The 56,599-nt window shown below is 36.5% G+C and overlaps 1 long non-coding RNA gene across 2 annotated transcripts; it reads left to right on the forward strand.

Moving 5' to 3' along the window:
• Window positions 1–15,644: 15,644 nt before the first annotated feature.
• On the forward strand, window positions 15,645–31,024 carry LOC105421294 (uncharacterized). Of its 2 annotated transcripts, none has more exons than XR_016041675.1 (4): window positions 15,645–15,926; window positions 29,897–30,070; window positions 30,500–30,559; window positions 30,677–31,024. It is a non-coding gene; the product is annotated as an uncharacterized LOC105421294 (long non-coding RNA). The 2 variants fall into 2 exon arrangements; XR_016041676.1 differs by lacking the exon at window positions 15,645–15,926 and adding an exon at window positions 15,938–16,068.
• Window positions 31,025–56,599: the final 25,575 nt, after the last annotated feature.

Here is a 56,599-nt window from a genome sequence, read left to right on the forward strand (position 1 = left end):
CATCATCACATACTTTCAAGTAAGCAGAAGAAGATGAAATTTCATTTATTTTATCAAATACATATTCCCTCAAGCTTTCCCCCATATAATAACTTTCCTATTAATCTCAATTAAAATTTTCCCATCCCTGAAAAGAACTTCATATCCCTTGGCATCAAGCCTCTTGACCGAAAGCAAGTTACAACGTATGGATGAAGCATAAAGAGTATAAAAAAGGAGTAAGAAATTCCCATTTGGGATTGCTAATTTATAAGTGTCAATACCCAATACATCAAACTTAGAATCATTATCCATAGAGATGACATATTCATAGCTTTAAGCTCCTTATGTTTTACAAAGCCCTCTCGAGATCTGGATATGTGCTTAGTGGCACCAGAGTCCACCCACTAATCATCAATAGGCATATTAGCTATTATGCAATAAACCACTAAACATAAGTAGTTACAACCTTGGTTGGGTGTTTTCGGTGCCCTTTTGTTTGAGCATTGGGATTTGAAGTGTCACACCCTCCCACAAACGAAATATGTCCCCTTGGGTTGCATAGGTTTCTGATTTTTAATTTCAAAATTATGTCTTTTAATATTGTTCCAAAGTTGATAAGGTTTTCTTTTGTTAGAGGATTCTCCATTTTAAAGGTTTTGAGTTTGGACAATGTGAAGTGCATCAGCCCTCCTTGAAAATCTACGATCCCCTTCAAATTTCAATTCAATAAGAATATTTTGAAGCGTAAGATCCTTGCGGTTTAAAGATAAAGTAACCACAACAGATAAGATCCTTGCGGTTTAAAGATAAAGTAGTCACAAAATATTCTCAAGAACTAAGCAAACTATTTAATATAGTAAAGACTTGTTGATTATTCAAAGCATAAGCCTCACTAATAAATTGTCTGCCCAATAAAATCATTTTTCTAACATGCTCAACTACAGAGTCATTTTCCTTCATCTTAAAAGAATAGTACTCTTGAGTCAATACTCTTAAATTACTCATTGAAGTCACCCCAAATTGTATCTCCAATTCATCATAAATATCTTTAGCATTTTTAAATTTATCAAAGCTCAATAATAATTCATGATCCATGTTTCTCCAAATTATGTTCATACACTTCTTATTTTCTTTTCCAATTAGCATAAGCTGATTTTTCTGCACTATTGCTAACATCAATGGGGCTCAGTAGGTACTTTAGTTGAAATTATATGATCTAAAATTTCATGCTCTAAGATCAAAGCCAATCTTCTTTTTCACGTATTATAATTTTTGCCCATACAGTATTTCTATCTTCAATTCTAGCTTTTGATTCATGAATAATAATAATAAATGCATACCAAGTAAAATAAATCTGGTTTCTAGTTACGATATCATCAAGCGATAGTCTGAACTATCAAGAAAAATCTCTCAAGAAAATTTGCAACATCTGGTTATATGAAGCCTCAATGTGGATAAGCCTAATCGACAATTCGTCCACCCCTCTAAGCAGGTGAATCCCTTATTGCAAGTAACAACAGTATCAAAGTTTCTAAAGAAAAAAAAATTCTCTCTCTAGATTTGAGAAAAATAGAGAAAAATAATAACAAAAAAATGGATGATCCCACATTAATCAAACAACAGTAAATAAAACAAAATTAGGATATACAATAACAACAAAGGAGAATAATGTGTACTATCTCAGAAAGGGGGAAATTTTCATAATTACAATAGGGTTTACAAGCTCTATTTATAGCGCTTCACAACAATCAAAATAAGAAGGGGACAGAAACACATACCTGTTACACAACCTTTACAGTGTGATGATCCAAGAAGTAATTTTGGCAAAGAGGCAGCCATATTTGTTGAGGGAAAAAAAAAAGAAAATGGCGAGAGATAGCTAGTTTATTGTAGAAGAAAAAAAATAGAATGAAACAAAAAAAAATCTTACCATTGGATATGAATGCCAATTGCAAAATTTTGGCCTTATTCCATAAGGGTCATTATAAATAAATAAATAAATAAGGCACCCCATTTTTAGTTTCTTCTCTATCCTCATCCAAAACCGTTGTAAGGAGTAAAAATCAGAAAGATAATGGACCTTTCCTCCATCGAAATAGCTAGAGCAAAAAAAGGAAGAAATGACGCGCATCTTTTGGCTCAATGTAGTTACTGCGAGAGAGAGAGAAATATTCATTTGTCTAAAAAATTCGTTGACGATAAAAAATAGCATGAAATTAAAAAATAAAACTACCTCCTTCACTCCTCTTCCTTTCACATATCCCAATTTATTGTTCAATTATTCATATTTTTTAAAGAGCAATTTTGTCCTTATAAAATAATGCTTTTCTTTCAAACTATACCCAAAATCTCCACCATAACAAAAGGGGAAGGCCTCCTATCCCCTTTCCTCTCTCTGGATAGTTTCTCTCTTTAAAAATTTAATAATACTTTATCTGTCTAAAATTGAAGATTTGAGATCATTTCTCTCTTTGTATGGAGTATAGAAGAAACTATCCAGAGAGAGGAAGATCATTTCTCTAATGGGAAAATCAAAACAAATCCTAATCTCCAATGAGAAAAATCATCTGTCAGATTTCATAGGCAGGTTGAAGAAATTCTTGTTCATGAGCAAAGAGAAAACTTTCATTACAAATAATAGAAGGTATGACGTAGTATTTGGGTTTACCCAAGGATTATTTGACGGTTTTAGAGATTAATTTTGTGGCGCTTTCGCTCTCTCCAATACGGAAGATGGGAAACAATGTCTAAGCTTTAATTGTGAAGCATTGGAGGTACCCATATTTTTATTTAGCAAAAATATATGAGAGAATGTGGGGCGATGCTTTCTCTTTCTACACCTTGAAAGGGTTTTGATTAAAGTAAAAAATCAAAGCTTGGGTTGAAGAATTGCAGAAACTTCCCCATGTATCTCCATATGAAGACTCCTTCGATTTGAATCCAAACATTGATATTTCATAGAAGAGAATTGTTGGGATTTTGCATGAATTGCTAGTCCTTTTTATCGAAGCAGGTGGGTTGATTGTGAGATATGGCCTATTTTATTATTCTTATAGTTAGAAGCTCAAGCTCTCTCTCCATGTTGCCATGAAATTTAGAGGCGAGAGGGAGAGGAGAAAGGGAGAGAGAAAGGGTTTTCTCCATGTTTAAGCCAGGGGAAGAAAGGTCCATCTTTCTTGGTCTTCTTCCTCCGCCCATAGTTTCACAGACTCTTCCCAGAGCATCCTCATCTTCCGCATCCTCCTCATTTTTTGGTGTCTGGCCTCTTCCATTGGGTTGCACTACCTTGTTCCCGCAATGAGACTGTTTTGGTTCAATGTTCAAAAAAATAGAAAAAAAAACCAAGGGAAGAGAGAGAGACAGCACAATGAGGGGGATAGAGGGAAAAAACAAAGTTAAATCGTATGCAAAGGGTAGGAATGACGTGGGAGAGTACGAAGAAAGAGAGAGAGTATGAATGAAGCAAGAGAGAGAGAGAAGGGGTTTGCAAGTGACGTTAAAACCTACCTCGAGATGTGGAGTAGAATATAACGATGGTACGATGGGTTCTCATGGTTGTATGTGACAGGGTCCTACAAGATCATTCTTTTTAAAAAATTTAAAGTATTTTCTCTAAAATTTGACATAGTTTCTCTCTCTAAAAATTTCATATATTTTCTCTCTCTAAAAAGTTATGGTATTTTCTCTCTCTAAAATTTGATATAGTTTCTTTCTAAAATTTTAAAATATTTTTTGTCTCTAGAACTTAAAATTTGAGATAGTTTCTCTTTCTAAATTTCTTGAGATAGTTTGAGAACTCTAAAAAAAAATTCAAGTAATTTCTCTCTCTAAAACTTGATATAATTTCTATCTCTAAAATTTTAATATGTTTTCTCTCTTTAGAATTTGAATTTTGATATTAGTTTCTCTCTCTAAAACTTTGAGATATTTCTCTCTCTAATAACTTTTAGGTACTTTTTCTCTCTAAAATTATATATAATTTTTATCTCTAAAATTTTAATATACTTTCTCTCTCTAAAACTTAAGATTTGAGAAAGTTTCTCTCTCTAAAAAAATTGAGATACTTTGTACCTCTAAAAATTTTCTGTACTTTTTTTTAAACTTTGATATAGTTTGTCTATCTAAAAATTTAAGATGCTCTCTCTCTCTAAAACTTTAAACTTAGATAGTTTCTCTCTTTCTAAAAATTCTGAGACAGTTTATCTCTCTAAAAGATTTTAAGTAGATGCGTTCCTTAAAATTTGATAGAGTTCTTCTATTTAAATTTTTAATATACTTTCTCTCTCTAAAATTTAAAATTTGAGATAGTTTTTCTCTAAAAATTTTGAGATAATTTCTCTTAAAAAAATTTCATGTACTTTCTCTCTCTAAAATTTCAATACCTACCAAATGTACCATAAGTTTCAGGCCAAGGGGCAGATGAGTGGAATCCACGGGCTTTGGAAATTCAAAAAAATATATTTTAGTGTGGAAATGAAAGGAACACACTACAAAATTCCTATAAGTGAATTTTTACAGTATTTCACCTATGGCTTTATCACCATTCAAAGTTTATCACACGTTCACATAAGTATGATAGTGTTTGAATTTTAATAACTTTTTTACAAATCATAATTATCTGAAATTTTGTAAGTATATGTGCCTTAGTGAGATACATATGAATAAAATATAAAACAAATAATTTGAATGATAAAAATTATGCAAAATACTCCTATAAAGTTTCTGGGGTAATTTTATCATTTTATTTTATGACTATTATTTTTTCAATATTTTATTTTGGTGTGATTTGGTCATATGTATACGAGTCCCAAATTTTAGATAAATTTAATTAATATAATAATTATAAAAATTCAAATACTACAGGATAACTGTGACATTGTGATGAACTTTGGACGGTGATGAGGTGTAGGTGAAGTACTATAGAACTTTACCTATAGGTTTTTTGTAGATGCTTGCGAAATGAAATTATAGAAAAGTTAGGTGATTTTTCAATATTTAATTTTTATGAAATTTTAATATACTTGCCATTAAGCAGTTCGTATAGAGCCGACGCTCTAAACAATCAAAGTAGCACGCACCTTCAAAGAATGTCGAGAAATGCGGTTTCAATACTGGAAATCTTTGTGATAGCCTTAAAATATATTTTCATCTTTAATTATAAAATTTAAAGCTTCAAAAATATTGTAGATTGAGCATATTTATGAAAACTTGAAAATATTAAAAATTGACAGTCCAAAAATGTGTTACAAGTATTTTTATATCTAATTATAAAAATTTAAATTTAAAAAATGGTTAAATTCAAGTAGATCTATAAACATATGAAAATCTTGAAAATGGACAGTGAGGATAATATGTTGCAAAATGCACTATTTCTGGGACTTAAAATCTTTTTATTTTTCATGGTCATACATCTCGATGTCGAGATGATCAATCAAAGGTTTTTAACATTAAAACTACCTTTTCCGATGGATTTTTGAGGTGAATCCGTAGTTCTACATATAAGGTTGCAACCTTGTATAAACTTTTTCCAAACTTGGAATCCATCTTTTTCAATGTCCATACATCTTGATGTCGAGTTGATCAACTTGAGGATATTTGAGCATCAAAACAACCTCTTCTAGTGAAAATTTTGAGGTGGGCTTTAATTTGATTGTTTAAAGCCTCGACTCTATAAAAACTTTTTTTCTTTTAGTAATATCCAATATATTAAAAATCCGCTATCCCAAAATTCATGTACCCAAACGGGTCTTAAAGGAATTTAGAGGATTCCCCAACATATTTGAATATGTGCAAATGATCTTGGGAAAATTTCTTAAACCCCCCCAAGATGGACTTTTTACCCACTTTACACGCCACCCAACTTTTCCTAGCAACTCCCCCAAAAAACTTTTGTTTTCTAGCTAATACCCCTTTACACAAAAAGTTCACTTGTTTTGGACCAAACTACCCTTCCCTCACATAACAAATTATTTTCGTTAAAGATGCCGGTTCGGCATTTTGAACAAATGGTCCGACCATTTTTTTTTGTTGGAATGGGCGGTCCGGCGTTTCATGGTGGCAGTCCAGCGTTTCATGGTGGTTGTCCGGCGATTATTTTTTTGTTGGCATGGGCGGTACAGCATTTGGAAGTCACGACCGGGCATTTGAAGTTGCAGTCCGCCATTTTGAAGGGGCAGTCAGGTATTTTGATATGGCAGTCCGAAATTTTGTAGGGGCAATCCGATGTTTTGAAGTACGCCAGACTGAGCAGTACGACGTTTCCTTTTATTCGGATCTGAACATGATTTATCATGTGAAGGGAGGGTATTTTCGTCAGAAAAGATGTAACTTTTTGAGTTGGAGGTATTAGTTATAAAAGATGGTTTTTGAGAAAATAAGTAAGTAAAGTTTAGGGTGGGGATAGAGTGTCTAAAATGTATATTTTTGAGGATTTTTAGCAATCTTCCCATTGATCATTGCTGTCGTGGGAATCCACTGTTTATTCGCTCTCTCCATGATAGACACAAACCGAGAATATTGCTAGGACAAGGACTTTTGGTCATGTAAACTCTTGAGCCTAGCAATTAATCTTAAAATAAATAAATAAATAAAATTCAGTTGTATTCTATTAGTAAAATTTGTCAAAATATTAATAAAGGATTGCCCAATTTTGGGAAATTATAAAATATCTCTGTTGCTTCAAAACTGAAAAACCCTAATGTTTTCGAAAACCTCATTCATACCAAAAAAATTTACTGTTCATATTTTTTTTGCAAAAAATAGGAAGGTCATTACGGGGTCAAATAGGTCCATAATACTCATAAATCCACTTGTTAAATGTGTACTATCTTGAAGTTTTGAACTCATGGGAGCCATCATGGTTCTACGAGAACCGTGATGCCTTTTAACTCATAGGAACCATCACGATTCTAAGAGAGAATCATGATAGTCTTCTAACTTGTTGGAACAATAAGACGGTTCTAAGAGAGAATCATGATTGTCTTCTAACTTGTTGGAACAATAAGAGTCTTAATAGAGCTATGATGGCCCTTTGATGAAGCTTTAAACTACATAGAAAACAATTATTGGTATCAAACTATTAACTGTAATACTATTTATTTTTGCATCTACCCTCTAAACCAAAAAGGCTAACTTTTTTTTAAGGAAATTATCACAAATATACCCTAATTTTTGTTTATTTAAAAAAAAAACCTTTAATTTTCATAAACCTCGCCCACACCCTTTTTCTTCAATTTTGACGTTTTGTGACCAAAATAACATTCACGCTAATCGTATTATCGTCAAGCACAATTATGATACTTAAAGTATCATAAAAACTAAAATGTTATACGTCATTTTAAGTACCGTAAAACTAACACATGTTATACGGCATTTTAAGTACCATAAAAATTAACCGATGTAATATGGTATTGTAAGTAACATAAAAACTAACCCAGGTTAAATGGCACTCGAAATGCCGTAAACTATTTTCTACTGTTTATATTTATCTCCTTCATTTGTTTATATTTATCTCTTTCATCTCTCTATTCTTTTTATTATGTTTATCTCTTTTTTCTCTCTATTTCTTTTTAATATTTATCTCTTCTTTTTCTCTCTAATTCTTTTTTCTCTTCTTTCTCTCTCTAACTCTCTTTCTCTCTCTAACTCTCATTCTCTCTCCAAGGAGATTTGTATAACAACCTGTATGTACCTTACCATCCCTTATAAAAACTCCCTTCAATCCCATCCCCTATGAAAATTAGACGAAGTTAAATTTGTATCTTGTTGGAATCGTGTTTGTTGTGTTGATGTAAAAAGTAGAACGAGAAAGAGAGTTAGTGAGAGAAAAGATTTAGACGGAGAAATAAGAAATAAAAAAAAAAATTAGAGAGAGAAATAAGACATAAATATTAAAAAGAATTAGAGAGAGAAGAAAGAGATAAATATGAACAGGAGAAAAGAGTTTACGCATTTTGAGTGCCATATAACATGAGTTAGTTTTAACGATACTTACAATGCCATATAATGTGGGTTAGCTTTTATGGTACTTAAAATGTCGTATAACATGAGTTAGTTTTTACAGTACTTAAAATGCCGTATAACATGGGTTAGTTTGTACGATACTTAAAATGTCGTATAACATGGATTAAGTTTTACGATACTTATTATGTCGTATAACATGGGTTACTTTTTACTGTCCTAAAAATGCTGTATAACATAGGTTAGTTTTTACGGTCCTAAAATTGTCGTATAACATGGGTTAATTCTTACCGTAATTAAAGGACCTTTCACGGTAATATGACTACTGTGAAGGTTATTTTGATAAAAAAAACACTCAAAATTGAAGAAAAAAAAGGTGTGAGAGAGGTTTAAGAAAGTTGAGGGTTTTTTACTGAATAGACAAAAATTAATGTATATTTGTGATAATTTCTATTTTTTTTATTATCAAACTACCCTTATTTTAACCCACGTGTCCCACTTTCTCTTTCTAAGACGGTATTAGCACAACTTAAATAAAGAACTTGGCATGGCACAAAATGTGCTGTATTAGCACAATTTCAATATAAGCCAGTTCGACGCATTTTGTGTCGGACCGGCAGATTTGAATATGAAAAGTCAATCCCCCACATTTTATATCGAATAGGAACAAGTTGGTCCCTTACATTTTTGTGTCGAACCAAAGCATGTTGGACATCGCGTTTTGAAAACATGGGTCAAAATGGAATGGGGGTAAGCGGTTTAAAATTATTATTTTTTTACTTGGGGAGATGAGGGAAATAAATAAACAATATTAAGGTTAATAATGTGACATCCGAAGTTTTAGGGGAGGAGCCAGAGGTCATAAATCGGTGGTACCTATAATTTTTTAATAAATCTAAATAAAAAAATGGAAAATTTTCATATAGAACCCTAGTTCCTCGTATTATTTCATGGTATACCCTCCTTCCATTTTTCTTTCAAGCGGCATAAGAAAACCCCTAAAGATTTCACCATGCCCCATCATTTTTTATCTCCCTCTTTTATTGATTTTGATCATAAAAATTGGTCTGAATAAATCTTTTTATACCATTTCAACCCAATAACTTTTTTAATGGGTTGCAAGGAAAAAAGAAGGTTAAAATTTTTTTTGGTATGAAATGATAGAAAAGATTTATTGAGACTAATTTTTATGGTCAAAATCAATAGAAGATAGAAAAAAGAGATAAGAGATGCGGTGATCGTTAGGGATTTTCTTATACCATTTGAAAGAAAAATAGAGAAAGGGTTTACCATAAAATAAAAAGAAGAATTAGGGTTTTATACAAAACTTTCCCGAAATAAATTTATTCTAAATATCTCTTTGGACCAAGGGGAACAAGTGATCATCATCATCCATTATTTTATTAAACGGCGGAAAACACTTGTAAGTTGTAACCATTGGGTTTCCTAGTCATATGGATCATAGCATTTTCCTTGTAACCATGGGGTTTCCTAGTCATATGGATCATAGCATTTTCCTTGACATTTCCAGCTTCATGCATGGCGTTTTAATCTAAGGAGGAGGCATCTGTAATGGCTCTGATTTCATTTCTGCCCCTTTTCTGAACGGGCAGCACGAGTTGTTTATAATCCACCATGGTAATTTAGGCTTTAAACCCTTTCTTCGTTAGGTGTTTATTTTCGGACAATCTCTTGCTTCCCCATTTTGATTTTCCAGTAATTTCTTCTTATTTTTGTTGCTAATTGACTTATTTATTGGTTTCTGATTCTGATTTTGTTATAAATCTAGTAAGAAATGACGCAGAAGGGTCTAATGAAGTTTGGGGTTCATTTGAGTTTTTTATGCCTTGGAAGCAGCGTTTTAAAAATCGCCGAGTCGAACCGGACTCGCCCGGTTCGACTCGGAATTCACAAAAAAGGGACCGGATCGGTTCAAAAACCGGGAATTGAGAGAACCGGACGATTCCGCACAGTGACTCGCCGATTCACTGTGCGAAATCGGCGAGTCCGTGAAGAACAAGGGTTGCACAGTGTTCTTCACGGATTTTTTTCAAATTTGTCATTTTTTGATCATTTTTTTTGTTTTTTTCGGCACGTGATCTGTTTTGCAGGCTGTAAACAGCTTTATTCAGCTTTTTCAAGGATTTAATGGTGGAAAAATTGGTTGTTTTTGGATCAAGAAAAATTCGGGGTTTAGGGTTTCCGCCATTTCTGAAATTTCATGCCAAATAGGGCATGAATCTTTCAAAATTTATAAGCATATTGATCTTAAAGCTGTGAATCAAAAGCTTTTGTTACTAATTTGTGATAATCGTTGAGAAAAACAGACTTTTTTTGGAGATTGAAGGCTTCGGTTCACAAAAACAGGTAAGAACTTTGGGTTTTTTTTTTTTTCCGCCATTTGATTTATTTCACGGCATATTTTGAACAAAATGAGTTCAATAATTAGGGTTTTTAATCTTTATTGTGTCTAGTATGATTTAAAATTTTCAATTTTACGTAATCTGGTCAATTACAGCAAGAAATTTGATATGAACAGTGAGATGTCTGCGGAACCAAATTCCGCTGTTTTTTTTTTTTTTTCCGCCTTTTGATTTTTCATGATATATTAGAAATAATGTGTTAAAAATTTAGGTTTTTGATTCCTTATATTGTTGTTTATCAGAAAATATAGTCAATTGGATGTAATTTATTCACTTGGAGGTGAATTTTTTAGTTAAAATCGCTTATGTAAAACGACTCTGTGAAGAACAAATTTTTTTTTTTTTTTTTTTTTTGTAGCCCATGATAGAATTTTTTGTAATCTATGATCGAATTTTTTGTAATCCATGATCAAAATGTTGGTTTTTTTTTCTTGTAATCCATGATCGAATTTTATTTTTTATTTTTTATTTTTGTAACCCATGATAGAATTTTTTGTAATCCATGATCGAATGTTTTGTAATCCATGATCGAAATGTTTGTTTTTTTTTGTAATCCATGATCGAATTTTTTGTTTTTTGTTTTTTATGTAACCCATGATAGAGTTTTTTGTAATCTATGATTGAATTTTTTGTTATCCATGATGTAATTGTTTTTTTCTTTTTTAGTAATCCACGATCGAATGTTTTGTTTTTTTTTGTTTTTTGTTTTTGAAATGCATGATCGAATTTTATGTAATCCATGAACGAATTTTTTGTAATCCATGATAGAATTTTCTGTAATCCATGATCGACTTTTTTGTAATCCATGATCGAATTTTATGTAATCCATGATCGAATTTTTTGTAATCCATGATAGAATTATCTGTAATCCATGATCGACTTTTTTGTAATCCATGATCGAAATGTTTGTTTTTTTTACTTGTAATCCATGATCGAATTTTTTGTGTTTTTTTTTTTTTTGTAACCCATGATTGAATTTTTTGTAATCCATGATGGAATTGTTTTTTTCTGTTCTTGTAATCCACGATCGAATTTTTTGTTTTTTTATGTTTTTTTTTTTTTTTGTAATCCATGATCGAATTTTTTGTAATCCATGATCGAATTTTAAGAAAATTTATGAATTTTTTTTTTTAATCCATGATCGAACTTTTTGAAAATTTGTTAATTTTTTTTTTTAATCCATGATCGAATTTTTTGAAAATTTGCTGTACTTTTTTTTTTTTATTTCTTTTTATCCATGATCGAATTTTTTGAAAAATGATGATTTTTCGAAAAGATGTGAAAATCGTGATAAAGTTTTGATTATCATGATGTATTAAACATTTAAACCCAATTTTTAATTTTTATTGTTTGAGTTTGCTGTAATTTTTTTTTTTTTTTTTCCATGATCGAATTTTTTGAAAATTGATGATTTTCCGAAAAGATGTGAAAATCGTGACAAGGTTTTAATTATCATGAGGTATTAAACCATATTTTAAATTTTTATTGTTAAAGTTTTTGTTGAAAAAATTGTATGTTGATGGATTATTTATGCAAAAAAATGCATGTTATTATATTTTCAATACAAAACTGTATTTTTTTTATCTGTTGTTCATGGATTTTTTAGTTGGAATGACTGATGTTAGCCGGCTCTTTGAAGAATTGTTTTTATTATTAATTTTTTAATGCAAAAAATGTATGTTCTTGATAATTGAGTTGTAGCCATGTTTGGAGCTTGCATTTTGTATTATTCTAAATGTTTGTAATTGATATGTACGAAAATATTATTGTCAAAAAAGGTATTTTGCAATAACAAATAACAACGAATATGACTACATGAACTACCGCAACATATTATCACTACATATGGTGATTATTTTTCTTTTTGAACTGTCAGGTTAATTTAAACTTTTTACATCTTAAAACAGTTGAATCATGTCAAGATCTACAGAAGACCCTGCATGGCAACATGGGGTCAGACTTGATCCCAACAAGAAAGACAAAATTATTTGTAATTACTGTCAAAGAGTGATAAGTAGTGGGGTACATAGGTTCAAGCAACACTTGGCAGGGGTTAAGAGAGAAGTTTCTGCATGCACTAGTGTCCCTAGTAATGTAAAAAAACAGATGGTGGCAATTCTTAATGCTAGCAAAGGTAAAAAAATTGCCAAACATAGGATGAATGAGGAGATAGCTAGTTTATAGACACCATCAAGCAGGAATGATACAGAAGAGCAATATAATTATGACCTAGAAGAGCAATATAATAATGAGCTGGACATGGCCACAAGATTGAGTTTACATGAACAATATCAGAGGGAATGTGGGTTTAGAATGCCTGGTGGGTCTAGCTCAGACATGCATGGTGGGCCTAGCTCCGATATGCATGGTGGGCCTAGTTAAGATATGCATGGCGGGTCCAGCTCGAGCATGTATGGCGGGCCCAGCTCAAATATGTATGGAGGGGTTGGTGGCAATATGTATCAAGAAGAATCAGTTGTTGAAGAAATTGTTTCTAAGTTACCTAGGAGTGCCAGTATTGCAGGTCATGGTCGTAAAGACCCATTTCTCTCAAAGCCTAAGTCACAACAGATGACCTTAAAAGGCATGGTTAAAGGTACAAGAAACATGTTAGGGAGATATGTTGGTAAATGGTTCTACGATAAAGGGATTCCCTTTGATGCAGCCAATAGCCCATATTTTCCACCTATGGTTAGTGCAATCCAGAGAGCCGGGCCCGGGGTAAAACCCCCGACGGCATATGAGCTCAGTGGGCCAATATTAGATGAAGAGGTAGAGGAAGTTAAAAAGTGGATTGAAGAATATAAACAGAGTTGGCCAAGGACAGGAATTACTCTCATGAGTGATGGTTGGTTGAATAAAGTTAGCAAAAAGGAGTTTTTAAACTTCTTGGCCTATTCCCCAAAAGGTACAGCTTTTTTGTCTAGCAAAGACGTATCAGGGACGAAGAAGGATGCAAACTTCTACGTACGACTATATGATCAGATAGTGGAGGAGGTGGGGGATAAGCATGTAGTCCAGTTTATTACGGACAATGCGCGTGCATGTGTTTCTGCGGGCAGCAAGTTGATGGATAAGAGGAAGCATCTAGTATGGACCCCGTGTGCTGCACACAGCATCGATCTTATGTTAGAGGAAATCGGTGAGATCAAAATTGTGAAGGAGACTCCAGATGAAGCAAGGTTGGTGTCGAGATTTATATACAACCACTCGAAAATATTATTTCTGTTTAGAGAACACTCTAAGAAAAAAGAGATAATCAGGCCTGCCATAACCCGCTTTGCGACCGATTACTTAGCTGTGGACTCCATTCAACAATCTGAAGGTGCATTAAAGAGATTGTTTACTTGTGAAGAGTGGTTAAATGACCGCCTCTCGAAGTCCAGTACCGGTGTAAAAGTGGATGACATAATCTCAAATAGGCTGTTCTGGTCTCGATGTTCCAGTGTTGTAGAGGCCACTGCCCCTTTGGTCACGGTGTTAAGAATGGTGGATGCTGATAAGAAAGCTACCATGGGTATCCTTTATGAAGGTATTGAGAGGGCGAAATCAGCTATTGGGGAGAAGTGTAATTTTGCTAGCAAAGTGATCGAGATTATAGAAAAGAGGTGGAACACCAAATTCGGACGTCCAATTCATTATGCTGATAAATATATATTTATATCATTACAATGTTTCAGTTTAAATCATTTTTTTATGAAATTGTAAATGACATTTTTCTACCTATATATTTTTTAGGTTACTACTTCAACCCAAAATTTTTCTATTTGACACCTGAACAACCCCACAAGATTATGGAAGGGGTCAGATACATTATTGCAAGGTTGGAGAGAAGCCATCGAAACCAAGTAGCAGCAATACAAGAGGTATTATTTAATGTTTGGGTAAGAACTTCATTGAGTTGTTATATTTGTGAGGAATAATGCACTAAAACGTAATATATTTGTTTTAGCTTGCTATGTATAGGGATGCTATAGGATCCTTCGGAACTAGACTTGTCAAAAATTCTCGAACTATGATGGATCCAGGTTATCCCCTCGCTAATATTTTGTTTATTCATATATTTAATCTTATGAATTGTTCTTGGCCTTACAATGCTTTTTACATTTTAATCCAGCTGAATGGTGGGAGATATATGGTACTGATGCACCTCACCTAAAGAGGATAGCAATCAAGGTGCTCTCCCAGACATGTTCTGCTACTGGCTGTGAGCGCAACTGGAGTACGTTCCAATGGTTGCACACTACTAGAAGGAATCGACTCGCTTCTGAGAAGCTTCATAAACTAGTCTACGTTCATTATAATTTAAACCTCAGAGAGCGACAAATAAGAAGGAAGCTTGAAGACTATGGGCCGATAGACTTAGACACAATATTCGTCACAGACACAGCAGACCGATGGGTAGTCGAAGAGGAGGAGCCAATGTTGCACAAGAGAGCGTTCCTTGAGGCTATCGGTGATGAAGATATTGAAGAAACTGATGAGCGGCATGAAAGAGGAAGCAGCCAGCCAATGTATCCACAATATGTCGATGATATTGCACCTAATGAGGGAGAGTGGGAAGGGGGTCTAAGAGAAAATGAGAGAGATGATGATTCTGAGGCCACCCTATCCCAGCCATATTATTCACATATCGAGTCCCAACAGCAACAGTGTAGGGATGAGCACGACAGTGCAGGTGAGCATGAAGGATGGACAAGCTTCGGGGATTTTGGACTGGGAACACAACAAAACACTAACACTCAGGGATTTGGGAATAGTCAGACGTCCGCTAATATCGATGATTCGTTTTTAGATCGAATCAATGAATTGTCAAACGAATTCAATCAATGGCACCAGCGTGACTAAGAAGAACAACAACGTCGTCTATCATTTTATTTTTAGATCGTATGTTATTAATTTTATGCTTTATTGTTGTCCATGTATGTTGATATACTTATTCCATGATAATTCTATGTTTATCCTTTTGTGTGATGTAAATTAAATGTTGAATGGCGGTTCATGCAGGGAAAGAACATATCAATATTCGCATATTCATCCAAAAACATGAAAATTCTTAATGGAGTACCCTCATTTTTTATTGAATTCCTAAAAAACAATATTTATAATGAATTTTAATAATTTTTTCGGATTTTTTTGAAGCTTTATTCTGACCGATTCACCCGATTCCGATCCGGACCGCCGATTCGTTGATCCGGATTGCCGATTCGCCGATCCGGATCGGTTTTTGGAAAGCCCGATCCGGATCACCGATCCGGTTTTTAAACCATTGCTTGGAAGGAATTTGACTTTTTTTTTTTTGCAGCTGAAACCAAAATTGGATTTTTTTTTGAAGCTGAATGTGATGTGATATAGTGTTTTTCCACCTAAGATTAAAACACGTTTTTTTTTTTCCCCTTCTTTTTATTCAAGGAAATGGTGTCTGGTTTTACAGAATGATCGGAATGCATTTGGTTTTTGCAAATTCGTTTTATATTGCTCCAGAACAGGCAAGGGAAGACGCGTCTTGCAAAATACTATGTTCCGCTTGAGAAGCCTGAGGAGCACAAAGTTGAATACGAGGTATAAATTCCAATATTTTCCTTTCTTTTCTTCTGTGAATTTTCTTCAGATTTCAGGACCTTTTAAATCTCATTCACTTGAGTTTCTGCAAGTTCACCGATTGGTCGTAAATAGGGACCCGAAATTCACAAATTTTGTGTAGGTCAGTAGCTCTTTGAGTTTTTACCCCCATTTTTCTTATTTGTGAATGGAGATTAAACATGTGTTTCATGCATTTGCCTTGTTGTTTTCTACCTTTGTTGAATTATTGGATTTCTACAGTTTTTGGGATTCTAAGACAATTTTCTTGTATATGGTTATGTTACTTTTGTTTAAGAAACATAGGCAATTAGGGGAAGTTATGCCCGATGGAGTTAGATCACAAGTTCACTTTCCTAGATAAATTATCTAATTTGGAAGGAATCGTATTAGTTATGACTCAATTGTAATAGAAATAGACAGAGAAAGCTAAGAGGTCTAAGCTCATTAGCTATTTTTAGAGACTTTATGGAGTCTAGAGCTTATGGTTTCCCTATCAGTTAGATCAATTACCTTTATAGGTTGAGGCAAAAAAGATCTTATTGAGAATAAAATTTGAAAACTTTGAATAAGAACCATTAGCTTTTATGCTTAATTAGAATTTTGCAACATGGATATAGAAGCTTGAAGTTTTATTCATATAAATGATCATGCTTCAAAGATTTTTAGTTACTATTATAAACATTACAACATCATGGAGTCTAGAGCTTATGGTTTCTTTAGCACTTAGATGAATTTAATTTTTGGGTTGACACAAAAAATATGTTTCTGAATCTGAAGAGATAAAACGTCAAAACCTTGGATAAGAATAGTCAAATTTTATTTTTGAGTAGAATTTACCTCTACGAATCTAGAATCTCGAAGTCTTATTCATAGAAGTGATCACGCTTCAACGATTTAAGTTATTATTAAATCAAGTAGCTTCAATAATAACAAGAGTTCATTACATACTAGGGCTCATCTGTGCCATTGCCAGAGTCGATATCTTTTCTCTCTCACAACCTCCCATGTTTGGGTTACCATATTGGTAGCAATGTTGCAAACTTTCTCATCTATTTGTTGGGACTTTTTGATATTTGGCATGGGTTCCAGTTTTGGGCAACTCCAAGCATTCCATGATCTAAAGCTTTTTTAATGCAAAAATTTATGGAGCATACCAGGAATCTTCTTTTGACTGGTAGATTAAACAAATTAGAAACTTGATCATTATATGTAAATCTTGTTTGTGCCCCACATTTTGGCTCTGAGATCAGCCCATAGTTGATGGCATCAGGATAAAAGGTTGGAGATTGTGAAAGGCTACAAAATCCATATGGTTGGGAGCATCTTTGGATAATGCACATGTTAGGCATTTATCATCATCATCATCATCTGAGCATATGTTAGGCATTGAGGTCCCCAAATGTTAGGACCTTGATCCCACCTTTTGAAGACCATGATCCAACTTTTTGGGATCTTGATCCCAAACTTTTGGGGATCTTGATCCAGACCTTAAAGTATATATAATCTATAACTCTATATACTCTTTAAAGTAGGTATCTCTTTATTTATAGCCAACAAACAATGCAATCGTATGAAAATATAACTACATTTGGTAGCTGGCTATAAACAAAGAAAATACTTAGCTTGATCTTTATCTTGGCCTTTAAAGTGGGGATTTAGATCCCCAGTAGTGGTATCGATATCCCGTATAATCAGGATTGGGATCCTAAAATTTGAAAGTTCAAATTCCTTGAAGATCCCTTTCCCAAAGTGCTGGAGGGAGATTCCAACGCGGGATCGCTAGGTTGGGAGATCCAAAGAGCTATGGATCAACCTATTATGAGCATTTGCATGGTGAAGGGTGTAGCATCGCCTAGAGTTAAAGTAAGCAGGATATTTGTCCATAAAAATTAGCAGTAGGATTGAAATGTCTTAATTGCTGGAGTGGTACTCAGCACAACTAATAAATGGTCCTTATTAACAGCCTAAACTGGAGTTAAGTTGGGCTGCCACTGGGGATAACCCATTAGAGCTATTTGAAATAAGTTATGGGCATTAACTGGAATTGGAACCTAGTATTGTAAGACTTGATTCTTGCTTCAAATTTGGATTGATTGAGACCTTTAGAGCTGATTAGAGAAGTTGTCCACTTATTTACAGAAACTTCTAATACACTTGAGGTACCTTTTGCATGGTTTCATTCATTTCACAAAAACAATTCCTTCCTTCTAAATTTCTGACAACCTTGCAATGTGATGTGATAATGCTAGAGAACAAAATATTTGTATGGCTACCTAGTTCAATAATAATAAAGTTTCTTTTTTTTAACATCTAACCTAAAATGATAAAGACCCGAATTCAAACTAGAAGCATTGTTGTAATAAGTGGTATTCTCTTTATCATCAATGCTAACTCCCTTTTCTTTTCATAGGCTATGTTATGACATTCTTATTGCAACTTGATGTAGGTTAATGAGATATAGAATTAAAGAAACAAATGGATCTGGCTGAGAGATAACATATAATAGTCAAGTCACAACGTAAAATTAACAATACAACATGATAGTGTGAGAGACAAACTTGTTTTTGTGCCTCAATAACTTAGTTGGTACAATTCAATTTTGAGCTTTATCATCCAACTTTCTTGAGTTTTAACATCCAATCTAAAAGAATAATGACCAGAATTCAATACCAGAAGTATCTAATGTAAAAAGAAAAAGGAAGGGTCGTAAGCCGGTGCTGGTCTTGCTTACACAAGGTCCCTGGAGGGGTGAGATGGAAACGATCCTAATCTTTGGCTTTTTATGCACAAATTGGCTGCTCTCAGGACTTGAATCCTCTTGCGCTGGCTACCCGAACCTTTTACCGTCACACCAAGTGACGACCCCTTTAGGAAGTATCAAATGTAATAAGTGGTAATTCATTACTTTTGGTTTCCATTTTTCTTGTGTTGTGTTTGTTGTTTCTGACCCCTTTCCAGTTCCTTTCTTCAGTAACTACTCAGGATCATATTGGGCCTCAAATTTTTGGCATTGATGTAATATCTGCCCACCTTAGTTCTTTTGCCTCGAGAATGACCTGTTTGGTTCACTCTCTAGGGGTCTTTTTGTTAAGCTAAATTGTTTGTGCTTAGAATGGGAAAATCCATACTTCCTATGAAAAGAAAGGAAGTAGTAAGTTGAATCCATTGAGAATCCATACTTGGTATGAAAAGAAAGGGAGTTGTACGTTGAATCCATTGAGCACCTTTGATGTAGAAACATTTGTAGCTCTAATTTTTAAGTAGGACTTTAGAAGAAAGATTTATCTTGATTCCTATGAAGCAATTATGAGCATGGGGCGGAAGACACTTGGCAAATTACTCCCCCAATCCCACCTTATCTAAATTGGATAGGTTCCTCACTTCTCTAGATTGGGACAATCTCTTCCCTGGGACTCACTCCTCCGTTCTTCCCAGTCTTACTTCAGACGATCGTCCTATCTTACTCGATACTTAGGCAGTCAAGAGGTGTCCCAAACCTTCAAAAAAATCCTAGGCCTCGTTATCAAAACTTGACTGAGAGAAGATATATGATCATATAGATTGGAAGGTTCTTGATGAGACTCTCCCTAAAATGGGCTTCAGGGCTAAATAGAGAAAATGGATTCAAGGATGCATCTCCAATCCATTTTTGTCTGTACTCATTAATGGCTCCCCCAAGGGATACTTCAGGCTTCTAGGGGCATGCGATAGGGTGATCCTTTGTCACCCTTGCTCTTTGCAATAGTGGCTGAGGTGTTTAGCACCTCCATTTTGAGAATGTACCGAGCATGCTTTCTTACTGGCTTCAACATTGGAAGGTCGAGTACATCCATCTCCCACCTTCAATACGCAGACGATACTCTCCTCTTTTGCGATGCATCCCAATGACAAGTTGATTGCCTGCTACTCTTCCTCCAATGGTTTGAGTTTGCGACCTGCTTCAGAGTTAATATGGTGAAATCTAAAATGATGGGTATTGTCTTGGACAATCCTTTAGTTCAGAGCATAGTTGACCAAAGGGTTTACGTAGTAGACGACCTCCCTTCCACTTATTTGTGGCTACCTCATTGTCTCGGTTTGCCAAGACTCGACCATTCATCATCATAGCTTTTTCCCAATTAATTGGGGTCGGCTACACGAATCTTGGTCCGCTATTCTGCTCTATTAAAGACCATACCCTCAGTGAGGTCATATGTCCCTATATCTTTTTGGACTATTTCCAACCACGCCCTTTTGGGCCTACCCCATTTCCTCTTCAATCTTTCTACTTGAACTAGCTCGCTCCTCCAAACAGGTGTTGTACTTAGTCGACGCCACACATGGCCAGTCCACTTAAGTCTACTCTCTCTCATCTTATTCCCTATTGGTGCCACACTTAAATTCTCCCGAATGGATTCATTTTAAATTTTATCCCTTCTTGTCTTGCCACTCATCCTTCTCAACATCCTTATCTCCGCTACACTCATTTTTTGGGTATATTGTTTTTTGTCCACCCAACATTTTGCCCCATAGAGCAAAGCTAGTCTCACAACTGTCCTATAGAACTTGCCCTTCAGCTTCATTGGTAAGCGACGATCACATAAATTCCATTTGCACATCTCCACTTCGCCCACCCAGCTCTACTTATGTGTGCGACATCTTCCTCAATCTCTCCATTTTCCTGGATTATCGACCCAAGATATCGAAAGTGCGGTCTGTTTTGTACTTCCTGGCCGTCAATCTTAACTGCTTCCTCGTCTCTACTCCAATTTTTATTAAACTTTCATTCCATATACTCTATCTTAGTTCGGCTAATTTTAAATCCTTTGGATTCTAAGGCATTCTTCCAAAGTTCTAACTTTGTGTTGACGCCGTTTCAGGTACCAAATTACCAAATACATATTCCAAGTTGAAAAAAAAAAGAGATAGACATCGAGAAGAGAATTTTGATAATCCATATTGTTAAAACAATAAACTGTAAAACCATACAAGTGTAGGATATAAAAGTCAACACTCAACACAACAGAAATATACAAAAAATTAGAATATAAACAGTCTAACAAAAGTTAACACTCATGGCTCAACACAACAGTCAATACTCAACACTCAGCACCAAGAGGCAAGAGTCTTCAGTCGTCATCATCATCATCAACAGAAGGAATATCAATAGGGCAAGCCTCATCATATGTATCAAAGTCGAGGCCATCATCATCAGAGTCATCTCCCTCTTCAATATAATGCTTGTCCTCCACTGTTTCGTTTGAATGACCTCTTTCTCCTCTTCTTCTACCTTCCTCTTACTAGTATGTGCAGTCTGTGCAGATGTGGCCTTAGGAGTCTTAGCTGCTCTACCCTTTTCTTTATGCTTCTCTGAACTCAAATATTGTATAATTTCCTCCCTGATAGCCTCAGGAACATGTTTACAGGGGGCAAACATCCCCCTTAATACTGGCAAGGTGTTTTTTAAATTGATAAATGCCCCTATTAGTATCCTTTCCACAATAATTACATTTAATACGATTTTTATCACTTGGATTCAGGTTATACCATACTTCCAACCTGGATCACCACTCCGACTAGAACCTGGAGAAGATTCTTCAATAGAACAAGGCTTATTTTCAACCTTTTCTGGTTCTTCTTAATTCAGAAGATGTCTACTCTCATCCCAAACTGCTTCAGGAACATTTGTACAAGAAGCAACATTACCTCTAACACCAGCAAGGTGTTTGAATGGGCTAATACCCCCATTGGTATATTTTTCACAAAAATTATACCTTATACAATTTTTATCATTTGGTTTTGGGTTGTACCCATAGTTCCAACTCGGATCACTTCTTCTAGAAGTAGCAGAAATAGATCTATGACAAGGATTTTGTTCTTGTTTTTATTTTGCATAACTTATATACAGCTTAATTTCCTCTTTGATAGCTTCAGGAATATTTTTTACAAGGGGCAGCATCCCCTTTAATACTGGCAAGATGCTTCTTAAACTGGTTTATGCCTCCTTTTGTATCTTTTTCACAAAAATTGCATCTAACGCAATTTTTCTCATTTGGATTCGGGTTGTATCCATGTTTCCAACCCGGATCTCCACTCCGACAAACTCTTGAGGAAAACATCTCAAAATAAAACAATCAATCTAAACAATAAAGTTTTGCACTTACTTTGATTGCTCAAACTCCAAACTTTGAGACACTTCGATCAAATGAAATGTAGTTTTCTGGATATTTCTTTCTCTCTAAAAAGTGTTCTTGTGGGTTTAGGATTCAAATGAACCCAAAACCCCTCCTTCTAACCTTCTATATCTTTTAAAAAAATCAAAACAAAAAAAAACATTTCCGCCTCTAGGCGGGGCACAGGTCTTGGGCAGCCGCCTAGGGACCACCACCCAGTTTAGCTACCTAAGCCTGATGCGCCTAGGCCTTTTGGACCACCTAGGCGCTGGGCGGTCTGTTTTTTTTGAACAATGCCTAAATCCCAAGGTGGTCTAGGTATTTGCAACTTAAGAGCCATCAATGTAGCCCTGCTATGCAAATGGTGATGGCGTATGCCACACAACCTAACCACCTGCGGAGAGAGATCATCTCTTGTAAATATTGCCACCAAGTTCACACTTGGCTAACCTCCTGTAGGTCTACTGGCAATATATCAGGCTTTTGGAGGTCTCTTCAACACTACTGTAGCCTATTGTTCCACTGGGTCTGTTATTGCCCAAGGTTGGGTAATAGTATCTCATTCTAGTGTGACGTTTGGATTGGTGGCAACCCTCTTAAAGAATAGTTCCCCACCCTCTTCTGCTCGCCCTATATCCTAACTCTACGGTGGCCGAATGCTTTGTCTGCTCAGGGAATATTAGAACTTGGAACCCCAATTTTAGAAGGCCCCTCACTAATCAAGAGATTGGACACTTTTCGGAACTCTCAGCCCGCCTACACTCGGTTTTCCTTCCTTTGTCTGGGGAAGATAAATCATTTGGCCACCTGCCTCATCAGGGACCTTCTCTGTTGCCTCATTCTATTGAGCTACTACCATGCTTCCCTCTCCCACCATTGCCACCCCCTTTATTGCAGCCAAAGCCTGGTTCCTGTCCAACCCCCTTAAGATCCAAGTTTTCAGTTGGACTACCCTCCACGAAAGGCCCTTAACACTTGACCAACTCCAGAGAAGAAGCCTATCCCTCCCTAACAGATGCACTGTGTCTTTGAGCTGAAGAGACAAATTCCCATTTCTTCATCCATTGCGAAGTAGCATCAGCCCTTTGGTCCAATGTGCTCAACCTTTGCAAATGGAATTGGGTTACTCCCCAGTCAATCCCTCAACTCTTTTTCACCTACCTACATACTCCTTGGAGTAAATCTGGTTATTTCCTTTGGAGAGCCTCTATTGCTGTTATCTTGTGGACAATTAGCTAGAAAGGAATAACAGAAATTTAGGGGCGAAAGGAATAGCAGAATTTTTAGGGGGGGGGGGGGGGGGGGGGGGGAGGTAGCTCCCATCCCTTACTTGATAGGCAAATGTCGTACCTTGAATTCCTTTTGGGCTAGAAACCAAAAACTCCACAAAAATTTCTCCTTTGTCCATCTTCACTACAATTGGCATGAACTCCTATACCAGACAGCTCCTAGTATATCTCACTGCTCATTGTGGAGACCGCCGGAAGATGGGCAAATCAAACTTAATTTCGATGATTGTTCTCTTGGCAACCCAGGGCCCTCTGGCACTGGGAGAATTTTTAGAAATTCTGAGGGCTCTACCCTCCTTTCATTCTCCATGCTTGTTGGATTTACGGACTCCACTACTACGGAGGCCAGGGCATTGCTTGAAGGGCTTCAAAGACTGACCCTAGCTGGAATACTAAATTGGTAGCTGAAGGTGAATCTAGTAACATTATTACTTTGGCCTCAGGGGCAACTCCATGGCCCTGGAGACTTGACCATCTTTGAAGAAATCTCTCAAATTTCTAGCACCTTTAGGGTTACCTGGAGCTGTGTTTTTAGAGAAGCCAATGAGGCTGCGGATGCTTTAACTAGGGAAGGAGCAAGTCTTAACTCTACCACGGGAATTGCAGGCATTTTTTAAGCTTGCATTCCCCCCCCCCCCCCCCCCCCCCCCCCTCTCTTTCTTTTCCTCTTGTGTATCTACTGTAGAGCATTTTTTGGGCCCTTTATGGGTTTTTGTATAGGGCACCCAAATACTGGGTTTCCTATTTTTTGTATGTGCTTTTAGTTGTACTCATTTACGGTATTAATACAATAGTCAACTTATTCAAAAAGAAATTATGAGTATGTTTCTTCAATGTGTTATATGGTTTGTTTTTATGGATTGCTTGGCAGCCCTGATACCCAAGAAATAGAAAATAAAAATGTAACTCTGGTGAATGTGTGTGTATATAAGGATACAATTGGGCCAGCCTTGGTAAGCTGGTGGGCTTTAAATTTTGGCATGGCCCATTTGCACCCAATTGACCTGGAAAATCATATAATAAGGGCCCATTGAAAAAGCAGATGCATAGATTTGACACCTTAACTTTAGACATTATATCCAGAGAGTAAACAAGGTGCATGGGGTCCCCAATTGCTATCGTACCCACCTCCACCCATTCGCCCTTCCTTTCAGCAGCCCTGCGACTTATCCCCATCTCCTCTGTCACTCCCGCCAACCTTGCTGCTCAGCTTCAGACCTCCTTGGTGGGTACCTTCAACCCCCAGAGAAACGATAGTAAGGGGATCGAGAAATGGGCTTCAAAACTCTAGCAAGAACCTGGTCTGCCCTACAGGGCCCTCTCCAAGGGCTCCTACTTTTTCTCCTCCCCGTATGCGGAGAGAGCTTAAGCAGCATTAAGAACCAGTCCTCAACCCTTTCACGGAGCCCGTCTGTCCCTTTCTCGCTGGACTAAAGAAGTTGGAGCGTTCCGGTGTCAAAAGATTTGGATCATGGCCACTTGCACTCCTCTTCATTCCTAGTGTGTCGAAACGTTTAGAGCCATTGGGGATGCGTGTGGAGCATTTGCAGCTGTCCATTGGCAATCTTTGGACAGTCTCCCTCTCAGGTCTTTAAGGTTGATCGTTGATGTTTTGGACCCACAGTTCATTCCTTCATCCCTCTAGCATGAAATCTCGAGGACTTACTTTCAAGTCCTTATCTTGTGGTCCTCTGCTTCCCCTACCTCATTTCGCTTTGTCTTCCATCCGTCCACCACTCCTAATTCTGTGCCACCCGCTACTGACCATTGGACGGTGGTCTCCCATAAATGTCATTCTCGCCTCGTCCGACCTCCTCGGAAGGGCCACTCCTTTGCTGGCCCTCTCGCCCCTACCCTTTGTCCGCAACCTTCTTATCCGCCATACAACCCGTCTCCCCCTTCTTCTCTTTCTCCTCCGCCACCTCTACCTCCTCCTCCTCCTCCTCCAGCTCTAGCTTCAGCTCCAGCTCCACCTCCACCTCCACCTCCACCTCCACCTCCACCTCCACCTCCACCTCCGTCGTCCCTTTCTCAAGGTTTGACCTCAATCAACATGCTTGCTGTAAAGGTGGTCGACGGTAACATTTCTCACGCCCCGAAAGCCACCTTGACGGCCATTGCCAACTTTTTTCTTGGAAACCACACACCTTCATTCAATGTCATTGACTACTCACCTCCCTCTTTCTTTGCCATTGACCTTCGTCCGCTCCCTCTCTCTAAGGCCTTATCTCCCTCTCTAGTCCATGTGGCATCCTCAGTCTTTTCACGACCTTCTACCCACACTACCTTGATACCTCACCCTTCGTCAGCAGTGTTTCAAAAAGTGCTAGGCGGTCGGGGGGATCCAGGCCGCCCAACGCCTAGGCGAGCGCCTAAAACCTGGGAGGCCTAGTAAAATATATTTTTTTTTTGGTGTTATTCTCTCTAAAATAGCCTCTAATGGGTTTTAGGTTCATTTGAAACCTAAAACCCACAATTTTACACTTCTAATATTAAAAAAAATGACCAAAAAATGGCCTCAATGAGAGGCATTTCCGCCTCTGGGCCGGCCGTAGGCCCTGGGCAGCCTCCTGGGCGGGTGCCTAGGTGGGTTCCCGGGTGCTTAGGCAGGTGCCTGAGGATACCCTCCTAATTTGGCCGCTTAGGCCTGGGCGATGCGCCCAAGCCTTTTGAACAGCTTAGCTGCCGCCCAGGCGGTTCGCGTTTTGAAACAATGTTCGTCAATCATACCTTCACTCTCTTTTGGGGGACAAGTGGAAGATGTAGCCCCTCTAGGTAATTTCTTTTTCGATTCCATCCCTCTTTCTTTGCCTCCCCCACCTACTCCCTCAGCCCTTACGTCAAGCTTCCCTTTCCCAATTTCCTCCTATCACCCTTACACTCCTCCTCCGACACCTCTTCCACCGTTGGTAGAGACTCCCTTCCTCTCTCTGTTCGGCTCCAACCCTCAACCCATCTCTGGTTTATCACCTCCTTTCAGGGCTATCACCTCTCTCCCCCCTCTCATTGATCTCGAGTCTTCCTCGCCAAACGCCTACCCCCTGGCTTCCAGCCAGGCCTCAACCGGAGCTATGGAACCCCATCCTCTCTCCTCCTTGATGTTGGTCAGCTTCCCTCCACCTGCAGTTTTCCGAAGGCCTTCTCCTTTTGCCTTGCCTTCATTGTATTCAGACCCTCCTTCTCCTTCCTCAAAGACCCAATCTTGGGCTCCCGCCCCCAACTTGGAAGCCCTCTTCCGTCTAGGTCTTCTCTTGTACCTAACCCACCTCTGCTCTCTCCACCCACGATCATCGAACTCACCCTTATCTCTCAATCCCCCACTTTGAATCATGAGGTCCCTACTGAGGAGGACCCTCGAGGCTCGATTTCGACCTTCTTTAGACCAACCTTGGAAGCTGGCTGGCCATTGCTCGATCTACCAAGACTTTCAGTCACAGAATCTCCTGTTGAGGTTTTCTCTCCAGAGGCTACCCCTTCTCCAATTGCTCCGAAATTTTCGGTCTCTCAGGACACGACAGAGGATCACCCGTCTCTGCCTTCTGTTGAGTCCAACTTTGTCAATCGTATGGACGCAGCTCAAGGAGACATTTACCAGGTGTTCATGGTCATGGGTTTTCCTTATGCTGCCCCAGAAGAATCGCTCCATGAGTTCTTTAATGCTAGCACTCAAACCAGATCCAGGAATAGCCCAGGGCCTAGTAGGGAGGCTTCCAACCTCGCATGCTCTGTCAACTTTGGCAGAACCTCCATCCCCCCTCCCCTCTCTTCAGCTATTCCAGTGGTGTTACTTGTGGACGGATTGCTTCGTAGGTTACCTCGTTTAGCATCTCAAACCACATAAGCTTAATGTTTGTTCTCTCTTGGAATATTTGAGGGCTTGGCTTGGCCCACAACAAACAATCGGTTCAAGATTTCTGCTTAAAATTTCGACCTTCCGTCCTGGCTTTAACGGAAACAAAGATCCTTGAATCCTCTCTCTTCTTCGTCCGACAAGTATGGGGTCGCCGCCCATGCAAATGGGCCGCTTTACCAGCAAAAGGGGCTTCAGGTGGGATATGGGTGATTTGGGATCCCTCAGCCCACTCCCTCATCTCTACCCACACTACCTCTTTCTCAGTCTCTATTCTGCTGGCCAGAATTTCTGACGGCTTGCTTTGGAAATTTTCTGTAGTCTATGGGCCCGACGCCAAGAGATGTGGGATGAGCTCAACTTGGTGGCTGCCTTACCACACCCCATTTGGTGTTTTGGAGGGGACTTTAATGTCACAAGGTGGTCTTATGGGAGAAACTCATCCTCCAGAATAACTCCAGCCATGTCCTCTTTTTCAGACTTCATCTTCCAGAACAACCTAGTTGACTTGCCCATCCAAGGTGCCCAGTTCACATGGTCGGACCATTCCACATCTCCCAATCATTCAAAACTTGATAGATTCCTCGCCTCTATGGATTGGGATCATACCCTTGTTGGAACTCATGTGGTTGCCCTACCCAAACCCACATTCGACCATTGCCCCATTTTTCTTAACACCAATCCTGCTGTTAGAGGCGTCAAACCTTTTCGGTTCAAATTGTTTTGGCTAGAAGAACCTTCCTTCCCCACTCTTTTCACCTCTTGGTGGCAAGCTCTGGAAGATAAGGTCGTTGGTTGGGCTGGTTTTAAACTTCGACGTAAGTTACAACTGATAAAGAGCAACCTAAACTCGTGGAGTTCACAGTTGCCTAGCAACTTTGCAAGAATCACTAGTTCCAAGCCATACAAGATCTTAACTCACTGGAAGAATCAAGGCTTCTATCAGAATATGAGTTCTTGAGTAGAGTGCAACTCAAAGTAGACTATCAGGCCACCCTCAAGAAGGAGGAAATCTTTTGGCACCAAAGATCCCGAATTAAATGGCTGATGGCTGGAGACCAGAACTCAAGCTTCTTTTACAAAACTGCAAATTGTAGGAGAAGAGATAACACCATCACTCATCTCCTAGTAGATGATATCCTGCTAGATCAGCCCTCACAAATCGTACAAGCCATTTTGAATTACTTCTTGAAATTTTTCTCAGCCCCTACGGGCCCAAGACCCACCATGGGGGATCTGTCTTTTCTCTCCCTGCCACCCGAGAAATCTACTTGGCTGGAACGCCCCTTCTCAGAAACTAAAATCTTGGTAGCCATCTCCAGTTTGGAATCGGACATGGCCCCCAGTTCTGATAGGTTCCCTGTAGCAACTTTCAAAGCGTTTTGGGACTTGTTCAGAACGGACTTCCTAGACCTCTTCGAAGAATTCCACTCTAGTGGGGTCCTCCATAAAGCCACTTCGAAGAATTCCTCTTCAAAGAATTCCACTTCCTAGACCTCTTCAAAGGGGTTCGTTCTAATGCTTTGGTCCAGGATTGGATTTCGGTCCTACAACACAAGAGAAAACGTCCCTCGAGGAACCCCCGATGGATTCCTCCTGACCAGGGAAGTCTCAAGCTTAACGTTGACGGATGTTCTCTCGAAAACCCCGGCCCATCAGGCATTGGAGCCATTCTTAGAGACCACACTGGTTCAACTGTGCTCTATATATCCAAGCCTATCGGCCATGTGGACTCTACGGAAGCAGAGGCCATAGCTTGGTAGAAGACATCAAGCATGCTCATCCAAACCCTAAGCATTCACTCCCTCACTATAGAAGGGAACTCCAAGAACGTTATATTGTGAGCATCCAAGTCATCTCCACCTCCGTGGTCCCTGGCTCACATCTTTGAGGAGATTAACTTCCTGAGCAGGGATATTCTTGTCTGCTGGAAGCATACTTGGAGGGAGGCCAACCAAGAGGTGGACACCCTGGCTAAAGAAGCGGCTGCTGCCAACGACCTCTAGAGTTCGACCCAGCCCTTTTACTTCAAGGGACTCACTGACTTTGTAACCATAACAGATGGCTATCACCGGTTGAGTCTTTTGTGAATTCTTTTTTCTTTTTTTCGTTCTGTGGTTCCGGTGCTTCCACTTTTGTGACTGCCTGACCTCTCTCATGTACTCTACTTTCATTAATAAAAAGTTAACATCTTAAACAAAAAATAAGGGCCCATTGATGGGCCCTTAATACTAAATCCTGGGCCCCGCCTATTAAGCTAACGAGCCTTAAATAAGGGCATGCTGGCCCCTATAAAGGCACCCAAACCCAGCCCACATATGGCAAGGCCTTTGAGGCCGGCGTCACGCATTTGCACCCCCAATGTGTATGCTAACATCAAATTTACTTTGGCTACATCTTATATATCATTGTTGCTAAAGTTTGAAGGGTCTCATACTTCAGTGTTATCATAGAATAACATTATCATAGAAAATTGCTATTGCAGGTACTCTCTTTCAAAAAAAAAAAAAGCCATTTCAGGTGTTTCTTTGATGGCAGCTTAGTCCACTATGAGTTTTATTATCTTGAATGCCAACTGCATGTGTTTATGAATATTAATGCCTTCACTATGTCGTATTGCATAAGCCAGTGAAGGTAGTCATTTTATATTTTTTGCAGTTTCGCACCCACAAGGTTATTTACAGGCGGTATGCGGGATTGTTTTTCTCCATTTGTGTTGATATCACTGATAATGTGCTAGCTTACCTGGAGAGCATTAATTTATTTGTGGAGATCTTGGATCACTTCTTCAGCAATGTGTGTGAGCTAGATCTGGTATTTAATTTCCATAAGGTCAGTAAAGATTTTCAAATTTCATATTTTTTCATCTCTAGCTTCTGGCTGTTGCATATGAGACAGGCAGTGGGCTTGAATAATCACTGACCATGCTTCTTATGATGATATGTTGAATTGATTTGCATCATATAGTAATCTCTCTCTCTCTCTCTCTCTCTCTCTCTCTCTCTCTCTCTCTCTCTCTCTCTCTCTCTCGTTAGTGTGTGTGCACGCACGGCATGTATGGGCCTCCATGTCTTTAGTAACAAACACCAATGAAGGCAAATTTTACCACATGTGCACATATATCATGCATCAGTGTATAATAAGGTGTTCTGCAATTCCATTGGTAGAAATCGAGTATTTTAAATGGGAATGCAGATGTTCTTACGATCATAAGTTAGAGTTGGAGACTCCCATGTGTAATAACCAGCTTTAAATTTTCAGGTATACTTGATCCTGGATGAATTTATACTTGCAGGGGAGTTGCAAGAAACTAGCAAGAGGGTACGCTTAATAAATATTCTTGTCTTTTGTGGTTTTTACCTTTAATTAATTGATTAGCAACTTGGTTTATAATACAGTGCTGAAGCAATTTCTAAGGCCTATTTCTTTTTATTGTAGGCGATCATAGAGAGTTGGAAAGGCAAGAGTGAGAAGCACAGTTTGAAGGGCTAATGTAGAGGTTTGGGTGTGTTTCATCCTTCTACTGGTGTCCATCATGCATTTTGCGTTCATTTGATTTTACTATTTTGACTGATTTCATGTGCCTTACTGTTTTTAACCGAGTTTTGGATATCGATTTCATTCTATCCAATTTATGGATCTTGTAACATCCACAAACCATGTCACTGAGCATGGCCTTTGTTTTAGCCTGCATCGAAGGATCATGACCATTGGGCACGGGATGCCAAAGCCTGTAACCCATCTTTTTAGGGCGAGAAAATGCAAGAAAAGGGGCATTCCTTTGTATGCCTTGAGTTTATTTCAAGATCGGCCAAGTTCAACATGGGCTTGTTATAGTTATAATTGGATTTGGATAAATCGAAATTGCGATTGCAAATGAAAACAAAAATTGTCATTTGGTTTCAATAGCATTTTCGTGGCCTCGGAGAAATCTGTTATGGTAACAACTTAGGCAGTTTGTTCTTGAAAATTCTAGTTCCTAGGAACATCATTATGAAATGAATCAACTCTGTGATCTCTCTGTACACAGTGAGGCGCAGAGAAAAAGAGAGTTGAGAGCATTAAACAACCTACTATTGAGAGAGGGAGAGAGAAAGAGAGAGAGTATTAAGAACCTACTATTAAGAGAGAGAGTGGGGGGTATGAATAATAGACTACTATCATGAGAGAGAGAGAGAGTGAGTGGATTAGTAATGGAAGATTATTGAGATTTTAGACTTTGGTGCAAGCTTCATTAGGACCTTGGAATTTACTTTTAACGGTTGTTCTTCTGCACTAGTTTTTGGTACTAGGTGTAGAATGTTGATTCACTAGCTACGCGTTCTGTAATCTTTCGGATAAGGCGATCGCAGTAAAGAGTTGTTTTTAATTTCACTTGGACTTACCTTTTTGAAAAAAAAAAAAAAAAAAAATGAAGAGCTGATCGGAGTTTCTCTCATGGCGATTCTTAGGGCATGAAGAAGGGAGTTACACAAACTGCATTCATTTGTTGAATACTCAAATGTAGTATGGGAGGGACGATCAAGCTTGAATCAAAACCCAACCCCATCTAATCCGCGTACTGCTTTTGACGAGATGGTAGCATTACAAAGTTTCTTTAAAAGTAGGATGAGGTTTCTATAAGGCTTAGGGTTTACGAAAGCAAAATAAAGCCACACCTCAATTCCTTATTTGGAAAGTACTTTTGGGGATGAAAATCTCAATGGTAGCTCTAAAATCAATTTCCAATATCGATAATAAAATTTGAAACTAAAAGAAAAGTAAATAACTCGTGGATCTTTGAGTATTTATTTTTAAAGCAAAATGGACGGTCTAGATAGTTTTTTACAATATACGTCATTTTTAGAGTTTGAAATTTTTTTTTTTTTTCAAAACCATAATATTCAAGTCGAGATGATCGCTGTAAGGTTTTCCCATGCTTGACTTCCAATTTTTTATGAGTTATAATGTGAGGATTTACTTAGGTTGCAGCCCTATCAAACCATTTTCCTTATACATATGCAGCCAATACTAAAATATTCTTTGCTCTTTTTTCTTAACGGAACAGTACGATCATGAGTCTAAATTGTAAATCTGGTTCTATGGATCAGTGATCCAATTGGCGGTCTATGGAACAGAGCATTAAAAATTAAAAAAAAGCTCAAAAAAAAAAAGTGGACCTAGTTTTGGTCATGTTCTTTGAAAAAAAGAGATGTGTCAACGGGGATCTAGCTGGTTTTGTATCTCTCATGGGAATCCATTCGTCCCAGACGATTGTCAATCCAGATTAGCCAGTTTCAATCCAAATCGACGTTCTTTCAAACATTGATTAGGACTCATCTCTATGAGAGCCAAAATCCCATAAGATTGATTAGTCCAGATTGTGCTTGTCCTCAATAACCACCTCAGCACCTTTAATTTTTACCAGAAACTAACTTCTAAACTGAAATGAACTTCTTTAAAGAATGGGAGTGGTGCAAATTTGTGCAGTAGTATTTGGATCTTATGCAGTGGACTTGGGAGTTGGGGAAATAAAAGCAAATTTTTTTATTTATTTTATTTTATTTATTTTTATTTTTATTCAACTTTAAACATGGAAAATAAAAGCACAAGGAATACGAAGTTTTGATATGGACTTGTATTTCTGTGATTTATCCACATGGGTTTACAATAAGGGCAGTAAGGTTTGCTCTAATGTAAAAATCGTACGGGCTTATAATTATAGAGTTCTCAGTTTTTTTTCCCTTTTTTTTTTACAACCGAGAGATTAAAGACACGTTCGAAAATGTGATTGGTGAGCCAGTCTCAGAAAAGTATTTGTTGAGTCAGTCGACCCATGTGGGTTTGCCCCCTAAAATCCCTTTGCTAGTCTCTAGTGGTGATGATCAATCTTAGACGTTTTTTGTTTTTTAAAAAAAAAGAAGAATAATATTTTTTAAAATTTTCTCTCACCGTACACTTTGGTGGAGACACCACCTGTGATGTCTATATCTAAGGTGGATGTCTAAATCTAATGCATAGGAGACGCACATATTTTGTCAAAACCAGATCCCTTTTTTTTTTCTTTTTTTTCTTTGAGAAACAGTGACATTTCATTACTCAATCAACCCCAATTACAACAGAAATCACTACCTATATATATATATATATATATATATATATATATATATATATAGTTTCAGCAAAAAAAATAAATCTTTTTCAAACAAAATTAGGTTTTTAGGGTATAATAGTTTCCAAGGAAGGATTGTTCCAATTGATAGAGCTATAGAGTTTGCATCCAAATTTCCAGATATAATTACAGAAAAAACAGAACTACAAAGATTATTTGGTTGTTTAAATTATATTTCGGATTTTTATAAAGATCTGGCTTTAGATGCAAAGCCCCTATTTCAAAGGTTAAAAAAGAATCTTCCAGAATGGACAGAAGACCATACCAAGGCAGTCAGAAAAATTAAAATGAAAGCTAAAGAATTGCCATGTCTAGCCCTCTCAAGCCCAACAGCATTTAAAATAGTAGAAACTGATGCTTCAGAAATTGGACTTGGTGTTGTGTTAAAACAAAAGGTTAATAATCAAGAGCAATTGGTCTATTTTACCTCTAAAATTTGGAACCATGCTCAACAAAATTATTCAATAGTAAAAAAAAGAAATATTGGCAATTATTCATGCTATCACAAAATTCCAAAGTGATTTGCTTAACCAAACATTTCTTATAAGAACTGATTGTAAAGCAGCCAAGGATATCCTCCAAAATGATGTCAAAAATCTTGTAGGCAAACAAATCTTCGCACGATGGTAAGGTATTCTTTCTGCTTTTGAATTTACTATTGAACACAGTAATATTTTGAAATTCTGATGGTGCATTTTTTTAATCCAAATCGCATAACATTCCATTCGAATTGTCCGAATGGGACATTAAGGCAGTTTTGTATTTATCTTTTTCGGCAATTTGTATTTTTCTTTTTCGGCAATTTGTATTTGCCAATAACCTGATTTGAGATCAAATTTTGAGAATATACAGGCATTGACTAATCTATCTAAAAGATCTCTCTTATTTGGTATTGGATATCTAATCTACCTTAAAATTTTGTTAAGTGGTTTGTAATTTATAACCAATCTTGGAGCCCCTCTTTCTATTTCAGAGGCCTTTTCAACATAAAAGGCAGAACAGCTCCATGGTGAGGAACTTTTTCTGATGAGTTTTTTGTCTAACAATTCTTTTATTTCTTTTTTACAGATTTCAAGCACCCTATTATTCATTTGAATCGGTTAATAATCAAGAGCTGTTGGTCCATTTTACCTCTAAAATTTGGAACCCTGCTCAACAAAATAATTCAACAGTAAAAAAAGAAATATTGGTAATTGTTCATACTATCACAAAATTCTAAAGTAATTTGTTTAACCAAACATTTCTTATAAGAACTGATTGTAAAGCAACCAAGGATATCCTCCAAAAAGATGTCAAAAATCTTGTAGCCAAACAAATCTTCACGTGATGGCAAGGTATTCTTTCTACTTTTGAATTTACTATTAAACACATTAATGGTAATACCAATTATTTGCCTGACTTCTTGACCCGAGAATTTTTGCAGGATGCAAGAAGGAGTCAACAAAAAGTCCATGATCGTTCCTGGCATCCCCATCAACACCTTTAATAAGGAGGCAAATACGAGATATTGATATATCTTCTCTCCAAACTCTAATAAGCACTCAAACTCCTAATACAAAGTCAATATATTTAGAGACAGCATATATTCCCTTGATGATCATTGAAAATGAGCATCAATCAAGAACTCCGACTAAAATAGCTACTTTATACCTCAGGCAGCATATACATCCTAATAATGGAGACAGATGCAGAGAATGGTACGAATGTATCCTGATAGAATCAGGATCAGTTTTTATAGTTCACCATTCTAGAAATAACGATAATGAACTAGCATATTGAAAATTTCAAATCAAAAAGGTTATTACCTACAAAGAATGGGGACTCGATCGTTTAAAGCCAAGGATCATAAATACAAAAGGATTTAAAATTAGGTCTTACCACTACTACGAATATATAAAGGCTTGGGATGAAGTCTTTGCATACCAGAATACAAAAAATTCTCATAGCTGGTATATTCAGTTCAAAATAACTGAACCAGATGATTTTCCAAATTGGTTTAAAAATTGGTTCTCCATATGGGGATCCACAAACCGAATACTCCCAAATGAACTACAAATATCACAAAGAAAATTCTCTGACTATAATAAGAAGAGTTTAAAAAGAAACTTTCACTTATATTTTTTGGCCTTATATCAGGTCCCATAGATATTAAAATGGGAGTACCAAGTCTCAACAGATGATATGGACAGATATGATTATATCCCCGAACTACTAAGACAAATCTATATCAAATGGTGGGATATTTACAAAAACGACTCCTTAAATCCAAATAAAATCAAAATGAAATCCATATCTTCCACACCACCTCAAAAGATGGATATCTCATATTATGTTGCAATTCTATAGCAACAAAACCCCAAAATGACTAAAGAAGAGATTAAACTAAAGCTCTAGGAAGCCCTAGAAAATAATGAAGAGCAAATGTCCACTTCCTCTCAAAGTGAGGAACCCGAAGTTTATAACCCAATGAATGGAGATGATTGGGCTAATAAACTATTTTCATGGCCGTTAATTATTGCTTTGACTCGAAACAGTCCCTACAAATATGCTTTGACTGTGGTATCCAATACATATTCATTCAAAACAGGCTCGTTGAATAACATGCTAATGATACATTCATAATATTTTGGAGGATGAAATAGCCAGTATTGAGGGGTATAAGATCAAATTAAGGAGTCGTTTTTGTAACTATCCTACCATTTGATATGGATTTATCTTAGTAGTTCGGGGATAAAATCATATATGTCCATATCATCTGCTGAGACTTGGTACTCCCATTTTAAAATCCATGGGACCTGATATAAGGCTATAAAATATAAGTGAAAGTTTCTTTTTAAACTCTTCTTATTATAGTCAGAGAATTTTCTCTGTTATTTATTAGAATTTTGCTGCCATCTGCAGTATTAAGAATTTGGGTAGTCTTACTGAAGTATTTAGTTGGTACTAATCCTTCATTAATACAGTTTAGGTCTGCTCCTGAATCAATCAGGGCGGTAGTTTGGAAACTGTATTCCTTTTGGACTACGATTTTGATATCCGTAAGCCATTTTTGAGTTATAATTTGTCTACAAGGTTTACATATTTACATTTTTGGACTTTTTCAATTATATTCATTCCATCTTTGGAGGTTTCAGGTTTAGGAAGAGTGTCTTCAACCTCAGGTGGTATAGGAATATTATACTCAGTGATCAGATTATCAAATTCACCTTCGATATGTTTTTCTTCAATTGCTTCGTTGATAGGATTCTGGGTTAATTCTAAAATTTGTACCCTAGATTTCAGAGCTATCAACTCATTTCTAACTTCATTGATTTCACATTTAAGTTCAGATATTGAAGGTTCCTTTTCTGTAGATGTTTTATTTTTATACCCTTTTCAAAAGTCTCCTAATTCTTTTTTGCAGTTTTTACAGAACTGTAAATATTGACAGTTTTGAAAACTGTCAATATTGAAGTGGAGACTTCTGTAAAAACTGTCAATATTTTTTTTTTCTATTATGGAAAGGCTTTGAAGGGGGTACCCTTTTCAAAGGGCTTTAAATTTTTTTTTTCTATTTTGTACCCTTTTCAAAAGTCTCCTAATTCTTTTTTTTTTCTATTATGGAAATGTTTACAGAAGTCTCCTAATTCTTTTTTGCCTGTTATTCTCTGCTTTTAAAACTGTCTTCTAAGTTTCAGGCCTGTACATAAAGCTAATCCTTCAGCACAGATCTACGCTGATACTTCCCTTAATGTATAAAGAGAATAGGGAATAATTTCACCATACTTGTTTTTAAGCCTTGTTTTTACCTTTTATGTAAAAAGGTGTGGTAGACCAGCTATGAATTTTTACTTCCTATGGTCTGACTTATTGTCCTCTCTTGATAGTAGTCTTGAGAAAAACACATCTTTATACCATTTGTAATGAGATAGTGTTGGGCATTTTAAGTTTAATAATAAATCTTCAGACCTTGTTGCTAACAGAGCAGTACTTCCTATAAAATGGAGGGTAATTGTATAGATCAATGTATTAACTGCATCTCTGTCTTGTACTATATTATCTTGGCCATCTTCCCTCTTAACTATTCATTGTTTTGAGGCATTTAATATTTGATTTTTTTATTCTTCATCCATATGGAAATCCTACCATCCTCTCAACCATCCTGTAAATCCACATATTATGGCCTTAGCTATCTCATGGTCTTGGTTTTCACTTACTTTGCAGGTGGTGGCATACATGGTCATATGTTTCATGAGATTTAAGATCTGATTTTCTACCATGCCATCTATGTTCCAATTTACTACGGATTTTTTTGAATAGGAGACCGAGGTGGAGATTAGATCTTTCAGTTTTAAAAGCTTTTTCCATGTCTTCAATTTCATTTTCGGCTGTCTTTTGCAACACCTGAACATTTCCTTCTTTGGTGTCAGAAGGCTGTCCCTTTCCCTTTTCATTGATATTTAATTTTTTTAATCTTTTGACCAGCTCATCAATTAACTCACTGATTTCTTCTTTCTTCTTTATCCCTTGCAGACTGAATTTTCCTGCTTCAATAGTTGGAGGAGGTTTGAATAGGACGGCTTCCTTTTGATTATCCAGCCTTTTGGGTTCAAGAGTTGGCTCTAATTTGTTTACTGCATTTTCTATCCTTGTAGTTTGCTTTCCTATTGTTTGGAGGAAAATATTTGTATAATTATTTTGTTCTATAATGTGAGGTTCTATCAAGCTTAGCCATACTGTGATCATTTTCTTTTGGCCCTATTTTGAGAGGTGATGCTCTAATTTCAATTTTCTCCCCTAATTTTTCTCCTTTAATCCGTAAACTAGTTTCAAGGGGATGAATGGACCCAACTATTTCTCCTTTAGTGATTTGAAAGGTTTGAAAAGATTTTTCCACCATGTTTACCTCAAATTTTTGAGTTTTTATGTTATAATCTTTTGCTCTGTATTTTAACCATTTAAAAAACTTGATAGTTGCCTTATGTTTTATCATGAAGCGATTAAACTTAAAATGAAAGGCATATCTCAGAGGTTCTTTAAATTCTTTGAAGAACCATTCTCTTATTAGTCTGTTTTCTTCAGAGAGAAGTCTTTTCTGATCCATTCTTTGTCAATTTTAAATTCTTCTTTTTGGACAACATTTATATCAAAGTCTAGACAGAGGGTGTTGGTTTTTGTTCTTCAATTCCTGAAGAACCTGGAGTTTCTACCCTATAAATTGGTTGTTGAACTTGATTAGGAGTTCTATTGAGTCTTTCGATAATAGTTCTCCTATGATTGGATGATCTTTCATATTCAAACTGTGGGATCGAAGAGGTAGAGCTTCTAAGAGGATCCCTGATGCTAGGTTCAGCAATCCTTAAGGTTGTCCTTCTAGAGGATGGGAATCTAATTTCTTTTTCTCCATCTGAATATTCTATTATTTGTTCAGGGTCTTTATTCTCAAGGGTTTTAATTTGGGATTTAGTTTGTAAAGACCATCTTTTAGGTAGTTTTACTTGAGACCATGCTACAGACATGAGTATGACAAGATATGATTTTTTTCATGTTTGTTTGGAAAAATATTGTTTGTCTTTTAGAATCTATTTGACTAGCATTTAGACATAAGATATTCATTACCTTATAATACATTCGGTAGACAAATGCTAAATTTTGGGAACCTGGGTCCATATCATAACCTTGAGTTTTAAGATTTAGGGTCAAGACCTTTAATAGGTTCGGATCTGTTAAGGCCATAGAGAAATTCGAAAAACAATTGAAATAAATGGGGCCATTACATAGACTGTATTCTACTATTCCTAACAATGAATCAATGAATCGCTTATGTTTGCTGTCTCTTAGACAGAGCAGAACATAATTATTTAATCATGTTCTTGTCAGAGGTTTGACAGCTATTTGTACAAGACCGATATGTAAATAATTGTAACTTTTCCTTTTATGATCTTCAATCATTCTTGGGGAAAGTAATTGGAATTTATCCTGAGTTTCCATGACAGAAACATTTTGTTCAATAGTTTTAATAGAAAAACTAGTTTTAAATTCAAACATTCCTTTACTATAGACATCTGAAACAGGTACCTTAGGTATGTTCCAGTTTTGGATTTGTTTCTCTATATTATCTATTATTATTTCCTCACTGTTATTCACGCGTAGTGTATTACTAGTAGTAGCTGACCTATTAGATAGAGTTTCGATAAAGTTTGCCATTGTAATTCGAGTCAACCGAAAACAGTCCCTACACTTTTCTGGCTCTTTCCTGGCCTTAGTGATCTTTGGGTCACGGCAACTTTGAACTTACTACTGCAAACTGTTCTCAGAATTTTATTTATCAGTTCAGTTTTCTACTAATGATACAGTTAAACCTCTGTAATATAAACTACGCTCTGATACCATCAAGCAGAACTAAAACAAACGTAGCATATCAGCATATCACATGGAGCATAGCAGGAAATAAACACAAAATACTATTATCAGAGTATTAAAACTTTAACAATTAAAATACACTTACATTTGATAAATGCAGAAGCTGGTGAATAGTTTCAGTTGCTTTGGAATATAAACAGGAATTTCGTCCCAAAAACAATCACACATAACACTCACACTCTTCTTAGAGAGACTAAAAGAACTAAATAGCTTGATACGCCACCAGATATACAGAAAAAGAACTATAGAAAGTTATAGAGAGAATACTATAGAAAGTTGCAGAGAGAACACTGTAGAAAGTTGCAGAGAAAACACTGTAGAGAGTTGCAGAGAGAACACTGTAAAAAGTTGCAGAGAGAACACTGTAGAAAGTTGCAGAGAGAACACTATAGAAAGTTGCAGAGAGAAAGAAGGGCTGCAGAGAGCGGAACACTTTGGAGAGAGCATAAGGGAGACTGTAGAGAGAGAGAGGGCTGCAGATAATAAAACTCTTCGAAGAGAGCTCAAGCGAGACTATAGAGAGAGAGAGGGCTGCAGATAGTAGAGCACTTTAGAGAGAGCAGAAGGGAGACTGTAGAAAGAAAGGGCTGCAGAGAGCATAACACTTTAGAGAGAGCACAAGGGAGACTGTAGAGAGAGAGAGAGGGCTACAAAGAGCAGAACACTTAGGAAAACTCAGGATGCCTGAAATGAGCGAAGTCTTCCCTTCTTATAGGCTTCAGAATAAACGGATTTGAAACATTTAAAATCTGCACCGACACTAAAGTAAGATTCCTTCGGTAGTTGGCTGATAGTGACGTTTGTCGGTGATGGTGACGTGACGTTTGTCGGTGATGGTGACCAGAATATATAAAGGCTTGAGAGATTTGACAGCTTGAGAGGTTTGAATATAAACAGGAACTCCAGAATATATATATATATATATGTGGGCAATGAATTCTTGCAACGATTGTATCAAAATATAATGCAACCACATTAAAAACCATTTTAGAGACATTATTCAACACAATTTTTTAGATGTATACTCTTTTCATTCTAAAGAATAATCACAAAAAAGAAAATGTTGAAAAAAACACCCTAGAAAGTGTTTTTCTAGCCCAATTAATATAAACCTTCCATTTTAATGAGATTGTTAGATATAGGCCTCCAAAGAATTTTTTCATTCCCAAAACTTTTATATAGTGTTATCATCATTAGATTAACAATGCTAAAAAAGAAAAAAAGTAATTTTTGAATTTGTAAGGGTTTAGATCTTTAAATTCACCAAATAGATGGTCGAGATTCATTATTGGAGGATACTAATTTTGACCATATCTAGGGTGCAAATTGATTTTTTTTTCCATAAGATTGATTATGACGATGAAGAGAACGTGTGTTCAAATTTTGGGTTATACAAATACCAAAAACATGGTTTTCTAAAAGTGTGGTTGCATTATACTATGCTACAATCGTTGCGTGAAATCACTACCCTATATATATATATATATATATATATATATATATATATATATATATATATATATATATATATATATATATATATATGAAAAAGTTGGGATTAGCCCACTAGCTCATATGAATATATGAGCCCACCGGCCCAGATAGAATTTGGGCTGATCTGACGGTCACGACCTCATTTTGTGTTTGAATTTTAATTTCTTTCTACAAATTAAACGTTTTGGGGGTATTTTGGTCAATTTATTTCATATAAAATATTTTTGAGAAAATTATACACCCCCCCCCCCCAAGTTAAACCCCAAGTTAATTTTTCTCACTAATTTTTTTAAAAACCCAGCTTTTCTAACAAAAACCCTCCAACACAGAAAGTAGGTTTTTTTGGATGAATATACCCTTCTTGTACTTCAAAAAATTATTTTCGCGTCCAATTATACTTAAAAAGTGGACCGCAATAAACAAACGCCGGACTACTCCACCAAATGCCTGACTACTCCACCAAATGCCGGACTACTCCACCAAATGCCGGACTGCACCTAAAAACACCGGATTGGAGCAGTTCCAGTGACATGAAATGCCGGACTGCCCCAAAAAACTGTCGGATTGCACAACGCCAGAATATAATACAAAAAAGCCGGACTGACATGCTCAAGAGCCAGGTTGCTCCTCATTATGCCGGACCAGGGCAGTTCCAGTGAAGAAAACATCGGACTGCCCTACCAATACGCCAGACAGGACCCCATATAGTGTCGGTCTGGTCCATCACAACGCCGAACTGGGACAGTTGACCCACAAATTCACCGAAATGAGTAATGTCAGACTGAGACAAAAAAAAGTCGGACAAATGTGCCAAAATGCCGGACTGCCCCTCATTACGCCTGAATGGGTAGTTCCAGTGACTCTAACACCGGACTGCACTATTCTTTTATCGGACTGACCAAACAAAATGCCAGACTGGTCCATAGAATGCCAGACTGGTTTTTCCAGTAAGATCAAACACTGGAGTGAACAAAGACCATGCCAGATCGAATGCCCTAAAGAACGAAATGGTCATCAAAATCACCGGACATGAATTTCAGTGAGCATAAACACTGAAGCGACCAACCAAAATGCCAGACTGGTGCCCTTAAACGCAGACCGACCTTATCGCATTACCGGAGTGGGTGTTCCATTGATCTAGTCACCGGACTACCCCCATAAATTTCCAGACTGATAGAGAAAATCATCGGACTGCCCTTTACAATTGCCGGATTGGATTTCCAGTGAGCTCAACCACCGGATTGACTTAACAAATCGTCGGACTGAAGGCCCTAAATGCCAAACTGCCCTTATGGGATCGCCGGACCGTCTTTTCAATTGACCAGATGCCGAATTGCCCAAATAATTGCCAGACTGACCGAATATTTCACCGGACTACTCCTTTGAAGTGCGGGCGTGCTCCTAGTGATCATTGGACCGCACCTTTTAAGTGTCGGACTGCCCTTAATGATCACCGGAGTGGCCCAATATATCACCGGACTGAAGGATATTCATGAATTGTATGTGATTTATGATACATTGTAGATGCACATACATTTATCCGTGTGATTTCAATGTTTGTCCTCACATCCCACTTAAGATGCCAAGAAGAAGACATATATATATATATATATATATATATATATCCCTGTGATTTCAATGTTTATCCTCAGATGTCAAGAAGAAGACATGCCACTTAAGAAGAACACAAGCCACTTCAAAGTACAAAAACATTGTAGATGAGAATACTCTGATACTAATTTAAAATACAAAAATCCATGTGATTTCAATGTTTGTCCTACATACATTCCTTGGAGGACATTTCGATTCAAGCAGGCAATATATATATATATATATATATATATATATATATGGCAATGATTTCATGCAATCATTGTATAGTAATATGATGCAATAACATTAAAAAACCATCTTATGGCCATTTGTTTGATCCAAATTTTGAAATATACATTCTTTTCATTCTAATGAACAATCACAAAGAAAGAAAAATTTGAAAACACAATCTAGAAAGTATTTTTTTAGCCCAATTAACATAGACCATTCATTTTTATGAGATGCTTAGATCTAGGCCTTAAAAGGATTTTTTCATTTCTAATTTTTTTGGATGGCTTTATTATCATTAGATGAACAATGTTAAGAATAAAAAAATGATTTTGATTTTATAAAGGCTAAGATCTTGAAATTCACAAAATGAATGGTCTAGATTCGTTTTTGGAGGGGACTCATTTTGACCATATCTAGGGTTCAAATTGAACTTTTTCTTTTGGGGGGATTGATTATTGAGATGAAGAGAGAGTGTGTGTAAAATTTAGGATCATATAAATACCACAAACATGGTTTTCTAGAAGTGTCGTTGCATTATACTATGATACAACCGTTGCATTGGATCATTGCTCATATATATATATATATATATATATATATATATATATATATATATATATATATATATATATATATATATATATATATATCCCTGTGATTTCAATGTTTGATGCCAAGAAGAAGACATGCCACTTAAGAACACAAGTCATTTCAAAGTACAAAAACATTATAGATGCACATACTCTGATACCACTTTAAAATACAAAAATCCATGTGATTTCAATGTTTGTCCTCATATGACATGCACAAGCCACTTTCAAAGTACAAAAACTATTATAATGGGACATTTCATTAGCTGGCTACTTGATATAGTAGCTTCAAAGTACAAAAACTATTACAATGAGCTGGCTACTTCAAAGTACAAAAATATATATTAATTGAAAGATACAACTGAATCACTTTCTTCACCTCAACTATTTTTTTGGCCATCTTGTAATACCCTTTCCCTTTACATCTTCCTGGACATCTCCATCTTTTTGTGATCTTGTATGCTGCCTTGATTCCTCTTATAAGGCTGGCACAACTTGAATTTACAGGCTTCAGCTATTGTCATTTCTGCTTTTTGTTCTCTTTTCATGTCCCTCCTCAGTGTCGCTTTCATCATCTCCCTCCTCAATGTTGCTTTCATCATCTCCCTCCTCAATGTCGCTTTAATTATCTCTGTCCTCAATGTAGTTTTCATCATCTTCCTCCTCAATCTCGCTTTCCTCATCTCCCTCCTCAGTCTCGCTTTCCTCATCTCCATCTTCTCTCTCCTCGCTTTTGCTTTCATTATCTCCACCATCTCTCTCTTCGCGCTCGTCTTCACCATCTCCCTCCACCCTCTCCTCGACATTTGTCTCCATAGGAGTATTTTGCAACAGCAAATCATGTGCCGCTTATACGTAATGTCTTGATTCACCTGCTAATACTTCACCCCTAAGTGCAGCTTGTAGCATCCCTATACAGGTTAATCGCTGCAGGTAGACAGTGAAAAAAAAAATCAAAAATTATTTTCAATGCATATTAAGTCAATAAAAAAGAAAATACACAAATTACATAATATATCAATGTCTTCTCGTTATGATGGTTTGTGAGGGGCGTAAATGGGATTGTGACGGTGAGGGGGGCACATGGGAGTATTTCTATAATTTGATTGCGACTGCGAGGGGGAGAACATTGGAGTATTTCTATATCTATGGGTGAACATTGTGTACTAGCTCATATATTCATTTGTAGGCATTCCACCATATTTATCCTCGTATGTCTTGACAATGTTGCGTTCTCGTCGTCGTCAGTTGCTTATCTCGGCACTCAACTCGTCAATCCAACTTGTGGGATGTAAGCCGACCTTTACTCTCCTATCCCACTTGAGTGGCCCAATAGGAATCGCTTGCATCATCCTAAATTATTGCAATACACGATCAGGCATATAGAACTCTGCAATGTTGAAACATATCAGATGTGACCGGCACAACGTGTTTTCTTTACTTAGTGTATCTCGTAGACTATACTCCTCATATGGTTGCCAAGTCACCTCCAACAAAAGCAAAACACAATAATAACTTATTTGTATTTGCATGTATCTTCAATTACATAAACACACTAGCAAATAACAAACCATGTTAATTGAGATGTCATCAAATGTTGTTAATAGGTCTTTCCTACGTGGTTGTTTCTTCCATTTACAAGCTTTAGGTATTTCTATACTGATAGTTGTAGGCTTGCTGCCTAGAGCTGGAATATGCTCATAGATCCAACACTGCAAAAGAAATGGCTAGAATATAAAATTATAGCAAGAAACAATTACTTTGAAGCCCAAGGAATTGTAAATATCGCAATATTGATTATAAAAATAAATGAACAATACAAGTTACCTGTAGTAGTGTTGCTGACCCACTAAAATGTGTATCCCCGTCCACAACCTTAGATAAGGAACGATACAAGAATGCAAGCGTTGTTGCACCCCATGCATACTTTCTTGCCTCATCAAGATCTTAGAACAATTGTAGGTAACTTGTCAGCGTCTATCCTTGAGATGCAAAAAAACCTACCAAATTAAAATTGCTTCAACACATTTAGGTCTCTCCTATCCTAGTGTGTTGAAGCAATTTTAGTTTGGTAGGTTTTTTTGGTAGTTGCTCAAATTTCGTCCTCAACCAAATATGTTTTAGTCGGCTCAACTTATCACCATTAAGGCAATCTCCCAAATACTCCATGATGAAAGCCATGTAGTCTTTAGGTCTTATGCCTGTTGCAGGCTCACCTATCACAGGTATCCGTAATATGTGCCACAGATCGTACAGGGTTGGAGTCATCTCACCAATAGTTAATCGTGCGGTATTAGTGACCTTGCACCACTTTCCAATAAAGGCCCTCAGTAGACTGCAATCGATATGTGTGACCCCTATGTCTTTCCAGGATATCAAATTGGTTTTTTCAACTAAAGCTACCTGTCGTATATCCAACTCCCATTTTCCCAGGGTCTTAGTTGATTCATTAATACGAAAATTGTTTTTCTTCTGAAATGGATTCAATAAAATATGTTAATAATTATTAACATTATAATAATTGTCTAATTAATGTAAATCATGAACTAAAGTAAATTGAGTATTATACCTTTTCCCTTTGATCGGAGGAAGTGGATGGGCCCCTTGTTCCACTTGACGGTTCTGTGTCTTGCATCACTATTATCTATTTATATTATTAGAGTTTACATGTGCACAACATATGAATTGTCAAAAATAACTACAACTGCAAAAATTAGACTTACACAAGTACAATAACAACAATCAAATTAAAAAAAGAAGTCAAACTGAAAGGGCTACAAAATTTACATTTGTACAACTACAAGTACAATAACAGCAATCCCATTACAAAGAAAATGTAAATAAAGTGTGCTTCTTTAACCAAAATAAACACAAGTACAAGTACAATAACAACAATCACATTAAAATGAGAAGTCAAAATGAAAGGCTACAAAATTTACATTTGTACAACTACAAGTACAATAACAGCAATCACATTACAAAGAAAAGAAAATGTAAATAAAGTGTGCTTCTTTAACCAAAATAAACACAATTACAAGTAAAATAACAGCAATCACATTACAAAGAAAAGAAAATGTAAATAAAGTATACTTCTTTAACCAAAATAAACACAACTACAAGTACAACAACAACAATCACATTAAAAAGAGAAGTCAAAATAAAAGGGATGAAAAATTTATATTTGTAGAACTTCAAGTGGGTGCTTTACAAGTTGCCCTATTATGATCAGTTCCTTGCACCGACTACAGTGAATAGGTCACACTGGTACTGCCTGTAACTCGATGTGTTTCTTTTTAGGTCAGCCAGGGGGGCGCCTTGAGTGAGGTGGAAGTACTCTTACTCCCTCCGAATGAAGCTGTCTATGTAAACTATGCCCCAGACAAGTCGATCAAGATAACTGGCGTGATAGCTACAGAATATGTTTCCCAAAATTTCACAACTGTGAAATATCCTAGACAATAGTCAACGGGATCCCTATTAACAATAGCCAACCCCAGCATTCACATTCTCGTGTAAGAATATTTACCTTGTAATTCATGCGATCACTTCTAGCTTCATAAACTGCTCCATTTGATGCCATAGTGACTCTAACAAAAAGGGATTGTTTTATGACATTTTTTAGTTCATTTTGTGCTTTTGGGGTAAGTGTTGTAGTCCAAGTTTCAGCTTTCAAGCTGTAAGTGGCCGATAATTCTATGATTTGTCTCCTAATTAAGTCAATGCACTGGAGAATTGGCATATCTCGTACTTCTAGAATCCACTTGTTATATGAGTCAGCCACATTAGTTGCTATTTGGTCATATCGATTACTCTTGAACTATGATGTGGCCCAACGATTTGGTGAGGCTTCCATGAACCACTGGAATGTATCCTCAGAAAGTGATCTAATTTCCATCATCTTATCAAAATACTCTTGTTGTCTATAAGCCCTACATGCCCTGATAAAGTCACATACAATTGCCTTCTTAACATCATTAGGTATGTATTTTGCTTCTTTTTTGAAATTCTCTACTAAATGACGCTCACAAAAGGCATGATGGGCATTCTCAAAGACTTGACAAACAATATCAACTATACCAGGGTGTCTATCTGATAAAACAGTAATTTCATGATCCGTCCCAATAGCAATCTTTCACGATTCCATAAACCATAACCAGTTACCTGTATTTTCGGCATCCACAATTGCGAATGCAACATGAAACATTTGTCCTTCCTGTTTATAATGAAAATATGACAGATCTTTCGATTAAGATCTCTCGAATTTTAACACCTTAAACTAATTAAAAAGATGTAAATAAAGTGGTAACGAAAGTGGGACAGATTGAATTCAGATCTGAGGCCAAATTTGTCCAGAAACGAGCAGATATACTCTCAGATATGTGGTAGAGCCAGCATGATCCAGAGCATTAAAATATGATTTTTAAGACAAGTTAACAAACCAAAAATAAATAAAAGAAGAAAACAGTAAAAGAAGAAGAAAGAGAGAGAGGAAGAAATAATACCAAACCGGGCTGATTGGCCCAAGATTCTCGAGCCTTCGAGAGCTCGCCCGTATCAGAACCGGTCCTCTTTGCCTCTCTGATTCGGATGTTGACCAGCAGATCTCTGGTGTAAAGGGTTAGATCTAGGTTTGTTGTGCCTTAATTCTAGTTTTGATCTAGGGTTTTTGTGCCCTAGGTCTAGGCTTTCTCATTCTTGGGGTTTAGGACTTCAGGAGGCTCGAGTTTCTATCTTCTCTAGGGTTTTCAATCTATATATTTTTCTAAAGCTATAAGTTTTTCTCGGGGTCTAGAAGAGAATTTCTTTAGTTTTCTAAGGGTTTTATGATTTCCAGAGGTTGAATATGAATTCTGAGATATTCTCTAATTTTTTGGAAGATTTGGGGATTTTTTTTAAGTTTTTAGGAATTTTCTAAGGGTTTTTCTTATTTTTGGGTAATTTTCTCAATTTCGAGAATTTCTAAGGTTTTTTTGGTCTCTTTTTTCCTCTCTTTCTGGGTTAGGGAGAGGGGGTATTTATACGATTCAATTGGTGATTTTTCCTAAGTTTTTTGAAGTTTTTTCAGAATTGTTTGGATTTATCTTGAAGTTTTATCCTTATTTAATTAAAGAAAACATGTTTATTGTGTCATCAGCCCGCATCTGGGCCTGTTAGGTCCGTTATAGCCTGGACCGTGGCTCGACAGTTGGGTCTTACAGGGACTAAATTGTCATTTGTTATATCTTTGTATCCCTAGGTTAGATTCAAGCGATTATTGGATCGTTGGAAAGCTCTTTGGCTCTACTTCAAATTGGGATAGGATTTGGGTAGTTTTGGGGTAATTAAATTCGGTCTACTAGGATAATGTCTTCCTAAGGGTTCAGAAAACCATAGAATTTGCCAGATTTAAAATGGGGTATCTACAGTTGCCCCTCTTTAGCACTCCATGTCCTTTGAGTAACAAGTGAGTAGCAAAGAAGTAGACACTTTGGCGTCCCCGGTCCTTCGAGGGGTAGGTGAACATCAAAGATAAAGCAAACATTTTAAATTTCTTCCTGAGGTCACGTGGTCAAGGCCCACACCAACTATCCTTCCAAGTCGTTGCGCTCACCAAGCTCACCCACCTAGGGCATTTTTCCTCCTAGGGTTTTCGGCGTGAGATGTCAGTGAGTTACATAAGCTTGAAACTCGAGTTAGATTTTCTAGCCATGCCACTTAACTTCAGGGGTTTCTGTGGTTTGAATTTTTAACCCTGGCATTTTCTTTGATCTCCTTAGGGTTTCCTAAGGCTATCTGTAGGGAAAGGCTTTTTATAGGAAGAGACTTGTCTGACCAAATCCAAAGTAAGAGACGAGACAACAACGTGGCAAAGCGGTAATCATCATATATGGGTGTCCAAGTTCCTTCGTTTTTTTAAGATTTTTGTTAGAATTTTTGAAAGTAGGGGGAGATTTGAAATAAAACCTGGAGCAAGGACAGGTTACGATTTTAACAAATAAATTTAAAATTTTTGGAAAACATAAGACATAGTGAAAATTTTGAAACAGAAAGATATTTCAGAAAACACGGTTGGTTAACATTTTTAACTCCTGCAACCATAGAGCTCTTTAAGCAGTTTAGCGTCATGCAACGGTGGACCATACACCCGACCCTTTTACGTCAATACGGGGCTAGACGGTACCTGCCTAAGTTCTTTTACGTCGCATGAGTTTGATGTTTTTCCTTCGAACTGGATGGTTGTGCCCTGGATACACCCGACCTTTCATGTCATATGGGGCTAAACGATACTTGTCTCGGCTCTTTTATGTCGCACGAGTTTGATGTTTTTCCATTGAACAGGGTGGTTGTGCCCTAGATACATCCGACCTTTCACATCATACGGGCTGGACAGTCCCTGTCTCAGCTCTTTTATGTCACACGAATTTGACATTCTTCCATTGAACAGAGTGGTTCTGCCCTAGATATACCAACCTTTCACGTCATACGGGGTTGGACGGTCCCTGTCTCGGCTCTTTTAAGTCACACGAGTTTGACGTTTTGCATGTCTCGGCTTTTTAACGTCGCACGAGTTTGACATTTTTCCTGTCTCGGCTTTTTAATGTAGCACGAGTTTGACTTTCTTTACTTTTTTTTCTTTTTTTTCTTTTTTGTTTTGTTTTTTTTCTGTCTCGGCTCTTTTATGTCGCACGAGTTTGACGTTTATCCTGTCTCGACTCCTTTACATCGCACTAGTTTGATATTTATCCTGTCTTCGCTCTTTTACATCGCACTAGTTTGATATTTATCATGTCTTCGCTCTTTTACATCGCACGAGTTTGACGTTTATCCTGTTTCGGCTCTTTTACGTCGCACGAGTTCAACGTTTTTTACGTCTCGGCTCTTTTACGTCGCACGAGTTTGACGTTTTTTGAATTGTACTTTGGGGCATCGTACGCACACACGGGGATGAGCTTGCCTCATTTCACCTCAAGGGACCAGTCGAGAGAAAAAACGCTCTCAAACTAGCCAATATCATCATTGACGAGGTTCACTCATCTCCGATATGTGGTAGTTGGTAGTTATACTCATACAACCATGGAGTATCTGGCTAGTTTCAAGCCTTCATAATAGGCGAAGGAAGTTGGCTTCGAGAACAAGCTAGATCAACTAATAGTTTAACCTCTTGTAATGATAAAGGAAGTCCTTTATAAAAGGGTTTTGGAAATTAAGGGTTTTAACAACCAGATTGAAAAAGCGTTTTTAAAAGGGACAGGCCTTATAGTTTTGCCACCTGTGGCCCCTTTGGTAGTCCATTTCTTTATTATTTTTTATCCAAAATTATGAAAGAATTTCCTTGTGGGATCGTTAGAACTCAAAATTTTCGAAGTTGTCTTTTTACCTTTGGAGCTTTCATCCTATGCTTCGCAGGTCCATGAAGAGTTCTCTAGATTCTTGTTGAGCTTCCATCTTAGAGAGATCCCGATGTTCTTTCAGGATTTGTCGAAGTCACTTCGGTTTTCCATTCATATCACACTCCCGCATCTTTCTAAGTTGGTTTTGTTGGGAACCTGCAGAGTTTAGGAGGAGTCTTCATCATCACGGTCTGCTTGTGTCATATTGTTGGAACTTGCAAGTACTTGTTTGTACTGGAGTGTTTTTTATTCAAAAGCTCCTTCTTGGAGATTTTTTTTTTTTTTTTTTAACCCGTGATGCCTTTTTAGGTTTTAACCACATCCATTTTTTTTTTTTTTTTTTTTTTTGCGATGCCTTTTCAGGTTTTCACCACTCCTTTGAGCCCATTACGGGTAGTATTTTCTGAGATACATTGCATTGATGGGGTCGTTGAGCTCGCACCCCTCCTGATTCTTGATCTTTGTAAGAAATTGCCTGCGTGCACTCGGATTACCACGAATGGCGCCTCCCAATTAGGTTTGAACTTGCCTAAAGAGTGTGGATTTGCAGGAGTATGGAAGATTTTCTTGAGTACCATGTCCACTTGGAAGATTTTCTTGAGTACCATGTCCATTTGGAAGATTTTCTTGAGTACCATGTCCACTTCCCTGAACTGTCAAGGAACAACTTTACTTTGGTATGTCCTCTCGATTCTACGCTGGTAAGCAACAATATTTTGTGTTGCTCGTAGTCGTCTTTCATCCAAAATAACGAGGACAGCGATTCGTGCTTCGATCTTTTGTTCCTCATTTGAATCTTTAAAATAAGCACTCAGAAAGATTGTATCTTAACTTCAACGGGTAACACTGCTTTCATACCATACACCAATGACTACGGGGTCATGCTAGTAGGAGTCTTCCCAGTTGTCCGGTAGGCCCATAGTGCGTCATTTAGCTTTTTATGCCAATCTTTGCTACCTTCGATTATTCTGTCTATAATTTTGAGAAGTCCTTTGTTTGTAGCCTCTGCTTGTCCATTTCCTTGAGGGTAGTAAGGTGTGGAGAATTTTTGCGTTATCCCAAACTTTTTACACACCTTAGAGACCTTTTCATTTTTGAGATTAGATCCATTGTCAGTAATGATTGACTCAAGAACACCGAACCTGAATACAATATTGTTCTTTATGAAACGGGCAATATGTTGTCCCTCAATTTTGACAAATGATGCGGCCTCTACCCATTTGGTGAAGTACTTTGTAGCCGTTAATAAAAAACGGTGGTCGTTTGAGGCTTCGGTGAGATCAATCCGATGATATCAAGACCCCACATGGCAAAGGGCCATACATGCGGTGTTGAGTTGAGTGGTACGGACGGTGCATGGATGAAGTCTCCATAAAGCTGACATTTGGGACACCTCTTTACGAACTTCCAATAATCTTCAGCCATGGTGGTCCAATAATGGCCTTGGCACCTGATTTTTTGAGCTAAGACGATTGCGCCAGATTGATCTTCTTCATTGTATAACTCTGTCAGGACTTGGTCGATTTTTGGCTGATCAAGACACCGTAGAATGATGCCATCAAAGAACTTTTTGAGCAAGAAATCACCTCTTACTAAGAATCTCATAGAAAACCTTCAAAGGGCTTCTTTATCCTTTTTGGTGGCTCCTTCAGTGTATAACCTATCTTTCAGCAAGGACAGAACATCATGGAACGATGGTTTTGCATTAACTAGCGCATCTGAAGCTACGAGAGACATTTCCCCATCGTTATTATTTTCTTGTTTTATTTCTTCTTCAATCCTTGATGGGGAAGGATCATGTTTATTCCTGATATAGAATGGCAGCATGGTAATTTCTGGAGGATATCAACCATTGAAGCAAGGGTCGCAAGGGCATCGGCGAACCGATTATTTTCCCTAGTTACATGCTAAAAGGTGATTTTCTTGAAATATGAGATCATCTTTTCCACATTTTCTTGAGGCTTAAGCTTTTCTTCTTTCACCTTCCAAATCCCTTGAACTTGGTTTATGACGAATAAAGAGTCACCAATCACTCGTATTAGTTGGATTTTCATTCACATGGCATTCTCGAGCCCGATTATCAAAGCTTCATATTCAACAACGTTATTGGTACATGAGAAATTCAATCTGATGGTTGTTGGCATTAAAATTTTCTTAGGTGAGCATAATATGATTCCTATACCTAACCCGTATTCATTCCTTGCACCATCGAAGTATAGCTCCCAAATTGATTCCTCGATTGTGAAGAGATTCTCATCAGGGAGATCCATGTTGACGGGAGTGTTATCTGGCAGTGTGTGTTCAACTAAATGGTCAGCAATGGCTTGTCCTTTGATTGATTTTTTAGTAACATATTCGATCTCGAACTCGCTCAATAGCATTCTCCACTTCGCCAAACGTCCGTTCATGACTGGTCTCTCCAATTGGTACTTGAGTGGGTCTATTTTTAGATGAGCTTGACTGAATGAGATAAGACATGGTATCTTAACTTCTACATGACCCACACAAGTGTCAAGCAATACTTCTCCATAAGAAACTCATACACAAAGGGAATAATAAGGTAAATCTCCCCAAAATTCTTTACAAGAAACAACCTTTTTGTTAGTAAAGAAAAAAGAAGCACACTTTTTTGTAGTAAAGAAAAAAAAAGAATTAGCCATTCAACTTTAAAGCATAATTTTATTGACAAATAAGTATGAAAATTTAAAAGTTTGATATTCTATCTTTTTAATTTTTATAAAAATATTAAAAATAATTATAAAAGTTAAGTCAAGGGCATGAATTACACAACATATAGAAGTTACTAAAAAAAGCATCATATTTTTTTGGCAAAAATTCATGCAATCTTTTATTTGCATTTAACGTTCTTAATTAAAATTTTAAAATTTATTCATAGATAAGTTTTAGATGCATAAAAATCCATGAATACTTATGGAAGTTCTAAACAAGAACCAAGAAAAATAAGATCAAATTTCAGGGTCTAATAATTTTGGGGACCATATTCATGGAGTTTAAAGTGCAACAACATGAAGAAAACCCCCCATTACAATAGCATTAAATTAATAAATAAAATTATAACCTATTATTTTTTTTGATGCTAAAATTAAAACACAATCTTAGAAATCCAAAATATTTATTTCCTTACTTATGCATAAATAAATACAAGTAAGGATTGACGAAAAATAAAAATAAATGAAAAAGTTAATTATAATATAGCTTTAACATACTTATCTAATGTTAGGTGAAACTAAAAATATCATTATTCTCACATCCCAAAAAATTAAGCTAAAATATCATAGTTCTTTGCATCTAGAAATTCAATGTGAAAATATTTAGATAATCATAAATAATTTTCAAAACATGAACTTTTTGCTAAAAGATAATCTCATTTTTATATTTTAAAATCTCTTAATATGCCATTCATGAAAGTTTAAAACATCAAAATTTTAAAATTTACAAATATAAGAGATCTTAACTGAGTTTCTTCTTTTGTAGTGGATACAATAAATTTTATTTCAAACACTTCAGATTTTCAATTTAAAAAAAAAATTTGCTCGTAAAACTTTGTATTTAAAATTATAAAGCATTCAAAATTTTAAAAATAAATGAAGTTGGTTATTTCTAGTCATGATATGTATTTTTTTTTTAGTCCAGACAATATAATTAACTTCAAACATTTGGAAAATCATGCTAAAAAATGTAAATTAGTTATATATATTTTTTGGGACCATAGTATTTATAAATTAAGACATAGTATGCTTTTCTTGACCTTTATAGAGAAATTAGATTTAGATAAATTTTAAATGCATAAAATAAAAATTTATTTAGTAGTAAAAAATAAGGAATGAAAGATAGTTTTGTTTCACCTATTTTTGTAGAAAATTATGAATAATTTTAAGAAGTATTTAAAAAATTCAATATCTTCATGGCCTTTTAATTAATAAAATATTTGAAACTTCCGAATCTAATAATTATACAAAATAAAGAATACTCTCACAAGAGTAATGATCCTATGATACCCTCCCACACCCATGTGTATAGAACCCCAAAAAATCATCATTAAATTTAGCACAGATCTCTAAAAAAAGTCAAGTCTCACACTCATGTCATAATTTTTCTAAAGATCTATGTCAAATTTAATGGTGATCCCTTGAAGTCCTACACATGTGAGTGTAGGAAAGTCTCATACCATCATTACTCATATTTGTTACAATTACGATATGGCACCCATATTTCGAGCATTAGAATATGAAAGAGAGGATTCGAAGTACACAAGAAATACCGTATTGATCTATCTAAAGCAAAAACTGTAAGATCTTAGAGAGTACTGTGCTCTACTAATAGAAACAAAAGAGATAAAACTCATCTCGTATTAAGAACTATGTGGCTTTAAAGGTGCAAGAATCCACATGTTAAAGAAGATGTTGGAACCTCCGTTCAAGATCGTGCCCTTTTTAATATATGGAAATTTGTTTGATGCAGGCTGGACTGCATTTCTACATATGCCGTTCACAAAGTGTCAAGCATCTATTAAAAGTAGGTGTTCCATCTAAAAACAATGGAATTAACGGTTCAAATATTTTTTACTAGAATTGTTATTTTTAGTTTTGAAAATTTATTTATTTTCTCACATTCATGATCTCTATATTAGAGATTACATATCATAAAAAAAAAAAAAAAATTGTCTTAAAATCCATCTCAAAAATAGATTTATTAAAAGGCCCACATTTCTACATATGCAGGCTTGGCTGCATACAAACCAAGCCCCTTGCATAGATATCACAATAAAAGGATAGGATTAAAATGGAAAATATGATAAGAATGTGGAGTAGAGAATATTCAATACGGTTAAGGTTAGGATATGTTTAGAGAATATTCGATACAGTTACGTTTAGGATATGTTGATAAGTATTAATAACATCTTAAAAAGATAAACGTATAAAATTAAATCCGATTTCATGCTTCAATTTTTGACAACTAATACTGAAAAATATAGAACATATGATATCTTTAATATATAAAATATATTGGTACTAATATTTCTGATATATAAAATATTTTCTATCATGGTTCTCTTTATCTTACCCTTTCTTTATTGAATACTGAATTTTGATATTTGAATTTTCAAAAATATGAATAAAAGGCACAACTGACTTTCCATATTTTTGAATTACTCATTATCCAGATATAAGTTTTATTGCCTCTGTTTGATTATCAATCCCTCTTATTGAATTTTTTATAGGATCGATAAATTTTTCATTAAAAATAGGGTTATTGGTCTCATTATTGCCTCTGTTTGATTATCAATCCCTCTCTTGAATTTTATAGAATCAATAATTTTTCATCAAAAATAGGGGTTATTGGTCTAATAAAACCTCTCTCTTCTGGTTTCCTTTGCCATCTTCAAGACTTCATAAATCAAAGAAAATTGCGTCTTTTTTATAGAATATTGCCTGCACATGTTTGACAGCTTTCCAATTCATTAGAAAGTTGATTAGTACCAGTGAGCTTGCATTGGGTGACAGCAAGC

The sequence above is a fragment of the Amborella trichopoda genome, chromosome 9 (assembly GCF_054954075.1).
Source record: "Amborella trichopoda isolate Santa Cruz 75 chromosome 9, AtrichopodaSantaCruz75HAP2 v2.0, whole genome shotgun sequence".
NCBI classification, from domain to species: Eukaryota; Viridiplantae; Streptophyta; class Magnoliopsida; order Amborellales; family Amborellaceae; genus Amborella; species Amborella trichopoda.